This window comes from Chenopodium album, chromosome 18, assembly GCF_948465745.1.
Source record: "Chenopodium album chromosome 18, dcCheAlbu1.1, whole genome shotgun sequence".
Lineage (NCBI taxonomy): Eukaryota > Viridiplantae > Streptophyta > Magnoliopsida > Caryophyllales > Amaranthaceae > Chenopodium > Chenopodium album.
In genome coordinates this window covers 4,662,492-4,731,343 of record NC_137851.1, presented here as the reverse complement: position 1 = coordinate 4,731,343, position 68,852 = coordinate 4,662,492, and the positions used below count along the sequence as shown (strand labels likewise).

The 68,852-nt window shown below is 34.7% G+C and overlaps 12 protein-coding genes and 1 non-coding gene across 14 annotated transcripts in view; 2 read left to right on the top strand and 11 right to left on the bottom strand.

The window, feature by feature from the left end:
- LOC145592785 (cell number regulator 9-like) overlaps positions 1-596 on the bottom strand; it is a 2,163-nt gene extending 1,567 nt beyond the window's left edge. Inside the window, exons 1-2 of the mRNA XM_081649296.1 lie at positions 324-596; positions 150-221 (exon numbers count right to left, since the gene is read on the bottom strand). Of these exons, the coding sequence (XP_081505422.1) occupies positions 150-221; positions 324-447 (196 nt within the window). The 5' untranslated portion in view covers positions 448-596. The remainder of the gene's footprint in view (positions 1-149; positions 222-323) is intronic.
- A 3,418-nt stretch (positions 597-4,014) lies between these two features.
- LOC145593401 (small nucleolar RNA R71) lies at positions 4,015-4,121 on the bottom strand. Its single transcript, XR_014102732.1, has one exon. It is a non-coding gene; the product is annotated as a small nucleolar RNA R71 (small nucleolar RNA).
- Positions 4,122-5,281: 1,160 nt separating this feature from the next.
- Positions 5,282-5,803, top strand: LOC145591627 (uncharacterized). Its single transcript, XM_081648143.1, has one exon. The coding sequence runs from the start codon at positions 5,282-5,284 to the stop codon at positions 5,801-5,803; it is 522 nt and encodes a 173-aa protein (XP_081504269.1).
- Positions 5,804-15,916: 10,113 nt separating this feature from the next.
- Positions 15,917-16,991, bottom strand: LOC145592784 (cell number regulator 9-like). Its single transcript, XM_081649295.1, has 4 exons — positions 16,817-16,991; positions 16,527-16,598; positions 16,187-16,399; positions 15,917-15,999 (listed from the first exon to the last, which is right to left on the bottom strand). Exons 1-4 carry the CDS (start codon positions 16,935-16,937, stop codon positions 15,926-15,928), a joined length of 480 nt encoding a protein of 159 aa, XP_081505421.1. The 5' UTR covers positions 16,938-16,991; the 3' UTR covers positions 15,917-15,925.
- Positions 16,992-19,646: 2,655 nt separating this feature from the next.
- On the bottom strand, positions 19,647-20,488 carry LOC145592783 (cell number regulator 9-like). The gene is made up of 4 exons (XM_081649294.1): positions 20,350-20,488; positions 20,186-20,257; positions 19,824-20,036; positions 19,647-19,723 (listed from the first exon to the last, which is right to left on the bottom strand). Exons 1-4 carry the CDS (start codon positions 20,486-20,488, stop codon positions 19,647-19,649), a joined length of 501 nt encoding a protein of 166 aa, XP_081505420.1.
- Positions 20,489-24,184: 3,696 nt separating this feature from the next.
- On the bottom strand, positions 24,185-26,603 carry LOC145592782 (cell number regulator 9-like). The gene is made up of 4 exons (XM_081649293.1): positions 26,438-26,603; positions 26,114-26,185; positions 25,405-25,617; positions 24,185-25,146 (listed from the first exon to the last, which is right to left on the bottom strand). The coding sequence occupies exons 1-4, from the start codon at positions 26,514-26,516 to the stop codon at positions 25,073-25,075; spliced, it is 438 nt and encodes a 145-aa protein (XP_081505419.1). The 5' UTR covers positions 26,517-26,603; the 3' UTR covers positions 24,185-25,072.
- A 2,590-nt stretch (positions 26,604-29,193) lies between these two features.
- Positions 29,194-30,804, bottom strand: LOC145592781 (protein PLANT CADMIUM RESISTANCE 2-like). Its single transcript, XM_081649291.1, has 4 exons — positions 30,676-30,804; positions 30,364-30,435; positions 30,007-30,219; positions 29,194-29,499 (listed from the first exon to the last, which is right to left on the bottom strand). Exons 1-4 carry the CDS (start codon positions 30,800-30,802, stop codon positions 29,417-29,419), a joined length of 495 nt encoding a protein of 164 aa, XP_081505417.1. The 5' UTR covers positions 30,803-30,804; the 3' UTR covers positions 29,194-29,416.
- A 682-nt stretch (positions 30,805-31,486) lies between these two features.
- On the bottom strand, positions 31,487-33,460 carry LOC145592780 (membrane protein PM19L-like). Its single transcript, XM_081649290.1, has 2 exons — positions 33,265-33,460; positions 31,487-32,266 (listed from the first exon to the last, which is right to left on the bottom strand). Exons 1-2 carry the CDS (start codon positions 33,395-33,397, stop codon positions 31,863-31,865), a joined length of 537 nt encoding a protein of 178 aa, XP_081505416.1. The 5' UTR covers positions 33,398-33,460; the 3' UTR covers positions 31,487-31,862.
- Positions 33,461-34,382: 922 nt separating this feature from the next.
- On the bottom strand, positions 34,383-37,497 carry LOC145591258 (RHOMBOID-like protein 9, chloroplastic). Of its 2 annotated transcripts, XM_081647665.1 has the most exons (7): positions 37,451-37,497; positions 36,400-36,933; positions 36,013-36,202; positions 35,753-35,918; positions 35,088-35,258; positions 34,841-34,995; positions 34,383-34,741 (listed from the first exon to the last, which is right to left on the bottom strand). In XM_081647665.1, the coding sequence occupies exons 2-7, from the start codon at positions 36,887-36,889 to the stop codon at positions 34,471-34,473; spliced, it is 1,443 nt and encodes a 480-aa protein (XP_081503791.1). In that variant the 5' UTR covers positions 36,890-36,933; positions 37,451-37,497; the 3' UTR covers positions 34,383-34,470. The 2 variants fall into 2 exon arrangements, with proteins under 2 accessions (XP_081503791.1, XP_081503792.1); XM_081647666.1 differs by lacking the exon at positions 37,451-37,497 and having other exon boundaries at positions 36,400-37,306.
- Positions 37,498-39,594: 2,097 nt separating this feature from the next.
- On the top strand, positions 39,595-46,721 carry LOC145591626 (uncharacterized). Its single transcript, XM_081648142.1, has 15 exons — positions 39,595-40,018; positions 41,152-41,249; positions 41,364-41,450; positions 41,611-41,776; positions 41,889-42,497; positions 42,976-43,136; positions 43,220-43,417; positions 43,495-43,585; positions 43,659-43,827; positions 44,121-44,139; positions 44,245-44,254; positions 44,608-44,713; positions 44,849-44,945; positions 45,646-45,746; positions 46,210-46,721. Exons 1-15 carry the CDS (start codon positions 39,806-39,808, stop codon positions 46,236-46,238), a joined length of 2,154 nt encoding a protein of 717 aa, XP_081504268.1. The 5' UTR covers positions 39,595-39,805; the 3' UTR covers positions 46,239-46,721.
- A 1,409-nt stretch (positions 46,722-48,130) lies between these two features.
- Positions 48,131-49,029, bottom strand: LOC145592961 (transcription factor SRM1-like). The gene has a single exon (XM_081649480.1). It carries the CDS (start codon positions 49,027-49,029, stop codon positions 48,256-48,258), a length of 774 nt encoding a protein of 257 aa, XP_081505606.1. The 3' UTR covers positions 48,131-48,255.
- A 3,990-nt stretch (positions 49,030-53,019) lies between these two features.
- On the bottom strand, positions 53,020-58,114 carry LOC145591257 (uncharacterized). Its single transcript, XM_081647663.1, has 9 exons — positions 57,760-58,114; positions 57,121-57,167; positions 56,933-57,035; positions 56,584-56,670; positions 56,342-56,425; positions 54,943-54,996; positions 54,577-54,657; positions 54,374-54,419; positions 53,020-53,241 (listed from the first exon to the last, which is right to left on the bottom strand). Exons 1-9 carry the CDS (start codon positions 58,027-58,029, stop codon positions 53,186-53,188), a joined length of 828 nt encoding a protein of 275 aa, XP_081503789.1. The 5' UTR covers positions 58,030-58,114; the 3' UTR covers positions 53,020-53,185.
- A 513-nt stretch (positions 58,115-58,627) lies between these two features.
- On the bottom strand, positions 58,628-60,081 carry LOC145591625 (uncharacterized). The gene is made up of 2 exons (XM_081648141.1): positions 58,931-60,081; positions 58,628-58,646 (listed from the first exon to the last, which is right to left on the bottom strand). The coding sequence occupies exons 1-2, from the start codon at positions 60,079-60,081 to the stop codon at positions 58,628-58,630; spliced, it is 1,170 nt and encodes a 389-aa protein (XP_081504267.1).
- Between the last annotated feature and the right edge of the window lie 8,771 nt (positions 60,082-68,852).

Sequence of the window (68,852 nt, the reverse complement as noted above, 5' to 3'; positions counted from 1 at the left end):
GTGAGAGGGAAATTAAGAGCTGAACTGAACTGAACTGATTGGAATTGAACTGAACTGAACTGAACTGATTGGAGCTGAACTGAACTGAACTGAAATTAAGTAAATGTGAACAGGCCCTAAAGGAGTAAACATTTTGTAGTGCTACTTACATGATGAGCCTTTGTCAACAATCTCTGCTATACGTCCAAAGGTGATGCAGGGGCACCAGCATGTCAAACAGCCTGCATTATTTTGAAATTTACCAATTATTATTATCATGCGAGACAATTAAATTCAATAAGATTTGAAGTTTTTAAATTTTTTTTAAAAAAGATGGGACTTACACAGAGGAATATCAGATAAACAATCACAAAGATGAGTAGAGAACTCTCCAACAGCACCACCATTACTTGGAGGAGCATTCGGCTCGGGCACCGGAACTCCCATTGCAGGCTGTTGTTGCTTCATGATTCAATTCAATACTTAAAATTGTAAATGTGCAAGAAACAAATCCTAAGACTAGAGTGAGAGTATATATAGTAAGTGATGGGTACTTTATATTTATTTCATTATTTATGAGAAATGAAAAGTGAGTGGTGGCTGATTAATTAGGATAGAAAATTCAAGGAAGAAGGTATGGCAAGGTTTTAGTAAGTGTATTAAGAGGGTCCTTGGCCCTTACTATGTGTAGTCATTATTAGCAGCTTGATTAACACGTTAGAATTTGGATAGGAAATTGGTATGATTTTTCTTAGTCATTTTTGGTCGACTAATTAGTACGAACTACGAAGTAATTGATAAACAAACAAGAAAACTTTGTTTTTGTAATAGGAACTTAAGATTAAGGTTAAGGTTTAGCTTTTTAAGGTCAAGAAGTACATAGGATATACATGAAGAGCCCGTTCAGTTCAGCTCACCTCCAATAGCTTTTTAAGGTTAAGGTATTTTTTTCAATTCAGTTTACCTCCAATCAGTTCAGTTCACTTCCTAATTTCCTTCTGTCATAAACAATTCATTTCAGCTCTATTCAGTTCAACTAAGTTTAGTAAATCTGAACAGGCCCGAAGCCTTTTTAATTTTGTTTCGTTTTGTATAGGGTTGTCAAATGTGTCGTGTCATGTTGATGTTAAACGGGTTGAAAAACCCTTGACCCAAACCTAACTCGTTTATTAAACGGGTTGAAAACCCTTGACCCAAACCTAACTCGTTTATTAACGCGGGGTAACCTTTTACCCACATAGTATGTAATAAATTAAATAATATTCAATTCAAAAATAAAAAAGACAAACATCATTAATTAATTAAAGATACTACAAGTCTACATAGTTTAAAGTTAGTAGTTTTAGCAAAAGATACCATAGGGATTTAAAACTAGTAGGTTTAATAATACGGACATATATAAGAATTGTCTCGAATTATACACTAAATTTAATTTTAATTTACAAAAGATGAAAATTATAATTTTGTAGCTAAATTAACCGTCAAAAAATTACCAAAATGTATAAATGGTGCCAAAGTAATTACAAAATTACTAGTTTTGAATAAAAAATTCAGTTTTTTTGCTACTTAATTAATAGATTAAGCGCGTCGAGTTCGGGTTGACGGGTTGTCGTTCAACCCATTTATATAATCGGATTATGCGTGTCGGTTTCAGGTTGAAAATTTCAACCTAAACCTAACCCATTTAATTTCGTGTCGTGTTCATGTCGACCCAATTATGTAAACGGGTTAAGAATTGTTGACTCAAACCCGCTTATTTCGTGTCGGGTGATAACTTGTTGTTCGATATGATTTTAGGGTGATTTTAAACCTTGTTTACTTGATAAATTGGTGTTTTGGTTCACTTTTACTCTATTATCGTGCAATTTTTGCGTATCCTTTGCTTCACGGGTTTATAGTGTTTTTTGAGTTTTTAGGTCCAAAGACGACCATTTGGAGCATACGAATGATAAACCGAGGTTAGAAGCGAAGAAAAATGAGCAAAACCGAAGAAAAGGGTGAAGAAAAGAGCCTAAGAGACCCTGCACGGTTGTGCCATATCCTGCACGTCCATGCAGGATTGTTCTAGAAAGACAGAACCTTCTGTCAGAGCATACGGCCATGCAAGACCCCAAGCACGACTGTGCAGAAGCCTACACGTCCGTGCAAGATTCCCAGGCCAAAACAAAAGCTGTTGTAGTTGTCTGTCTTGCTCTGCACGACCGTGCATAAGGTGGCACGTCCGTGCAGACCTGCAGACGAGTCCGACTCTTGTTTTCTCCGTCCTTTTTACTTGGGGGTCGTATAAACACCCCCCTTAGCTCTTTTGTACGGATCCAAGTTTTTAGAGCTCTCCTCTTAGTTTGTAATCCTAGAAACATCAAAACTCTCAAATCATTAGTTAGATCTTAATTATTAGCTTGGAAATCTCAATTTAATCATTGTAGAAGACAAAGTTCCTCCATTTTTTAAAGTTGAAGCTTCTAGTAACATTTCTTACTATTCTCTTCCATTTTAGTTGCTTTAATTGTTAATTATTTGCTTAATTTTTGTATGCTTAGATTGTTATTTAACTTAATCCTTAGTTAAAAACTTGTTCATCAGTTTCTTGAAATTTTTAATTGCTTTAATTTCCATGGATTGTGAGTAGTCTAATTTTCTAGGGTTTAGGTAAAACCCTCAATGTAGTCACTAATTACTTGTTGCATGTGCTAATTTGTTAATTTTTGGGTGTTAATTAGTTGAGTTTAAGTGATTTAATTTCTTAGTTCTTGTATATGGCCATTACTAGAACTATTACCCAAGCTTTCTCAACGAAGGATCGAGAGATGAACTTGAGTTAGCTCCCTCATGCTTAATTGACTTGAAATGCCATAAGAATAGGAATTTTCAGTCAAGGAAATGTTTTTGTCATCGTAATTATGCTTTAATACTTGTTTTATGCTTTGTGACCACGAGAGTAGGTTTTATTCATGATTCAAGTAATCCCTCTAACTCTAAAGATTAGTTGGGTGCTTTAGATGATTTCCCTATATTATCCCCTTAGTTTACCTTGATTGTTACATGCTAATTGCGATTTTTGATGAACTTGAGTGGTATAACCCAAGCCCTAGAATCCTCTAATTATTGTTAATCTCCTTTTAGTGTTTTTTGATTGAACTAGTAGAAGTTACTTAAACCAACCCAATTTCGACTTCATTTGGCTTATTTAAACGATAGTATCTCGGTGGATGATTCGACGCCTCTCTTGGGTTCGACCCTTTCTTACCCTTGTGCTATTAGCTAGTGAGACCAAGATAGGACTTTATCTTTGGTAGGCTCGACGATGGCCTATCAAATTTTGGCGTCGTTGCAGGGAAGGCAAAGTCACATTGAATGTATTATTGTTGAATGAGACTAAGTGTGTGTATTTGTATTATAGTTTTTCTTATCTATTTTTGCTTAATTGTGTTTTTAACTTGTGATAGTCATTGATAACGTTTTTCTTAGCTTTGTTTGACTTTGCATGACACGGAAGAGTAAGCAATCACCGCTTATTCTCGTTGATTTAGAGTTGAACAAGACCTTGAGGAACGTAAGGAGACTCTTGCAAGGCTCCCGAATTCTCCATTGTCTATTCGGATTCCGACTCGAAAGATGTTCTTGGGATCAACGAAAAGATAACATGGGAGATAACGATCCTCCTCCTCCTCAATTTTTTCTTCGAGACTATGGCCACCCCAACACATTCCATCTACGGAGTGGCATACGTCTCCCCACCACAAATGCAAATAATTTCGAGCTTTCACCTCAACTCATCTGTATGATTCAAAGTGATCAATTCGGAGGTAGTTCTCATGAGTGTCCTTTTGCTCATTGGATAACTTTCTCGAGTTGTGCACAACCATCAAGTAAAACAATATTACGTAAGAGTTCATCCGTATGCACATGTTTCAATTCTCCCTCCGTGACAAAGCAAAACATTGGTTGAGAACGGTTCAAGAGAGATCATTAATCACTTAGGATGAAGTCACTAGAGCTTTCCTTGGAAAGTATTGTCCCCTGGAAAAGACCGCCGAACTAAGAAGAAAGATCACCAATTTCAGTCAAGAGATTGATGAAACGTTGAGTGAAGCTCGGAACCGTTTTAAGAATCACACAAGGAAATGCCCACACCATGGTTTTACATCATGGATCATTATTCAAAGCTTCTATGACGGTCTTATTCCTATTTCAAGGGCCAACCTTGATTTCGGGGCCGGTGGTAGCCTTAAAAAGCTATTGGTAGATGATGCATACAAAATGATTGAATTAGTGGCAAAGCACTACACATATGGAGGTGATCGAAGGCAACCTCAATCAAAGAAGGGCGGAATCCACAATCTTAGTGCAATAGATCTTATTGCATCAAAGTTTGATATGCTAGCTCACAAGCTAGATCAAGCCACCCTTACACCTTCAAGCTCTTTTTCACAAGTCATGTCTTGTGAGACTTGTGGAGGAAATGATCACTTGTCCTCCTATTGCAACTCAACAAACCAAGAACAAGCGACGGTCATTGGGCAAAGAAATGAGTAATACTCCCAACCCTACAATCAAAGTTGGAAACCCTAACAAAACACGGGATGGAAGCAACAAAACCAAGGCCCCCCTCAAAACCAATACAACCAACCCCATCCTCAAAACCAACAAGCTCCATACCGTTACCCTAACCAAAGGGATCAAAACCAACAAAGACAACAATATAACCAACCCACTCCTCCTCCTCCTCCTCCTCCACCTCCTCAAAAGACTAGCCTTGAATCCGTGCTTGACACTTTCATGACACAACAAGTAAGAAACAATGCGTATATGACGACAAACACCCAACAACTTCAAGCGCATAACAAGATAATTGAGAATCAATTGGGCTCAAATTGCGCAACAAGTTGGAAGTTCATCCTCCAATCCTAGTGGTCATTTTTCAAGCTCAACAGTTGTGAACCCAAATGAGCAAGCCAAGGCTATTACTTAGAGATCGGGAAGAGGATATGAGGGGCCGGTTATGAGTGAAGAGGATCCACAAAAGAGAGATGAGGGAGTTGTGGTGAGAAATGAGGATGATATTGAAAATAAATTAGTTGATGTTGAGGGAAAAAGTCAGTAAAAGAGTGATGAGGGAGCCACAAAGAAAAATGAGGGAGATTGGGAAAGAATAGAAAAACCCCCAATGAGAGTATACAAGCCCCCCATTCCTTTTACTCATAGAATTGTAGAGAATAAGTTGAATAAGAAGTTTTTAAAATTTCTTGAAGTCATAAGAGGGCTTCAAATGAATATCCCCTTTCTTCATGCTATGTCACAAATGCCTACCTATGCAAAATTTTTAAAGAATCTTCTATTCAACAAGAGTAGGCTTGAGAAGAGTGCAACCATCTCCCTTCCTAAGGAGGTGAGTGCAATCATTCAAAACAAGCTTTCTCAAAAGCTTGGTAACCCTGGTAGCTATGCAATACCGGTGAAGATTAGAGCTTTGGAATCTATGGATTCTTTGTGTGATCTTGAGGCAAGTGTGAGCTTGATTCCCTATTCTATTGCGAAAAGTTTGAATGTTGTAGACTTGAACCCAATAAGAATGTCCTTACAATTGGCCAACCGCACGGTTAGGATACCTTTGGGAATTCTTGAAGATGTGCCGATTCAAGTTGGAAGAGTATTTGTGCCATGTGATTTTGTGGTAATGGAGATGGATGAAGATACAAGGGTACCCCTCATTTTGGGGAGACCATTTTTGAACACCGCAGGACTGATGATTGATATGAAAGAAGGAAGATTAACCTTAAATGTGGGAGATGAGAAAATTTCATTTCATTCTCACAAACGTTGAAAATGTCATTGATTAATGAGGTTTATAGAATTGACACATTGGAGAGGGACTTATAAGAGTTCTAAGAAAGATTGTTTGAAGAAAATCCTTTACAAGCTATCCTAACGGGAGGCTTAGTTGAGGAAGGTGAAGAAGCAAATGGGTATGATCTCTTGATCAACCAACCTTTTGTGTTTACTAATGATTGTTTGCTAGCATTTGATAGGTTGAAGGAGGCCTTGATTTCAGCTCCTATCATTCAACCCCCTAATTGGGAGCTTCCTTTCGAGCTCATGTGCTATGTTTTGGATTTTTCCGTTGGGTCCGTTCTTGGATAAAGGAAGGAAAAGAAGCTCCATGCTATCTACTACACTAGAAAAACATTGGGTGAGGCACAAAGAAATTACACAACCACGGAAAAGGAGTTTCTAGTCATTGTTCATGCAATTGAGAAGTTTAGGTCCTACTTGTTGGGATCTAAAGTTATAGTTTTCGTCGACCATTCGGCCTTGAAGTACCTCTTGTCCAAGAAGGAACCAAAGCCAAGATTAATACGGTGGGTCTTGCTTCTACAAGACTATGACATTGAGATTAGAGACAAAAAGGGTGCCGAAAATGTTGTGGCCGATCATCTTTCCCGGTTGCCTATATTTGTAGGTGATCTTGATAACTTGCCAATCGATGATTCATTTGCGGATGATCAACTATTAGCTATTATTCAAGCACCGGTACCATGGTTTGCGGACATTGCAAACTATTTGTCTTGCTCTATTCTTCCTCCCGACCTCTCCTATCAACAAAAAAGGAAGTTTCTTCGTGATATTTGCCAATACTTTTGGGACGACCCCTTGCTCTTCAAACAAGGTGTTGATGACCTTTTTAGAAGGTGTGTCCCGGATGATGAAATTGAAGATGTTATCACAATGTGTCACTCCTCACCTTGTGGAGGGCATATGAGTGCTACCAAGACCTTGGCGAAAATCTTATAATGTGGTTTTTTTTGGCCTACAATGTTCAAAGATGTGTGGGGTACGGTGAAAGCTTGTGTTTGGTGTCAAAGAACCGACAATATTTCAAGAAGAAGTGAAATGCCTTTGAACAACATTCTTGAGTTGGAGATTTTCGATGTATTGAGGCATAGATTTTATGGGGCCTTTCCCGACCTCTTTTGGGAATAAATTCATTCTTGTGGTCGTCGATTATGTGTCAAAATGGGTAAAAGCGGTTGCATCTCCTACTAATGATGCTAAGGTGGTGGTCAAGCTTTTTAAAAGAGTAATTTTCCCAAGGTTCGGGCTGCCACATGCCATTATTAGTGATGGAGGTTCGCATTTTGCAAAGCGGTCTTTCCAAGCTCTCCTTGAAAAGTACGGTGTGAGGTACAAGGTGTCATTGGCTTACCACCCACAAACAAGTGATCAAGCCGAGATTTCAAACCAGGAGGTAAAAATGATTTTAGAGAAAACGGTGGATAGGTCTAGAAAAGATTGGTCTACAAAGCTAGATGATTCTCTATGGGCCTACCGCACCGCATTCAAGACCCCCATTGGCACCACACCATACAAGCTCGTTTATGGAAAGTCATGTCATTTTCCGGTAGAATTTGAGCATCGTGCTTATTGGGCTATCAAAACATTGAATTTCGACCTTCAAAGTGCCGGAGAGAACAGGTTGCTTGACCTCCATGCTTTGGAAGAATTAAGATTGGATGCATATGAAAGTGCACGGATCTACAAAGAGAAGACCAAGATTTGGCATGACAAGCATATCAACAAAAGGAATTCAAAAAAGGTGACAAGGTCTTATTATTCAATTCCTAGTTAAAGTTGTTTCTGGGTAAGCTTAAGTCAAGATGGTGTGAATCTTTTACCGTTAAAAAGTTGTTTACATACGGAGCAATTGAAATCTCAAATGACAATGGTGAATCGTTCAAAGTGAATGGCCAAAGGCTTAAGGCATACTTTGACGGTTTTGTTGCATGAAGAAGCCAAGGTTATTCACCTTGATGAGTTTAATGTTCCTTACTCTCATTGATCCCGCAATGTCGTCAAGCTAGTGATGTTAAAAGAGCGCTTCCGGAAGGCAACCCGAGTTTCTCGCCCTCTCTTATAAACTATTATTTTATTTCCATCATTTTTATTATTACTAACTTTTCTCTTAATATCTTTTGTAGGTATTGATGAAAAGAGAAGTAAGAAAAAGATATATTTGTGGAAGTGAAGTAGTGGTCTCAATAATAATCATAATAATAATGGTGATAATAATAATTTTATTATTATTATTATTATTATTATTATTATTATTATTATTATTATTATGCCTTTATTGTTATAATTATTCAAAAAAAAAACAAAGAGAACGTGCAGCATCAGGTCTGCACGGACGTGCAGAACATCGCACATTTAAGGAAGGTTAGAAAGGTTCATTTGCGGGTTTTACACCCACGATACGTTCGGTAAATCGTTCCTTCCTTTCACTACTTTCTTACTTAAGTTCTTGAATATTTTGTATGAAATTGCTTGGGAAAGTTGTATGAATTGGTTATGTGTAAATGATAGGTGATGATTGTTAAGCATTGTTGAAATTTGAAGTGTTTTGTGAATGTTGTGAAAATTGGGTTTTTGTGACTAAGTTTGAATGATTTGGAGTTGATTTGGTGAATGAATAACATGATAAGCATATGCATGTTGTTGTGGTGAATTGTATGAAATTAAAGCATGAATTTTGAATGTCATGATAATCATATGCATGTTGTTGTAACTAAGCTTGTTGTTGAATTGTTGTGAATTGGAGTGGTAAAGTCCATATTGCCTATTTTGAGACTTGCTTGAATATTGATTCTAGGCTATGGACTTAGAGCTCTAACTTATTTTGTGTGATAGTTTGGTGTTGATTGAGACTTCATTTGTCGGCTTAGTGGACCTAATACTCTTTGTGTGGTTGTGTGGTGATTTCCTTAGTTTGGTTTGTTTGATTGCATTGCATAAAGACCGACCATGTCTCGAAGAAACCGACCTATAAACACCGATGCTAGGTACCGCAACCCATCGTCTCCTCCTCCCGTTGCTCCACCACAAGTGGATACAATGGTGTATACACCCAAATGTGTCTCCCCAAAACCAAAGATTATCGAACGAGGTGAACTGTGAAAAGTCTAGTGATGCGGTTGTTTTTTAAAATATCTTTCTTTCTGTTTTTAAAAATATTTCTTTTCTTACTCTATTTATGAAAGTAGCCAGTCCAATTTAGTTTGGTCCATGATAAGGGTCCAATAATAGTGTAGTTGGATGGGGCTCGAAAAGAGCTTTCCAACGATATATTATAAGCCCAATTTCGATGAATAATGAGGAAGTTATGGCCTAAATACTAAATTGAGCTCGAAATGAATTTTATATGCGGTCCAATGATTTAGAGGAGGGCCTATTAATTATTATTCCTAAAGTTGTTAGGATTGATTTTAATCTTCTGTTATATTTAGAAGGTTCTTTTAAATTCTAATGATATTAGGATTGATAATTATATTTTAAAGAGTTTTATTTGGAATAAAAATAAGTGTTTTATGATAAATTCGATTTTAATTTGATAAACACGGAATTTGCTACTTAATCATATTAAGAAAAGGATTCCGTACAAAGCGCGTTTTTATCTTTTAATTAGCGTCAAACGACAGAGTCTGTCGCCAGACGATAGAGTTTGTCGCCTGGCGCTAATGTCTGTTGTCGCCTGGCGACAGATGCCAGTTTTATTTCGTTTAGAACTTGAAGTAGTTTCTATCGTTTTCGGACTATTTTTCTATAAATAGGGGTCGTATCTCTCCGTTTTCAATCATTAACAATTCACAGCCATCTGATTTTCTCTCTCTAAAAGCTAGAAGCTTTCTCTCTCTCTTTTTTTTCCTAAACCTTCCCTTTTACAAAATTCCACATTCACAAGTCTTAGACACACCTAGCCAAGTTCGAAGTTGTCTTCGCCCTAGACGTGAAAGGTTGATAATTTTTGAGGGTTTGGTCCCAAATATCTATCTCAATTATTTAATTTAATTGATTTAATATTTTCCTTGAAGTTACTAACGCGTGTATTTTGTTATCAGAAAGAGATACAAGGCATCCAAGTAAGTAATTTAATTGTTATTATTTTGATATATAAATCATGCTTTAATTGTTTTTATTCCTAGTATCATGTTTAGGGTAATAACTAAGATTTCTAATATCATGTATGTTTCTATGATGCTTCCTATTCTTTCTTATATTATGTTAGTATCATGTTAGGGTTAAAGCTTTGATTTTTAATGTTTAGTGACACGCTAGGGTTTGTTATTAATCTTGTTAGTATCATGCCTAGGATCTTGCTATTATTATTATGCTTTATTGAGAATATTATTATGATGATGATGATTGTTATTATGTTGCTTGATATATATCGTTGATATTGCTTTATCACGCCTTTTATGCATGTTTAAAGGGGATTTGTACTTGTAATCATGTTTAATAAGATAATTAATAATCTTATTTAGGCTAATATGATTATAATTCAAGTGATCGCCAATAATAGATTTGTTTGTGCATTAATATTCAACTAACATAGATTAAACAGCTTTAGGGTTAATATATTGATTGTATGTTGATCGAAAAGCGCACATGAATATGAGAAGAATAAAGTAGAGGCCTATTATTAGGGCAAGTTCAATCTCTTTTAGGTTGGATTTGTACCCTCATCCCCGAATATCCAGTCATGGTTCCAAACCACTATGGAGTTAGCAATCTCATGGATCGTGAAGGGGTGTAACCTTTACCCTGTGAACGGTTTACAACTTCCTAAAACTTATTGGCGACTCTTTTACTCTAGCTTCCTTCCCTTTAGACGCCACCATGCTTAAGTGTATGATCACAGTGGGGCTCAAGTGTGGGATGCTTGAAATATTCCCTACAAATGGGGATTGTGTTTAATGAACTGGCCTTCTTGGCCAACTATGTTAGGAATAGTAGGAGGCGAGTTAGGCCAACCAAGTTTTACAATGATGACGTAGCCGACACCTTATGGGTAGGGGGAGATGTAAGAATGCTTTTTGAGGGTTTAGGCCTAGGACCTTGGCTATATTTGCACGCCCTCACCTACAAGAGATTGACTCTTGAGTTCCTTTCTACCCTCTACGTGCACCGAGACATGACCCGGACCCCCCGATACATAACCTTCCAGCTCATGAATGCCAACCATAAAATGACTATTAGGAGGGTTAACCAAACATTTGGGTGGCCGACGACTGGAACCATATATAGGAGCCAAGGATAGGTACCCCCGTAATTATAATGCGGGGGAGTTTTGGAGAAAGCTCACGGGCCTTTTTGAGTACAACCCTAGGTCCGATAAGGCCACAGCCATTATCTACCCCGGTTTTAGGCTTTCTCAGCAGATTATAACAAACACCACGTTTGCTAGGGGTGATAGCTCGGGGGTGGTGTCTACAAGGGAGCTTTACTTCCTTTAACACTTGAGTGAATGGAGCATCGCCTTAGATGTAGGGTCTTGGCTTGTTGACCATCTTGAGAATGTTGTCACGGGATCCGATAACATCATTAGTGGCATGATCACCATTATTGCTGCTTCTCTTAATCTTGATTTTGCAGATGAGGAGGTTTGTCCAGGGCCGACACAGCTAGACATGCAATCGTTGAGGACGATGAAATGGGTCATGGACGTAGAAGGGGCCCATCCTTACTTGTGGATTGTGAGTGTGTGGCCCTATGCTTACCTCCTCGACCCAGAGAGAACGGTCATTTACGACGAGAGTAGTTGGGTCTTTGAGAGGGATCTTCCTTGGATTCCTGGTCAAGAGAAGATGAGCAAGAGCAACAAGATCAACAATAACAACATCAACAACAAGAGCAACAACAACAATAACAACAACAATTTCAACAACAACAACATCATGAGCGCCAACAAGGGTACCAAGGTCAAGGTGTGGGTGAAGGTAACCCACACCTATCATTCGAGCAACAAATCCAACTCATGAATGCGAGTTTCAACCGCATGACCACCGAGTTTGAGACTACGAGAAAGTCTCACGAAAACATGAGATCCTCCTACGACAATATGAGGACAAGCTTCGAGGATTTAAGATCGGAATTGGGTGAATTCCGAAATGTCTACCGGCATTGGTACCCCGGGAGCTCAAGCTCCCAAGGAGGCCTGAACCAATGAGTTAAACATTGGGGACAATGTTTATGATAGCTTGGGGGGAGTGTTTTCTCATGATTCCTTGATTCATGTTGTGTTCTCATGTTTGCATGTTGAATTTGCGTGTTGTTTGTTCGTTTCCCCTAACATCCAATCCCTTGAATCCAAATTTGCTCCCTTTGAAATCCAATACCCCTAAATCCAAATCTTTTATTTTGTGAATACTTCTCTTCTCTCCTTATTTAGATGTATAGTTATGTTTTATTTCTATACTTAGCTTAGCTTAGCTTAACTTTGTAATTATTCTTGCATTTCTTCAAAAAAAAAAATGAAAAATGAAAAAATAGCCCAAGGATGAGACTCAAATAAAGATGCTTATGTGTTTTGCTTGCTTGACTCTTGAGTGATGAGTAAAAGTTCTTTTAGAAGGGTGTGTGCAAGAGTTGGGGTCATTTAGAGGTCTATTAATCTCGATTGCATTAGAGCATATGAAATGAAAACCGATGAATGCTCAATTGCACGTCTAGCATAGGATATTGTCTAAATTTGCCCAAGTAGGATATGTTTGCATCGAATTGCGGTCCCTTGTGCCCCTGATTTGCCCCCTTTGCTTTCCAAAATGAAACTCTATTAGGGAATTGGTTCTATTTGTATCTTGTGTAATAAGTGTCATAATAAGCCACATGTTTTGAATAAAAGAAAAAGCCACTCACAGTTAAAATAGGCGAGGGCAATGAATGATGAAAAAAAAAACTGAAAAAGAAAGGGAGAACAAAAACTCCCCCAAAATTCTCAAAATTTTCACTTTATCTTATTTAGAGGTCAACTTGTGGATGCCTCCCACACATTGTCTATTTTGATGTTTCTTGTGTAATTTCCGAGTTAAAGTGTAGTTAAAGGGGCTTGGGAGTGCATTTTGGGAGGTGGACTTGCATTTTGAGATTTTATAATCGAAAGAGGGCTTGTTACAACTTTGGAATATCTAGACGTGCTCTAATGAACTAGTAAAAGGTCTAAAGAAGTATCCTATTGCAACCGTGCTTAGTTCTCCTCTTTACCCCCAACTCATGTGCACATTTGTATGATTGTGGTAATTCTTGAAAGTCGCTCACTTGTCTTGCTTGTGATTTATATCCCGATGAGTTGACTTGGGTGATAAAAACATTGGTTTTGGTGTAGTTTGATTGCTTTGATAGTAATGATGTGGTTTGATAGTTTTGGTGTGGTTTGTGTGAGTTGTGGGTTAAGATCAAGGGAAACCCTCACGAGATAAAAACTCGTCCTCTAGGGCGACTTAGGGGTTTAAATTGCTTTTCACTTGTGCTAAAAGTGATTATGGTTGTTACCATGCGGATTTGTGTTTTTGTGCTTCCTCTTTATTACCTCTCCTTGGTTTGATCATTAGCAAGTTATACCCTTCTTGATATGATATGTTTGTTTTGCTTGAGGACTAGCAAAAGCTTAGTTTGGGGGGATTTGATAATTTGTTGTTCGATATGATTTTAGGGTGATTTTGAACCTTGTTTACTTGATAAATTGGTGTTTTGGTTCACTTTTACTCTATTATCGTGCAATTTTTGTGTATCCTTTGCTTCACGGGTTGTTAGTGTTTTTTGTTGAGTTTTTAGGTCCAAAGACGACCATTTGGAGCATATGGATGATAAACCGAGATTAGAAGTCAAGACAAATGAGCAAAACCGAAGAAAAGGGTGAAGAAAATGGCCTAATAGACCCTGCACGGCCGTGCCATATCCTGCACGTCTGTGCAAGAGTGTTCCAGAAAGACAGAACCTTCTGCCAGAGCATGCACGGCCGTGCAGGAGTTCAGCACGTCCGTGCAAGATCGGGTTATCATGTCGTTCAATTTTTGACAGTCCTAGTTTTGTGTGTACATTGTTTTAGCGGAGGTCATGTATTAAAACTAATGATGTAGGTAGAATTCTTTACAAGTTTTAAGCATTAAAAGTATATCTTTAAGATATATAACCATATTCCTAAAACTATTTAATCATCTTAAAATACTCGTAATCTATGTAATTGTGAGTATTATTTTGCGACGAGAAATTGGTCAACAATTAATACTAGTATTTTAAGTCAATCTTACTCATCTTGTAAGAAGTATTAAGATTATTATGGAGGAAAAGGCAGGGTACAGTGATTGTGCCAAATTAATCAAAGTCAACACGAAAGAGCTTTGGTCTTGCTAAAGCCGCCAAGCCCATTTAAAGTGGAGATGGTCCATGTACTCCACATGCACATGGTTCTCTGCTAGTAGATACGTGAATTGAATTATATTTATATAATATGGTTATTATTATTTTTTTTCAATTTCATATAGAAACTTATAATTATGCATAAACGCTGGAATTTTTTTTATTTTTTTTATTTTTTTTTATTTTTTTTATTTTTTTTTTGTGTGTTTAGAGAGCCATAAGGGTGGGGTGAGAATCGATCTCAGAATTTCCTAAAATCAGGAGGAAATCTCTAACCACTTGAGCTATCCCTCTAAGCTATCCCTCACTCTCATAAACAATGGAATTTTGATGTGTAGTAGTAGTAAAAACGAAGAAAGTGGTACGTAGTTTCAAGATCAATGCGATCAAAAATACAAAACTTCTACCTCGAGCACACGCAATAATGGAGCCGCCGTAGACAATCAAGTGAAATCCAATCCTGGGATTTGTTTCCAAATTCATCTCATTCGCTTTTTTCAGTCTTTAAAAACGCATAATGTTAAATTTAAGGTCGATGTCAGCTACACGCTAAAAAAAATTTACGCAGTAAAATTTGAAAGGAACTTAAAACGCAGTTTTTAAAGAAACAAGCTACAAATGATTATTTTTTTAATCCGTTTAACATAATTTTTTTTATTTTTTAATGCAACACTTTGACCTTTTTGCACTATTTATGTAGGGGCTTTGACTTGAATTTCTCACAACTAATTATCATGTAATTAACAAGTTGTTGGATTAGTTACAATGTACCAAGTATACTTTTTCACAATGTATATATAACTATCATATAACAAGTTGTTGGATTGGTTACAATGTACTAATCTATATTAATATTAATAGACAATTAACATGTTAACAGTTAAAGTATACATATTATTTGCTAGTAGCGTTACTTAATTATCATGTTTTCTTTGGTGAATATTTATTTTCTTGCATTGTATTGCATGCAAATTAATATAGAAACTTGGAGTTTTGATATTCCACTCCTCAAAATAGTCTATTTAAATGATAGATGTAATCTAATCTAATCTAATCTAAGAAATAATCTAAGAAAAATTGTAAAATTGATGTGGAAAAGTATAAAAAGGTTTATGCTAGTATTGTAGATTGGTAAGTACGTAGTACTAGTAAACATTTACAAGATTCATATACTACCTCCGTTAATTATTTTGTGCAAAACAATATTTTATATCTTACAAATAATATCCCTTTGTTGCACATAATAATTAACGGAGGTAGTATATAAGTATAACCAATTAGGTTAGCTTATGTTGTAGGACTAAAAATTCTTGCAACCTCAAATTTTTTTTTTTTGAACGAATTTTTGCAACCTCAATTACTTGATCAAGAAAACCAAATGCTAAATAAACGATACAAAACACGTAGTATTTTGTACTTTGATATAATAATAAGGAGCAAATAAGTGTAATAGAACAAAAAAATTAATAATACAAAAGTAAATTTTATTTATTCATCAATCCGGAACAAATATTGTACACATTGTCACACGGTCACACCCTCAAATCTTCTCTATAGAAAACAGGTGAAACCCTCACAAATTAAAAAATTAAATAAATAAACAAATAAAAGAAAGGAATGAAGCTAAAATTAGACTTTTGATACAAACAAACTTAATAATTACTCAAGAATTTATTCATGTCTACGAGTACAATACAAGTATGCAACACAATATTTTATCTTCGATTTTGAATCAATTCAATAGATGCTCATGGGCTTATCGCGTCATGCCACCTGTCATTGATGGAGGTACCATCCCCTGGTTTTTCCTCTCGACATTACCTTGCCAACCTATAAACATAACAATTAAAAATAAACTAATATTAGTTCAATGTTTAATTGTCAATAAATTTCCCCTTTAACCTAGACACGAGTCAATTCTATAAAAATATGAGCAGTTACTATTAGAATTCTTTATCTCGAGGGAGATTCCTAATGCGATAAATATGTAAAGAGAGATTAGATGAATGATTATTACCGAGGGCAAGATCATAGCCACGATGTTGAAGCTCACGGTACTCTTGGCACAAGGCACAAGCTTCACACCAAAAGTGAGTACAACAATCTCCACAACTATTCTCCGGCATTCCGAGTTGAGCCTTCAATTTTGAACGATATGTGCATGAATATATCCATTGACATCCAGTCAAGACCAAAAGTAGTGAATACAATGCTCCACTTACACCACATGCTGCATTAATCAAGTTCCACAAAATCAAAATTAACCCAAATATACTTCTTACTACGTTATAATTGATGGAATTGAGTTGATCAATGGATTACTCGATAATGTATGTACATAGGACTTGTATACTTACATGATGAACCTTTGTCAACAATCTCTGCTATACGTCCAAAAGTGATGCATGGGCACCAACATGTCATACAACCTGCACGTGTGAGTATATATATATATATATATATATATATATATATATATATATATATATATATATATATATATATATATATATATATAGAGTTAAAATTTAAGTAACAAACGTTACAAGGGTGCACGGGCTGTTGTTCATGGTATATATAGTAAATTAATATATGGAGACAATTAAAGATAACTGGCGAATAAATAATAGAGATGAGACGGACTTACAAAGAGAACAATCAGAGAAACAATCACAAAGACCACTAGAGAACTCTCCAGCAATCGCAAGTGATTGATTTGGTGGAGCTGAAATTGGAACACCCATTGCATGTTGATGATCTTGCTTCATGTTTTTAATTATCTAGAAATAATAATGGTACGCGAAAAAATAAATGTAACGTTTAGTAAGGTTCTACTTCGTAAAAATGTATACAAGTATATGATACAGGGATATATCAAACTTAGGGTAAGTCCATATATATTTATAGTAGTCTAGGCAGGATGAAATTAAAGCAAAGCTGGAAATTTCAAGGAAGATACTAATTATACTACGTAGTATTAGTCTAAGTTTTTTGTATTATCATATAATTATATGAAGTAGTTCATTGATACGTAAAATAATTGGTCAATTCAATATTAGCAACTTGAATCGGATAACACGCTGGAAATATGATAATGGTAGATAGTGGTCAGATTATTATTATTAATCGTCATTCATAGTTGGTCAACAAATTATTAAATAATAATCTCCTGTTATCATCTTTATTTATGATTTTTATTGCTTTCCTATCAGAAATACTTTAAAATAATATTATTTTGTTGGCAATTTGTAGGCCGTCTTGACATTTTTGTACAGTACTTTTCTTTTTTTTTTTTTTTTTTTTTTTTTTTTTTTGAAGAATGAAATTTTTGTACATTTTACACAAGTAAAGTAGTTTATATTGTAGAATTGAGTCTATTTTTGACTGAAAAATAAGAAGTCCCTAATTTAATTTTTAGGATTTTTACTATGGAGTACCTATTATTTTCTAAAATTACTAGTATAAAATCATAAAATTGTAGGTTGTATGCAATATGCATGCATCATGGAATTTTTAAATGTTATACGTAGTATATACAAAGATTTTGTAAATTTAAACATTGAGTCATCAAGTAAATTAGCCAGTATTTCATATATTAACAGTGCAATATTTGAAAGTGTTTGTGTCAAAAATTTAGGAATAGTATTATATTAAGATTTAGTATGGAGCAAAATGGTATTGAAATAGATATTATTGTACGTGTTTTCAAATATTCATATTGAAATATATTTACATACTTTAATTTTTGATCAATGAGTTGAATATATATGTTATGTATATCATACATCGCGTACTCTTTTCATCTCATAATATAGTACATAAAAAATTATTAATAATGCGTAATAAAAGATATTAATCGTCAAACATGAGTCTTAAAGATATGATCGGGTATATTGAAATATGCACTACTATGTTATAAAATAGGCAATATGTACTTCGAACAAGTATATGATAGGATTCAATTTTTTAAATAATAATTGACCCAAAAATGATGGGAAGACACCCAAATTTTGATAGACACTGGTATTAAATTAAAGTCAACATAAAAATTCCTAACTAGATGGCTAATTGGCCATAGTTTCCGCCATAAAGAACTTTATTAAAGCTAGTAGTAATAGTATTATTAGGGTTTAAACACATGGCAAATTGGGAAGTGGCTGCTTTAGTATTAGCGTATATCATTGGACTCCATATTAGTCGTTACAAATATAGGCACGTTAGTTCTCTACTATAGTCGCCAAAATCGCCGGACTTTCAATCTCAAATGGTGTTTAGAATATACGAAGTACTTGTATACTATTTTTGCTTCCTTATTTGAAAACTTTGCTTGTCTTTTTCTTGATTAATATTCAACATTAATATACTACGGAGACACAGAGTACTTCGTATATTATAAGGTTATAATGATGTAACTAATTGAATAACTAATGTACGTACATACTCCGTGTGATGGCATGTACTTCATTTTTGTTGACTTATGGATGGGTATATTAGTATTGAGTTTTGTATTATCATGGTTGTGTCATTAATTCTTCTATTGAGCATGGCAACATAGGTTAACGTTTTTTTTATCGTTATTGTGTGTGTGTTTATTGGGTTCACCTTTTGACCTAATCTGAATTCGAAACTTAATTCTAAGTCATTAGATTTCAATCACCTCTTAATTGTTGTAGTCATGGGGCTCAGTTCTGATTGGGTGATTAGGTTTGCCTTGAATTTGATAGACTTTAAATGATTTAAAACCTTGGACATGCATTAAGTGAAGGAACAACCGAACAAAATCATCTTAGGACTTGGGATAATGGGATTTTCATTCCATTTACGTCACTTAATTGACATTTTAATTTGTAAGTTTTAAATATATTTATAGAGTAAAATTTATTGATCATATTATATTTCATATTTTATGAATACTTTTTTTTTTTTTTTTTTTTTTTTGCTGAATAGGGCATAGTCCTTATACCGTCCTCCGTCCTTTCAAAAAAAAGGTGACGCTAGCTAATTTATTCATCAAAATAAAAGAAGATAAAAAATGCAAATATTTATAATTAACAGCTTGGGAGATAGACGATCTATACAAACTCATATATCTCAGAAATAAAAAAGACTATTTCTTACATAAGCAAGTTGAGTAATCAAACTGGCTCAAACTTTACAAAGAAAACTTGAATAAAATCACACAAGATGATACATTTCTCTCCCAAATAAAAAAAAAATCAAAACATAAATTCATTTTTTTGGTGCTAAGAGAGTCACAAGTGCAAGTGATGAGAATCGATCCTGAAATCATTTGAAATCGGGAGGGATTTCAGAAGGGAAACTCTAATCACTTGAGCTATCTCTCACTTTCACAAAACATACCTTTATCATATGGAATAGTATACATTCATTATGTTAATTTACAAATATATACGAATAGAATTTTATTTTCCTTTTCAAGTTATCTCACAAGGTTACTCATAAAATAAACATTCGACTTATCGAGTCATGCCACCTGGCACCGATGGAGGCATCACGGTTCCTTGATTTTGTCTTTGCACATTACCATGCCAACCTTTAATAAACAACATAATTTATAATTTGTTGAAAATCTATTTTAATAAATGTTGAACAATCAAATAAAAGAGAGATTAATAATACTCGTAATATATTACCAAGGGGAAGATCATAGCCTAGGCGTTGAAGCTCACGGTACTCTTGGCATAATGCACAATACTCGCACCAAAAATGGATACAACAATCTCCGAAACAATCCTCTGGCATTCCCATTTGGGCCTTCATTTTTGATCGATATGCGCACGAATATATGGATTGAAATCCCGTCAGGCCCAAAAGTAGTGCATATAATGCCCCACTCACTCCACATGCTACATTTCAGGATAAAATATAAATTGATAGTAACTATTTATTAGAAACGAAGAAAGTAAAAAAATTTTAAGGATAATGTTTATAAAGTAAAAAGGTGAATATCGATATAATACATATGAAGTATTAAATATTACGGTGTTATACTTACATGAGGAGCCTCTATCGACTATTTCAGCTATTCGTCCAAATGTGATACATGGGCACCAACAAGTCATGCAACCTGCTCATGTACACGTACGGAGTAGAATGTAAGATGGTGTAATTTTGCGTATTATATTATACGTACCTAGGCCAGGTCAAAGGGGCACTTACAAAGAGAAGGATCAGAAAAACAATCACAAAGACCGGTAGAGAAGTTTGCAACAGCAGCACCTGGTTGATTCAGGGGTTGAAATGGAGGAGCATTCGGCTCGGCCACCGGAACTCCCATTGCTGGCTGTTGTTGCTTCATGACTTAACGATACAATTAAGCAATAATTAGCCACAAATTATAATTATTGTGGCTTATAAATTAAATTAGGATTAATTGCTTAATGAACAAAGTTGCTTAAGAATAGGAGAGTATATATAGTTAGAGTGTATTGGCTTGAAATCTCAAAGAATATGTCATACTTTTACTGGTCTAAGTGGCCAATTGAATTGGTACTTAGTCAGTGAATTCAATTCTACGGTACTTAATCAATGCTTAATTCATTTAAATTTTAAAATGTATTATTCTTAGTTAATTATAATTAAGCTACAAAATAAAGATGTTTATCCCTACCTTATAAAAAGTTCAAAAGAACTCTTATGAATAATGTGATGACTTTTTTACCCCTAAAAATGTTTATTTACTAATATACCCATTTATGTCATATTAATTTATTAAGTGTGTTTATGGCCTTTATGATTCCCATACTTGTTTCTCCTCTTTAGTCTTCCTTCCCTTCCAACTTCCAACCTTTTCCTCTCTTTAAACCCCCTTATTCTCTCTCCTTCCTCCTTTACCTCCCTACTCTCGTTCTCTCCTCTATTGAAGCGAATGAGTCCTCCATTAAAGCGCATGCTGATGGATAAAATCCACTTTGTTACTATTTTCTAAAATTAAAAAAAAAACCATTCACGCATACGAACCCATCGAAATCACTCCCTTTGTGTTCTACTTACCTCATCACCTAATTAGACATTTTTCTTTTGAAACTTTCTCTGTTAACTTTTAATTGCAACATTTTAACTTTCATGTTTGTCAATGCATAATTTTGATCTTCTGTATCTCTGATTATAGACGTGTAAAAAATTTAAAGATTAAATATTTAAAACATATATATAGAGATGAATCTAATAAGATCCCACATGACTATTTTGCCCAACAAAAAAAAAGTCAATAAATATAAAGATCAATCATAAAAATGTGAATAGTGCATATATATTTTCAAGTGTTACAACTAAAAGTGACGGAGGATATATATTATACCTCGCAATAAAACCCATATTACAACACAAAAAAACTTACAACTAAAATATGAATAGTGTATATATATTTTTAAGTATTACATTTCCGTATCTATGTAAGGCTATGATTGTCAACAATTTATTTCTTAGTATATGCGTTCATAAGGCTAGCCAATCAGTTTTGGGTGTCATGACAAGCTATTACAACTCGATCATTTAAACTAATTATGTCGCGCGCAACGCGAGCATAGGCTCCCCAGTACATAGTAAATAGCTAAATATAGCTTAGTCAAGATGTACATATCAGGAATGGACTGTCAAAATATACTCTATGGCTCTATGCTTTAAATAATGAATGAAACTAACATGGAATAATCATACATTGTCTCCATCCTTTATTATTATTATTTTTTTTAAAAACGGTAAGCTAAGATTTTGGGCTTGACTTTTAAGTTTTTTTTAAAGGGTAAATGATGTAGATAAAATTTGATCTCGACTCTTGAGTATCACCCATTAACCAACTATATTAGTTAATAATCTACCATTAGCCTGATATAATGAGTTTGGTAGAAATTATTTGCTTGATCTATTATAGAGGTGATTTAATATCGTGTTGGGTCAAGCTTAGGTATAAAAAAAACTTATGTTTAGATCCCAAAAATTGTTATGGCCTATTCAAGATCTCAAGCCATGTCAATTTGTTATGGCCATCTACAAATGAAATCTACATTAATAAATACATAAAATTGAATCAAATTAGGGTTTCCTTCATCAAAGCTACGATCATTGAAAAAAGCTTGTACTGTGGTACATCTCTCGCACACATCGCTGGAATATACAACAGCCTTTTTGGAGAGACGGTCTAACGATTTGTTGTAGCCATAAGGATGATTTTCATCTGATTCGATTGAACGCATTTGAAAACTTGACAACCGTTGCAATCCCGAACAAATCTTTACCAAATAACTGACAATAGGGCAAAAGATGATTACCTTTTTGATAAACCCTAACACATAAACAAACCCTAAACATAAACAAACCCTAAACATAAACAAACAACTAAATTAACAAAAACTAACGACTCCGCCATAGGGAGACGGACGTATCTACACTTACTCGTGTAGATTTATTGAAACCTAAATTGCAAAATTAATGAAAATTTAGGGAAAAGGTCGAAAATAGTCTAATTTCTGAAGAAATTAAACTATTTCTGATCTAAATGGCCAAGATTTTGGAGAAACCCTAAAAGAGAGGAGGAGAGAAGAGATAATTTGTTTTAGAAAATAATACATAACAATACTCCATTTAAAACTCCAACGAGGTAGTTATTAGACAAGCAAACAAACAAATAGATGAATTAACAATTATTAAATTAAATTAGATTATGGAAATTTGAAAGATGGATACAACACCAAGTCTAATGCATAAATATTATTATATGATGAGAAGTCTCTTAACAAATTACAGCTTGCAATGCCACATACAATACCAAAATAATTGAATTGGGAAAAACACAAAAGAATCACACAACCAATAATGAACTATTCAACATTCTTAACACAAGAGATGAATAATATACATATCCCATCTAATCACCACCCCCACCACCGCCTCCGCCACACCCTCCTCCTCCTCCTCCTCCTCCATCTCCATCTCCACCTCCACCGCCGAAACCACCACCACGACCCCAACGCCGCCGTCTTCTTGGATGACCAAAGTGATCAGCACAAGCAACTAAAATCATGGACATGATTGAAATGGACAAAACCATCAAACATACCAACACCAAGACACCCTCAACGCTTCCAAGCAACTCAAAATCACCATTCCATACTAAAGCATTCTCACCATGCTTAGAACTTAGAAACCTCACCATTTTATCACACTTAATTAATTAGCTCCTCCATTTCCTTCCTTAGTTATTATATATGGGCTATTATATCATCATATATTTCTTGTTGACTAATTAAAAATATTACATTCTTAATATATTGTGTTACCTTCTCTGAAAGTTCAACAAGTTTATAGACATTGATAAAATCCTAGATCAAATCAATATAATTATTTTGATAAAATAAAGATCCATATATATTTGACAATGAAAATAAATAGATGGATAGATGTACAAAATTATAAAATAACAAGTAGGGTGCAGTGTATGTACGTATTTACATATGATATGATTGATATCTATCACTCACATAGTTACATTATTACAACATATACAACACCAAATAATAATCAAAGAATATGTAGGATAGAAAGAGACTACACAACCAACAGGGTTTGACTTTTTCTAATAACACCCCCTCCAGGCCACCACGGCCACATCCTCGGTCTCCATCGTCGACATCACCACCACCACATCTACAACCGCATGCGTCGTCTTTGAGCTTAATTAGTGATGACTAACACACTCCCAATGCTTCTAAGAAATCCAAAACCAGCAATCCAGTACGGAATAGAGTCACCATGCACATAAGAAACCTCACCATTTTATTTAATCACAAAATTTAAATAATCATAATAATTTCTCTTTATTTCTATTTTTCTCTCCTTAATTTTTATGTGTGTTTGTGTTTTATTTTTAGGTCCGGCCTCTTATATTAATAAGCCATTTTGGCATTATATTACATAGGAGTAAAGATATAGATATACTAGTATATTTAATAAATTATATTTAATCATAATATTTGAAATCCATCAATCATTTTTGATTTTTTTTTTTTTTTTTTTTTTTTTTGTGTATTATATTCCTAAAAGATTAGATAATTAATTATTGTGGGATTTTTTAATCACCATGCTGACTTGTTAAATAATTGTAATTTATAGTTACTGTATAAAACTTGAGTCATACTCCATAGTTCTTTAATTTGATGATATTTTAATTTGTACACCGTATATATGTTTTGAGTACGTCTCACTGTTAATCACATGTGAATTGTTCTTGTTCAATTTCTTATTAGAGAAAGAAGACAAAAGATATCACTTTACACTTTAGAGCAATTACTCTTATTAATTGTTACCATTGATTGGTCCAATTGATTTTATTATAGTACGTATAGAATATCCTTTAGGCTTGTAAGTAAGCCTAAATTTAACAGTACGTATAACGGTGGATACAAATCAAATACGTACAATTGTTGTCAAATGGTAATATATACTCTCTCCGTCCCTTAATTAGATTCCTACTTCTAGCATTTATTCTTCACATGATAGAGAGAAGGAGGAATCTAATTAAGGGACGGAGGGAATAATAATTAGTTACAATATATTTTTTGATGAGCATTTATTATGATTACGTATTAAATATATTCTCATGTTTCAACCATCAGCTAAATCTTTTGGTTTTGATGATTCTTTTGCCACATATGTAGACTATCCATATAAAAGTAGATGATGGACATTCACAACTACACAAGTGATGCATTGATACAGAAATTGATCTGAGATAGGCTAGGGGTATATCAAAGAAAATTAAAACTACATACAACATACTCCACTGAGTATATATTATCATACAATATACTCTGTATATACATACGCGTATACATAGAGTGTAAAGATAATTTCTCATCCTCCATTTTGTTGTACGTGAAATTTATTATCTAATCATGCCCACAGGTATTTGAGGAGGCACAGTGGAAGGCTTTTGTCTCTCCATATTTCCTTCCCATCCTAGACACAATAGAATGACAAACTTTAATTATTATCACATAAATTTCTAATAAAGTCTAAATATTCATTTTTTAAAAAAATATATATTAGGAAAAGTAAATGACTAGTCAATGAACCCATAACATGTTCCCCGGTCCCACCTTAGGAGCTAGGATTGTTGCGACAGAAGGGACAAGGGTAAGGGAATCCCCAAATAACCTCGATGATTTACCAAAACGCAATGTATATAGAGATCAGAGATGGGTTATAAATAGTTACCAAGAGCAGGGTTGTAGCCACGGAGTTTAAGCTCGCGGTACTCTTGAGCCAAGGCACAACATTGACAAAAGAAGTGGATGCAACAATCCTCACAGGTGCTTTCCGGAATCCTGAAATGAGCCTTAAGCTTTGCACGGTATGTGCATGTATAAATCCATTGAAACCCTACAAAGGTTGCAAGTGCCAAGTAGAAGGTTCCAGCAGCACAGCATGCTGCACCACCAAATTCATTTGTAAACATTTGCAATTACTTAATTAATTAATTTGTTACAATTTTGTATATATTAGTATCAGAAAAATAAATTCATATACGGAGTAACATAAAAACAATGGTATTCCGTATGTGTTATGTACGTGATTAATCACATATAGAGTACTTATATACGTAAAATATACTTTCTCTGTTTTTTTTATAGTTGCAATACTTCTCTTTTCACGTATGTCGATGTATGTTTTGAATCGTTAATATCTTTTATTACCAATATGTAAAAATTATAAATTTAAGATATTAAAATTGTACAAATCGAGATGAATCTAACAAGATTTCACATGCCTATATTTTTATTTATGTATAAATCGTCAAAACTAGTCAAGTGAAACACATAAATAATATATAAGTCAAATTATTGCAACTATAAAAAAAACGGAGAAAGTAGTATATCGTAGCATATCGATCGATGTCAACATAAGATTGTCCTAGTGAACTTACATAATGAGCCTTGGTCGACAATCTCTGCAATTCGTCCAAAGGAAATGCAGGGGCAACAAAATGTAAGAAGGCCTGCAAAAAATTTTGAATTTTGAATTAAGGCTGATACTTTAACATTATATGGAGTAGCATAAATAAGATAAATTATTAAATTTAATACTCCGTAGTTTATACTATTATCATGTAAGATTTTGTTCAATTTTTTACATAAATAAAGATAATTATTAGAAATGGTAAAATTAAAATTATTCATATTTTGAAATCGTTTTGTGAGATAAAAATCGAAATGAGTAGTAGAATAATGAGTTGATGAGCAGTGCTTACAGCTTGAACAATCGGAGCAACAATCACAAAGACCGGTAGTAAAGTCACTAGTAGCTGGTTGATGCTCCACCTGCTTCATGGTAATGAATGATAGATAAACCAATCAAACTAAAATTATTAATTGAAGGACTAAAAAAAAAGTGAAAGATTTCTAATGATTTAGTTGGGGAAATTTAGCAACAAATATATAATGCTGGTTAAAATGCATTTGTATGTAGTGGAAGGTAGGGTCTTCTATGTGTCCATCAAATTAAATCACACTATTATAGAAATGTAAGAAATCCAATAAAATATTGTCATGTTAGTATGGGTACAAATTATGTTCAACAAAAAAGAATGAGATAATTACATACAAACAAATCGGAGATGAAAAATTACGGAGTAATTGATAATAAAATGAGTAACTCATTTAACCATAAACACAATAATTCTAACTTTATTTTTAGAATGGGACCAAGTCTCAATCTTTAGCCGAAAAGGGTATAGTAGGTGTGTGGGGTGAATGAACTTGATAAGTAGTATGACTTGGATTACATTTTTTATAATCGTTACAAAATAAGTTTGAGTAAGTTTAGGCATATATATTCACAAGTTTGAGATGAATAAATCATATAGCTATAAATGAGTTTTTTTAAACTAGGATCGAATTTAAGTCAAAGAAAACACAATTTTGATCATTATAGTAATTATTGTAAGGTCATTCTTTTTTTTTTTTTTTTTGGGTGAAGGAGAGGGGCAAAGGCGCAAATTAAAGCCCCAAGCAGAACAAGTTAGATAGACTAAAAAAGAAAAAACAGAAAGAAAGCAACCCAACATCCTAAGCCAAAAACGAGTCATATCACCCTTCCACGGTCCTCCGACACCAATTTAGGCCAAGTCACTCCACTCAAGTCCTCCAATAAAACGACATGAAGATTGAGTATCCTTCCGGACCGTCTCAAAGAGAACTAAAGATTGTTTGTCGTTTGTTAGATGTATGATTGGAACTTTGTTGTGCTACATGCTAATCAGTTTATAGCCAAACAAAAGGGCCAAAGCATATCAACAAGTAGGAAAGCCAAAAAAGAAGTGTTCTACTTGTCTGCCACATGCAAAAAATGTACTAAGTCGTACTAGTCGGACCCCGTTAGTTAGGAAGAGTTTTGGTTTGAAGCGTAGACAACATAGTCATATGAACACACGAAGTTGTAGTCTTTAGCCATATCAATCCATCCTAGGCTGTTAAATTTCGAAATAATATGAAATGGGTCTGGGCAACCCGAACAAGGAGGAGGGGAGTTTGGTTCATAAACAAAGGTTAGGAGATTCCATACTAAAACCAATTGGTAATAGTAGGAGTTACTCCTCTACCTTATAAAGTAGAACCACATTTCCTCTTTCTCCAATATGGAACACTCACAAGTGGGTTACAATGGGTTTCAACATAGGCTCCTGTATAGACATGGATAGACGAGTACATTTGATTGCATTTTGGTAATTTGGTATAGATGGCCACCATACGGGCTTGATCGAGCATCCAACTAGCTAAATTGGGAGAATTTGGACACAACCTAAACACATATATATTCTCTTAACTAACTAGTACTTGGCTTAATGGTAAGGATTGTGTCTTAGAGATAAATTCTTATTAGAGACAACTTAGAAGTGAGGATTCCTTTAATTATTCCTCCTCCCTTGGAGTCTTCCACGCACTAACCTGAGTTGGATTGGCTTATGAGAGATTTGATCAATTCATTAGGGTGTTTAATTGGTTGGTTCTAAAGACGATCCACACTAATGAGAATTTGGGTCATTTTTAGTTGTGATTTCAAATATTCAAAGTGTACCATAAGATTGATAATGGTATTCATAAAGTTTGATATGATTTACCATGTCCATGTCAATAATTGTACTAACCACCAACCATTCCAAGGGAAAAAGGAGGCTAAAGGAATTAGGACTTAGGAGCAACTTTAATTACTTTTTGTGCTATTATTGTCAATCAAATGACTATGTGGATTAAATTTCCACTTTCATTTTTGGTGTCAATCAATTAATACTTACAATTTCTTGATTTCACTAAATTTATTTTATGATAATTTATGTTAGTCCACATTTTCACACCAAATTCCACACTCACCAAGTCACCACCTTGTATGTATTTGTGGTTAGGGGCCCGGATAAGATAGGTCATGACCCGACCAAACCCTTATAATTTTGGTCACGAATAACATATTCTTAAGGATCCACTAAGATATTATGCTTGACATCATGATTAAAGTTGGGGTTTCGGTGCTCAATCATAAAACTGTAGTGCTCCAAGTTATCATTTGCAATATGCAAAGGAATTAACAATTTTTATTTTTATTCTTTAAGATTTTAGCTACGAGATTATTTAGATATATATTTTGTTTTATAGCATATAATAATCCGTAGTTTTTGAATTATTTATAGTAGTTCAAAGAGGAAATATTGAAATGATACCATTGGTTTTTAAAGAGTACAATCCTAAAAAAAATGTATAAATAAAAATGACCATTTTTTTTCCTCTTTGTTATTCAAATATAAGATTCTATAAGTTTTTCAAGAGCCTATCAACCTAACTTGTCTATTTTAATTTGATCGCATTTCCAAAATTTATCTTCTTATAATCATACAATAGAAGCCCTAATCTGGCTCATGATAGTATTACTAATAGTAAGATAGGGTGCAAAAATTAAAACGAAACACAATTGTAAATTCACATACCACAAACACTCCATAACAATATAAATATTTTAAAGTACAATACACATTTTTTTGTATTAATTAGCTAATTAATCCTTTTTTCTTAGTAAGTTGTTAGTAAGGAAACAATCTTAAACTAACAACTTATCTCCTCTAAGCCTCATAAACATTGGACTTATATTTAGTTCATAAATAGAATTACATAAAAACACAACATACAAAATAGCCAATCAAAGCTAGAAAATGAACTATAAAAGCAGGTGCATCTTTGATCTAACGGGTCATACCACCCGGCACCACAGGGGGATTATCCATACCCGTTCCCCCGTTTCGCTTCTCCAAATTACCATACCATCCTGTAAACAAAACCATGGATAATAAATAAATTTATAATATGATGAGTGGTAATAATTTAATATTAAAAATTTTATAAATTAATTCATTATATACAAGTTGACTTACAAATTTGTTAAGATAAGTTTAAAAATATATGATTATTCTTCCTTCATTTATATAATATAAACTCAACCTTATTGACTTTTAACATTATTTTCATTTATTTTTTTAGTACTACGTATATACTTTAGTTAATTTGATTTCCCTACTATATAAGAAAAAGGACAAGAAAAATAAAATCAATTTCTTGTGAGATCATGATTATTAAATTAGTCTCAAGCTATATGTATATGTTCAATACAAAGATGTTAATCAATACTTATTTAAGAGTTAAAGTTGTGTTTTAACCATTTTCATAAGTCGATGTGATAAATTATTAAAAGTACTCACGAAAATTAGTCCTCATACATTGTACATAAAATAAATAAATAAATAAATAAATAAATAAAAGGAAACTGAGTACGTACCGAGAGGAACATCATAACCACGGTGTTGAAGCTCGCGATGCTCTTGACATAAGGCACAAGGGTGGCACCAAATATGGGTGCACAAATCTTGAATAGGACTTGCTGATATTCCATATTGTCGTTTGAGTTTGGTTCTATAGGCGCATGCGTAAACAAAATGTAAACCCGATAGAAATCCAACTATGCCATATAGAGCTCCGCTCACCCCACACGCTGTCATTATTAACAAACTTAGGCCATGTTCGACAATAACTTTTTGAAGTTAGTTTTGATTAAGTTTAAAAATTAATTAAAGTCCATTATTATATTAATGATGTGCAAAAACAATTAATAAGAATTTGAAGGACAATAACATACATGATAATCCTCTATCAATTATCTCTGCATTTTGCCCGAAGGTAATGCATGGAAACCAACTTGTTTGACAACCTGTACAAAAACATACATGTAACAAAGGTTAGTACGTGTAACAAAGGTTAGTACATATATTGGATAAAATCGATTGTAGTAATTTGAAGATAACTTATAATTATAGTATACTTACGTACAAAAATTATTTATGTGACAATCTCATATACAATAGGTTTGTACCACCTTGATTTGATATATGTACGTGTATAACATGTTTAAATATGTATGTATTGTGAACACGAAGAAGCAATTCCTTACACAATTGGATATCTGAGGTGCAGTCAAGAAGACCATTAGACCATTGGCCGTGATCATGAGATGGAGTTCCCATCAACGGAGCATATGCCGGTGAACCTATCGGAATTACGCTTTCCGGCTTCTCCATGTTAATTCTCAGAGAAACTAGAGTTGTGTGGTGATCAAATGAATTAAATGATGACTACTTTATATAATAAAAAGTTTTGCCAAATATCTTACTTAGTAGATAGCCACTAATTATGTGGGATTAAGTCGTTAAAAAATTAATTCAATAATTTATGATTATGCAGCATTATTATTATTTCAACTTGGCAAATTAATAACGTAACAACAGCGTTAAATTTTACAACTTGTTGGTCATAGTCTTGACTTTCAAACTTCCAATTATTTTTGAAAAGTCAACTAACCCTTGAAACATAAATTACTCATCTGATTATGGAGACTTCAATTAGTATATATATATATATATATATATATATATATATATATATATATATATATATATATATACTAATTGAAGTCTCCATAATCTATATATATATAACGGAGTGCCTAATATTTTCACACAATCAATATTGAGAATATTCTCCCTAATGCTAATAGTCAAAAAAACAAAATACGGAATTAATACTCCATATGTAGTACAAGGAAATGATTCCTACGAATCAAAACCATAATTATAATAATCCATAACTTAATACTAAAACATAATAAATCGATCAAAACGATACAAAACTATAAGAAGAAAGTACATAATCTTGAAGAAAAAAAATCTAATTCTAACAAATCAGACATAATTGTAATCTACCCTAACAAAACGACGACTTATGAAATTAAGCACTAGGGCTTTTCACTTGACCTTCTTTAAGCTATGAAAGGAGTATCAAAAACTTTTTTTTTTTAAGGTAAGATGAAAGACTCTACTGAACCAACACCTCTTACAGGTTTAGCCATCCCACCTCTGTAGGTCGACACTTGAGAGTAGAGAGGGAAGGTAAGGAATCCCCTACTATGGAATTATACATAATATCAGTACATTGCAGAAGTACACTAGATTAGAAAAGGCAATTAAACTAGCTTAGTTCGACAAGTATTGGCATTATCAAAGTTTAACAATATACAATTACGGAGTAAATGTCAAAAAAAAAAAAAAAAAAAAAAAAAAAAAAAAAAAAAAAAAAAACCAATCAAGCAGCAGGAGGAGGTTCACTTTCGGTAGTCTTTTGGGCTTCACGAGTTGAGCTTTGTGGGCCAGGCCCACCATGACACAGCCCATATCTCTGGTTAAAATGGCCCGCATAAAGTAGAATTATATACAACAAATGGATCAATGTAGAAGTTATTATGAATACTTCAAGTGTTTGCAAACGTTTCCCTCTATAACCACCTAGCCTCACCTCTTTCCAAGCTAGCCCAAATGCCAGACCCGTTAGAGCCCATGAGATGACCGCGACTGAGGTGGCTGCTGCCATGCTTGACACTGACCATGATCGAAAGTGTGCAAAACCCGCCATGACCGATGCGATCCCAGTGGTTCCGGCTAAGAGTGCAAACATTAGCATGTAGTTTGTAGCCGCATTTCCACCCAACACTGTGATCAAACAACTCTTATAAGTAAGTAAGCCTTTCATTTGTATTTTAGAGCACTTTCTAGCGTGTGTGTACTGTGTTACACTAGGGTATAATGGTATATTGCTTATGAGTTTAATTATTAAGAATAAATCGATTACATCATCAATTAATTAATTATATATGGTATAGAAGCTATAAGAGACCATAATGTCAAGAGATTTGTGTTCAAGTCATGCTACAAGAGACAATAATAATGTTAACGAGATTTGTGTTCAAGTCATAGACTTGTATATATAGCTCTCATAAACTTTATTTACAACTTGGTTGACATCCACATAGATTTAACTTATTACCGATCCTTCAATTCCATTATTGTAAATATATTTTTTTTAAAGGAAATTTCATTGTAAATAATTGTATTGGACAATTCCTTATGTGGCACCGGTAGCTCAAAAACCAACAAATCTTGACTTTTTTTGACAGTAGGATGATAGATTTAAAGACATTTTTGCAACTCGTATTCTTGTACGGATAACTAACAAAGTAATAAGCCTACAAAATTGAAGCAACCATTAATCCAAATTATAATCTAATAGAATTATTGAGAGAAAGATATTAGACATGACATAGTTGATTAATTTGAAGATAGCATAAAACGATGTATAGTAAGTGTTGAGCCCATGAATAATCCACATGTGAGCATTCTCTTGTCCCACACTAAAAGACTAAAGGGGGAGTATGGTGGTAAAAGAATTCTACATTGAAAGAATTCAAGAATTACTACCACTATATAAGGCTAAGGGGCTACTCCCCTCGTTGCCATATGATTTTGAGGTGGAACCTCCTTAGTCTTATAAAGTGGTGGACTTGCACTCTCCGGTGACGGATGCGGCTTAGACCCGTATTTGACAGTAAATATCAAAACTAGTAAATTTACAATTAAATTCGGACTAATATAGCATCTATATTGAATATAGAGCAAGTAAAGAAAACATATAAGAAAAAGGTGAGACTTACAATGGTGATTTGGGTGACCATCGATATATTTGTTAAGAGACCAAGAAGCAAGGCTTAATATTATAAGATAGACTACCAAATCTACTACCAATATTGGCAACATAAACTTCCTTCCTAGCTTTCCATGCTCCATTTCTTATTTTAGCTTCTTCAAAATTATAACTAAATCACAAAAAGAGGAGAGAGAAAGAACTAACGGTGGATTTTGTCCTGATTTATTAGTTGTTATTTATTTATATCAAATTATTAAATAAAATAAAAAGAGGTGGGGGTGTTTTTATACTTTACTTCTTTAATTAATGAGATGGCAACTAAATGTGGAAGGTTCTTGATTTATCTTCCTTTGCTTTACTAAAAGAGTAAAGAGCACTTTGATTTCACTAAAAGAAAAGGAATATAATAAAATTCCTCTTAGCATTAGCATGTCCTAGAAGTGATTAATGCCTTCCTCTATAGTGAAAAAGTGAGATTAGTGCAATTTTGTGAAATATTTAGCAACTCTCAAATATTCCAATCCCGGGTATAAAAATTGTCGTGAATGGTTGTGGTGGTACATGTTTGTGGTGGTACTTAAAATGATTGTACTACGTGTATGGAGCATTACTTAACGGTGGCATCCTAAATTATTGTGGATTCGTGTTGACCTACGTGTTTTGGACTGTGATTGGTTTATGTGGAATCAGGTATCACTTGAATATATGATGGTCTGAAATTAAATTTCTGGACTTAGGTTGGGTCATAGGCCCAAGGTCATAAATTTGTTGGATTTTTTGGGTTTTTGGGCTGGGTTTGGCAAGAGAAAAGCCCAATGAAACAGCTTATTATGGACTGAAGCTTCGAACCTTTTTGTGTAGATTGTCCAGCCCAAATTTGTCTCAACTTAGGCTATATGAAATCCTTTTTTCACTCACCTTGCCTAATAATGAGGAAAAGAACTTGGCATCAAGAATGGTAGTAAGGCAAGCTATGTGCATATGTCAATTGTTTACGGTCAAGTTCATCTGGTAAATCGCCCTCCTAATTCAAGTTTGTTTAGTTTCCTGAAAGTCTAAACATTGTAGAGGCCTATGATAACAATCACTTGCTCACATTATGTACAAAGTATAGTATAATATCTATAAAGTAACACAGTAACATTTTATTTATGTTACAGAAAAGTATAGGTAACATATACATAGGTGCTATCTTACAGAAAAAGGAAGAAATTTACTCGATAATCTGGATAAGCTCTTCAAATTCCAGTTTATCAAGCGAAAGCTCAGCAATTAACAGCAAGGAGCTCAAAGCAGAAACAAAAATTGTGAAAATGAGAAAAGATTTACAGGGTTTAGCTGCTTGTGTGCTATTAAGTGTGATTTCGTCTTGCATCCCACTATTTCTTTCTTGCATGGCAGATGCTGGTGCATCATCTACTTGCACCACAGGACATGTAAAGTACCCGTATATGATTCCTGATACCGCTGCACCAAGACTTGTCCTGCCACAGTTAACAAATTGCGACTTTCAGATAATTGTTTTCTGACAAATTTCAGGCCTGTTGATGTGATCTACAGAGTTGAAGAACCAAGCAACTTACCAGTTGTCCACAGGACCAAAGCTTCCGAGAAAAAAGCTAAAAGCTGTAGCGATGACTGCCTTCTGAAACATACTATCAGACAGTTCCTTTGCAATTACATCTTTGTTTTGCATTTGATAAACGAGCCAAGCTCCAATGACAGCAAAAACTGGTCCCTAGAAATGGCGTACAAGACTTGGTAAGTCAGTTGCAGCAGCTATTGTTGATAGGAGTAAAGAAAGGAAACAAAGAGGATCAAAATTCTTACTGATCCACCAACAGTTGCCTCTGATGTATGAAGGAAGCTTGAGAGGTTTCCTGAAATGCCTCCAAGAATGAATATCAGGAAGAATGTGAACGAGCCATAACCTTTGCAAACTTGAGGTCCGAAAGAAAGAAGCACCCATGAGCCAAGTGCAATGTGCAGAAGTCCTGAATGCTGCATACATCAACTGGTTACATTAGTAGCATACACTGAATTAATCTGATCATTCAAAATCACACAATCTGAATACTCATATTCAAGAATACGACATTATAATAGTTAACTCAGATCTGTCATGCTCCTTTAAGCCTATAAGTATTGGCAGTTTGAGAATTCTAATCCTAAACCATCACTATATTAGGAATTGTGACCAACTTCTTACGAACATTATTAAGAACCATCATGTGTGAATAATAATTTCAGATGGATGGAATTATAGTTATTTAACACTCGGAGTCAGAGAACAACCACTACTTTCTGCATTCTGAGCTCAATCCAGACAGCTTAAAATTTTTTATATTCTCGTGATTATGCTCAGATTTTCATAAATGAGGCCACAGATTAGTCTGAATAGCCTAAAGAACAAATCCTAGAGATTTAATTAAGGACATATCTTCAATCAAACACAAAACAGAAAGGAACTACGAACCAAATCACTAATCGTGTACCAGAAACATTGGTGTGACAAGCCTCCACCATTGGCCAACCATGATCAAATCATTAACCTTGGCACCGTACATCAGGGGCAGCGAATAGAGGTTGTAGTCTGAACCTTTTACTGGACTAGCTATCTCAAACAAAAACACAGCTATATTTATCGACAGCAACGTACTTCTGCATGCAAGAAAGTACAGAGAAATTGTTAAATCAACAAAAAGCAGACATTAAACTAACAGAAAGTTACAGCAGAATCTTAGCAGATAATTACATTAGGTATAGATTGCCACTCTCTTTCTCGTCGTACATAGGAAATGATGCAGCCTTCCTAGCAATATTACTGCTTTTCTCAAATTCTTGTATTGCCATGCCTTTTATTTGATTCATGCTCATAGAGTCATCAGACTTGCCTGATGCATTTCTGTCAGGAAAAGATGACAAGCAGTCTTCAGACTTTCCATCTGCAAGGAGGAGATGACAGTAAGATTTCACATTTTTTCTGAAGATTCATAACTTTATGCCAGATACAGATATAATGAAAACTCGCAACTACAACAATCAAGCCCTTTACTAAAGTCATGTATAGAACTAACACTTTCCAAAATCTTATAAATTAGCAAGTCACAAATATAATGAACAAACCTTAACATCTAGTTACCTTCTTTAACTGATTCAAAATACTTCTCGAGTAGTCCAAGTTCCTTCCTTGCTGACAGTTGACTGATTTGATCATCCACATCAGAAACATCACTGTCATAATCCTGTGAAACCTGTTTAGCTTGGCTCTGAAGTTTCTCCAAGTATAACTCTAATGAACTCTTATGCTTATCCGTAAAATCGGACTCTGAGGCATAAAAAACAGGACTTAAAACATCCTTGCAGGGTGATCCTTGAGCACTACTAGCTTGGAAACACCTCTTTCCAAGATCATCTTCTGTTGAAAAACTAAACCTTCTACTCATCTTTGTCCTCGATTTACTCAAGATATTATCTTTAGATGGTAAAAGACTATTGTTTTTCATACTAATGTTGATAGATGAAGTTGAAGACGAACACTTGAAACCGTCTTGAACAACATGGAACTCTGAACTAAACCTCCTGGACATAGGTAGTGGTGCAGCCATCCTCTTCGTTGACAAAGCATGCATATATTATTCGAAGCTCGAACACACTACCAAGTATCAATGGTTACCTAAACATTCATCAAAAGACATAGGATAACTTTGCAAGGTTATTAGTTTATAGTATAACTTCATAAATATGTTTCACCAAAATAAAAAATAACTTCATAAATATGTTCTATTCATATAACTATATAAGGTATTTGAAATTTGACTGGTTAACATGGGAATTTAAACTCAAAAGATCGAGTTTTTAAAAAATAAGGTGATCTGATATGAATTTATTAACGCGTAAATCTAGTCAGATTTATCAAGTCTATTGTTTATGGCATATCTTGATATCCACCATGATTAACAATCAAATACCTTAAAACATGGTTGTATTTAAATTAAACCATGGATAATTTAATTTCATGTAGATTATTATAATAATAATTATTTGTCATAGATGATAATATGCTATGCAACATTAAACATTTGATTTTATCAAAAAAAAAAAAAAAAAGGGACAGTCTAAGAATAGAAACTTAGAATATTCCTAAAAAAGATGTAATTATCATAGAAAACAGAAGAAATGATGTAGCATACCTTGTAAAATCATAGTACATGTGAGAGGGGGGGGGGGGGGGGGGGGGACAGTGGGGGTGAAGCTCAGAAGTACTATAAAGGTTGTATTAATGGATTGTCAAAATCAAACTAAAATGACTAAAATGAAACAGCTAAGGGATACATCCAATAAACTAAATCTTCTCTTATCCATGATGCCCTGTCGACTACCGCCACGTGTAATGGAATCAAATAAATTTCGAGTCTTAATGGCCAGACATTTCAGTAGGAGAGATATAATGATATTTCATATTCATTTATCAAACCTTTTTAGGCAATATTGATGACTTTAAGAGAGTTCAAGGTCTCTATTTCATTTTATAATGGAGTATTTTATTTGTGTCATCGCGGATAATCTAATTTTGCTAATTACTTGTTAATTAGTCATTTTCTAAAACATTATAATTAAAATAAAAAAAAAAAAATCAATCAATCCTATATACTTAATAAAATTGAAACTAACCAATTGGTTATTGGTGTAGTGGTGATTGAGATTACACTTGGTAGAAAGGACCCGTGTTCAATCCTCCGCAACAACAATTGGGAGGGGATTGGAATCAAACCATCCAGAACTCATCCCCGGATCCGGATTAGCCCAAAGGATGAACCTGGTGAAACACAAAAAAAAAAAAAAAAAAAAAAAATTGAAACTACTTTTATTTTCAATATTGATAATTATAATAATAAAACTAACCCTAGTTAAAGATTTTAATCAAAATTTATCAAGAGAAAAATAAAAAAACACAAGGGTACCAAAGAAATTTCCCCCCAAAAAAATATCATTTATTTTCTTATCTATAAGAAAGCTCCCTTTTTTTAATATATTATTAGGAAACTATGATAAAAACCCTATAGAAAATTAAGTAAATACTAATAACCATCATGTGGAGAAAACTGGAAAAATTAAAAAATAAAAGTTCAACCTTGACCGAAATGCCGACTTAGCTCAACTTTAGCTTGTTGCAAGACTCCATAGCTAGTTATAGCTCGCCTCCTTGTCGCAACTCCGAGCTAAAACATTGATTCAAGGCATATTTCAAAGTCCTCCAAATCTAGAGACCAGCAAGTATTACATTATAGTAGTTAAGTATAATAAGATGAGTGCTTAAATATACTTATTTTCCACTGTGGAATAATCATAAGGCAATTTATGAATTTAAGTATTGAGATTATGCTTAAAAAATATAACCTTGTTGGAGAAACAATCTAACGATCCTTTGTAGCTGTGAGGATGGTTGGTTTCCTTTTGATTCAACTGTTTGTATTCGAAAACTTGATAATTTTTTCACCAACGAAATAATATCACGACAATCCATTAGATCTATTATTATGGATTCAAAACCAAGATATTTCTCCCTCGAAAAGAGGAGATAAAAAAAGAAGAAAATCGGAAACCCTTTATTTCACAGGAGAAAAATTCCTCCCAAAAGAAGAAAGCATTATTATAAAATCTTTAAAAACTTTAAAGAAATAAGGATTGGGGCTTTCCACCGGTTAAAACTTATAAAAGTCCCTTCAATCAATGGAGGGTAGGGTTTTGAAGAGAGGAAGGAGGAGAGAGTTTTTGCTTTTAATAAAATTTATAAATAGTTTGTTAAACATACTTTGATGAATAGTTAGGAATTAGATATTAATAGGAATAATAAGTTGGTGTCGATCACAAAAAAATCCAAGCACTAACGAAAAAAAGTTACTCCTAAAAAACATGAGAGATTATGCGTAGTTACTTAGTTGTGCAATCTATTTTGTATTTTACTCTCATTGAAAAGTAACAAAAGTGTTCTTGTATTTACCCTCGTTATTGCTTTTGTTGCTTAGTGGGTGTTTCACTGTTTTGTTAGGCTGGTCTAAATTTGATTTAGACGTCATTATGAAAACCTATAAGGTTTTGATCGAACAAAAAAAGCTAGTTCTCAAATTTTACTAGTGATAATTGAATATGTTTATTAACACTTATAATTTAGTGTCGCTTTTCTAATACGATACAAAATAATCTGCAACATTACATGAGAGTATGAGATGGGATAAAAGAGATGGAAATATGGAATAGTTTAAAAGTACTAGAAATTGAACATTTGAACCCATATGTAACATGGCACCCTAGCCCAAAATTTTTGCCTCAAAAAAGTTGGAATGAAATAAATCAAATTGGCGCCCAATTCCTTTCTCCAAAAATTTTTCCCAAAAACTTCGAAAAATGTCCCGCCTTTAAATCCAATTTCTCTGCAATTAATACAACAACACATTTCTCCAAAATCCCATTTCATCTTTCTGAATAATTCCTCTCCTCAATTTTCTCTCATACAACCCCATTTAGCTTTTTGCAGAGGGATTTTAATGGCAGTACCTTCTAGTCCTGTAGCTGCTGCTGCTTCTGGGAAGAAGAAGAAAGAGGAGAAGACTAAGGTCGTCAACAATGAAGAAGTGGAGACGAAAATGGAGACCCAGAAAGATGAAGATCTGAAGCAACCTAAGCGTAGTAAAGATCCTGGTGTTCGAGTTGTTGGTGGTAGAATTTATGATTCTCAAAATGGCAAGACCTGTCATCAGGTATATATGTATATAATTCCCCTCTTTTTTAATTTTAATGGGTTTTTATCATTTCTTAGGTTTGAAATTTTTCTGGGCAAATCTTGTTTTTGTGGGTTTTTGAATTGATTGCGGATAAACCCTTGATTTGATTTTGTATCATGTTAATGCTGTTGATTTTTGCGATGATAAATACTTGTGAGAGATAATTGTTGTTAGGGTTTAAGGGGGGAAATGGGTTGAATATTTTGGGGTTGCACTTGTTTATTTTGTATAAATTGGTGATAATTAGATAGAATACACCCTAAATTTATAGTAGAGTATAGTTTTGTGGGGTATTCAGGTGTATTTGTGATGTGTTTGTTGGGTCTTAATGGTCGAAGTTACAATGTACATTTCATGAATTGGTGATCTTAGAACTATAATTTTGGATTAGGTGTTAGCCCTAGTACTTTGAAAGGCCTGCTCTAGTTCTCTACACTTTGTATAGAATGGTATAATTTATATTCATATGGTTTAAGATTAATAGTTAGTATGAGGTATATTACGGAGTACTTTGTATAGAATGGTATAATTTATGTTCATATGGTTTAGGCTTAATAGTTAGTATGAGGTATATCGGAGGTATATTACGGAGTACTTTGTATAGAATGGTATAATTTATGTTCATATGGTTTAAGCTTAATAGTTAGTATGAGGTATATCGGAGTACTTTGTATAATTTAGGTTTTCAAGGCTTTCATGCTGCTGGAATGTGTAGATTTTAACTTGATTGAATAGTTGATGTTAATTAATAATGCATCGGTATATTATTAACTTTTGTCGCCGAGGATAATAACATACACGTTTATGAGAGAATTAGATGGAAAGTTGGCAACTATGGTGCCATGTTACAAGAATGGTATAATTTCTGTAAAGTTTAGTGTAAGAGAGGATCATGTTTGTTGCATTTTTTGAAGTGTTATTTTGTTCTCAGATGGCATGCCTGAATTTTCATTGTTGCCATATAAGTAACGTGTAGGACTTATCAGAGAGGTCATATGTGTTTATCAAATTTTAACTGATAATCTGAATCATCAGAATTGAAGTAGTTTACACAATTGACTTTCTTTTTGCTGTATTTGTTCTAATGAATTGACAAAATGTTTCTATAGTGCCGTCAAAAAACAATGGACTTCACTGCAGGATGCAAGAACATGAAGGGAGATAAGCAATGTCCAGTCAAGTTTTGCCACAAGTGCCTCCTAAATAGGTATGCTATAAAGATGAAATGAATTTTAAGTTTAATATGAGAGGATCTAATGTAACCATAAATGTTATTTTGTGTTGGATTCAATATTGTTTTTATTTTTTATTGTCATCTTAGGTATGGAGAGAATGCAGAAGAGATGACAACTCTTGATAACTGGAATTGTCCTAAGTGCAGAGACATATGTAACTGCAGTTTTTGCAGGTAATTTTCTCACCAACTTTGATCCCCGGGGTATATTTTGCTTATATATATTTATTTGTGTCAACAGTGTTTTAAGCTTCTAGGAAAATTCTTGCCCAAGGTGGTGTTAGACATTTTCAGATCTGAATGTGAAATTTTAATGTCGCAATTTTTATGACAGGAAGAAAAAGGGCCACAAGCCCACTGGCATTCTTGCCCATACAGCAAAAGCAACTGGGTTTTCCTCAGTTTCAGAGTTATTGATTGTCAAGGGTCATGATGCGTGTCAGGAGCGGATTGTCAAATGCAAGGCAACTTCCTCCAAGAAATCAGCAGCTTCGACTGAGGTGGATGTGATGTATCTTATGGCATTCTATAGTTTTTATTGAAATTGGACTAGTGTTGTGGTCACTAACTTTAGGATTGTTGGATTGTTGTAAATATAATATTTGTTGGCAGGGGGCTGTGGTGATTTCTCTGACGAAACGAGGGAAGGAAAATTCTTTTGATGGATCGTGTACTACAACCTTAAATTCTCAATCTCCACCCTCAAGTCCTAATGATAAGAAGGCAAAAAAAGCCAAGCAGGAGGGAGTGGTGGAAGGGCTCAAGGAGAGGGTTGAAGTTGCTGAAGATAATGGTGCTGTGAGTAGCCCCAGAAAAACTACTGAGAAGATTGCCCTAAGAAGAAGTCCGAGAAAATTCAACATCCCCCAAGAAGTCATCAAAAAGGAAGAGGTGGATGGTAATGACGACAAGCATAATGTGAGAAGAAGTCCTAGGAAATCCAATGCCCCTCAGGAAGTTACTAAAACAAATGAGAAGATGAGTGATAACACTTGTGAGAAAGAAACTCTGAAAGTTAAAAAGGCCAAAGATCCAGCAGAGCCAAAGGTGAAGTCTCGCAAACGCCAGAAAGAAACAGATACTGATCATATTGTTGTGGAAGTTATCTTGCCCCCACTTCCCTCAGGCAGCTTGTTGACCAATGTGGCTGGGATTGACTTGCTTCCTGATGATGCTGGACATGCTTTGCAATTTTTGGAATTCTGCTCTTCTTTTGGTGAGGTAATATATTGAAATATCTTTCTTACTGATTTATTATTAGAAAAACTATTTTTCTTGGTAAAGGGTGTACTTTTCAACTTTATTGCTGAACTTTGTTGACACATGGATGTGGATTTATGTCCTTAGATCAGAGCTACTAAGGTATTGATCTTAGAGTATGAGGTGTTACGCAGTATAGCTGCATTTGTGATCTGGGTCACTGGCAAGCTGTTATTTACTGTACAGTGTACATAAGCCAACATTGCTTTTGGTTGTAATTGTGCTTCTTTTTGGTTATTCATCTTTGTTTCTCCTCAGCGTGTACATTTATTTCATAGCTGTTTTATTTGGGTGATGTCTGTGTTTGATTACTTGGATATAATGATATATATGGTGGTTTTCCGCTTCACGATTACAGTGGCAACTGACTAGTACTGGTGGACAAGGTTTAGTGCTATTTTTTTTTTCCCTTTTATACTTAACTTATCTTATTGCCTAGGTTCTGAACGTTAGGAAAGGACAGCCTGAATCTGTACTGAGAGATATAGTGTGCGGACGGAGTAGGCGCAAGGGAAAATGCTCTTCTGCTGTCCAGTTTCTTATCCAGTTATCATCTTTTATTCTGGAGGAAATGGATGAAGAGGAAGAGGAAGATGAAGAGTAAGAACTTCTCTTCCCAGTATTGGTGCTTGCTAAATTAATTCTATCATCATGGTAATGTATTGTCCTTGTAACCTTTTCAGATCCCTTTCCTTAAGCCCAGCTAATGACAAAGATTCTTGGATACATTCCCTAAAAAGATGCCTCTCTGAATCTGAGCTTGAATTGGAGGACTTCCCTGAGGATTGCTTGGACAAAGGATGTGATGGGTATGAGATGTTGGAATCCTCGCAAAAACTCAGGCTTCTAACTTTTCTTTGTGATGAGTCACTTTCTACCAAGTAAGTGGAGCGTATGATTTATCATTTCATACTTCCAGAAGAGAAGAGTGATAGCTAATATGTCTTCACCTTTCTAGAAAAATGAGGACTTGGATAGATGAACAAAAGATGAAGTTTGTTGAAAGAGAGAAGGAAGCAAAAGAAAGTATAAATGCAGCTAGGGAAAAGGTATTGTATTCAGCAACTTTATGATAATAGGTGCTGAGCTAGGTGTTGTATCTAAGCTCTGTAACTTATGCAGGAAAGGGAGGCAAAGCGCAAGCTGCAGGAGAAAATTGCTACAGCAGTGCTTGCAAAAAATGGTGTACCTCTTACTATCTCTGAACATGATTCTATCATTTCAAAGATAAAAGAAGAAACTGAGCTTGCACGTGCAGAGTTGCTGGAAGCCATGGACTCAATGCCTAAAAGTATGACTTTGCTTGGCTTCAATTAGTCTAGCTTTTTCTTGAATTAATCTGCCATGGATTTTATGGTTGGACATAAGTTCAGGGAACGTCACATGTCTTTCCAATGGTTTTGCACACTAGTAAATCATACTGTGATGGAGATACAATCCACATTAATGCATTGATCTCTAATTATGTCATGCTTATTAAAGTTTCCTATAAAGTTTCAGCACGTTTTTTTTATCCTTTATCTTGTTCATAATACTTCATTTCGAAGCTATTTGTGTTTAAATGACTTGTTGAGTAATACATAGATAAGGCTTCAAACAGATGGTATGTATATCAGCTGTTGTAGCCGACTTCAGCTTAGCTATTGCGTTGGATGGATGATGTCTTCATGTGGAATCTATGTTTTTTTTAAATAATTACACTTAACAGTCGTGGGAGTGTAATTTTAAATAACGATCAATATTTATTTAGTTTTATTTATTTATTTAATTTTTTTTTTTTTTTAATATCTACTCCATTAATACACTTGGCTAAAAAAGCTAGTTGCCTTGTTTGCTTAATTCTTTTGTCTGATAAATAGTTCCTATTATATAGCTTGATAAGTCCCCATCACCTCACCTCTGCATTGAAAATTAGATAATCTGACGCCAAATCTAGTTGCACGGTAAGTATAATTGTATAAATGTATATACAAAGTACTTGATAGCCTTTGTCTTCTGAATTGCCAAATTATGCGATATGTGTGTGAACTGTTTGATATCTGATATCTCATCTGTTGACAATATTTTACAGAGACGAAGATCAGATGCTGTAAGGACAGATTCAGTCTTTTTAGATGACAGTAGCCATGCTTTTTGGAGGCTTACATGTTACGGTGATTCAAACTTACTTCTTCAAGGTCAGCTGTAAAACTGTAAACTTTATTTCCACTGTAAATTTCTGCTGTCGTTTGAATTATTGCATATGATTCTTTTAAATCTTGATCTGAGTGGTTTGTTCAGAAGACTGACTGCTTTGCTCTTCAAATTTACAGAAGTGGGAAGTCCAGAACAAATCGACTTCAAGGACAAGTGGTTTAGTTATAATGCTGAAGAGATAGAGCTGGTTGAAAAATATATTTCTTCTATAAGGTAAATCATAGTTTATTGCTTAATATGTCAAATGAATTTCAACATATTTACAATTAAATTAAATTAATGCTTGACCCTAGGTTTTCTTTTATCTTACCTTCCAATAAGCATTTGAGGTGAATGAAGTTTATTTTGATAAATAATGGTTGTTAATATGTTTTACCTCCTTGGAGGTTCCAGTGTAAGTGTTGCAATTAGAGCATTTATTGTCTGAAATAAATATTCCCTCTACATCTAAGCATTTCTATTGTATGTTAAGCAGCTTCTGTGTGAAAATCTGGTAGCCTATATGTAAATGGTAAGAAAAGATAAACAAATTGCTGCTCCATTCATAAAAGTAAGTTAGATGTGAATTTTACAATCTGCTTCCTTTTTATGATATAAATGCTTGTTTCATGTTTGTACTATTAGAATGATAGACAGTTGTCTACAAATGATATTTTTGTAAAATAATCGTTGTATGTGCTCAAAACTTCAAACCAATTGGCTGTCAGCCAGTCGAATAATTGAGTATTCCATAGTTCATGATCACTAAAGGTATGTACATTTGTTCTTCAAACTTGTATATTCTGATTGTCGAGGCTTAATTTTTCATCATTCATCAAGAATTTATTTACCTTAATTTTGTGCGGATAGTTTTGGATGATGCTCATTTACAAACTGCAGATTAATTTCATGATCTTATGTAATGTGATTGCAGACTTAATAGATACAAGCGCGTTAAGCTTGCTGATCAAACAAGGGTGAAGAGCGATTCTGAAATTGAAGTAGAATCAAGTTCCAATGATGATACCCCACCTGGTATGAATTCTTATTTGATGCATTCTTTTGTGCATTGTTAATTGTATTATTGAATCTTACAATAATGGTCTTCTGTATGCTCCTTCATGGTCTCTGCCTTGAAAACTATTTCTTAACCCTACCTACAGAAAAAAAACAAAGGCTTAATTTTGATCATGTTTGCAACCGCATTGAACAACTTTAGCTAAACTGTATATCATACAAGATGCATGAAAATCTTCAGTTGCTGGATTATCCTCTTATTACTATAAGTTAGGAGTTATGAAAAATAATAATATATACACTCATTTTTCCCAGTAACCGGAGTACAGGACCTTCTATTAAATGAAAAGGATCCCACTTTCTTACAAGTTTCTACATTCATTTTCTTAAATGCTGCGCTTTAGTGATGAAAAGATTGAGCTAGACTTGGTCTCTTGGATATGGAAAGTTGATGAACTATTTTGGTATGTTTGCTTGTCAGTGACTCAGCAGGTAGCTGATCAAAGATGATCCTGGGATGATTCTGGAAGACCTGTTATTTGCTTCTTAGTCTCGATAGCTTATCAAAGATGATACTGGGATGATTCTAGAAGAGTTATTATTTTGCTTCTTAGTCTCGATAGCTTATCAAAGATGATCCTGGGATGATTCTGGAAGACTTATTATATTGCTTCTTAATCTCGATAGCTTATCAAAGATGATTCTGGAAGACATTATTTTGCTTCTTAGTCTTGATAGCTGATCAAATGATCCTGAGATGATTCTTGAAGATTTATTATTTTGCTTCTTACTTTCTTAGTCTCGATGCTAGAGTAGTACAGTTTTAGGACTTTGTTAGTCTTCATATATGCTTGTAGCAAAATAGCACAGCCATTTTTAGTGTAGGCTTTTGCGAGGCTAAGGACCCTAGTTGGGCAGGAAGATTTCCCAACTATTTGTATGTAATTGCTTCCAAAACTCATAACATGAATCAACTTTCAGATGTTTCAATATATCCCCTTTGTTATCATGTCTTGCTACCAAATATTACATACGAGTATATAGTTTGTATGTTGGTACTCCATTATGAAGTACATGATTCATCATACTTTATAGTTCATACTGCTTGATTTCTCTGTTTTCAGCTGTCAGCTGTCAGCGTGCTAATCACACTGAGTGGCTAGTAAGCCACTTCTCATAATCACCAACTCAGATGTCTGAAAGCAAACATGATACCAAGTAAAGTTTCTGATTACCAACAAGTTCTAAAAGTCTGATCTTGAGAATAGACCATTGCTTTATTTTTCAGTCTTCAAAGATCCAGCAAAGATATTACGGTTTTCAGTTGAGGCAGGATATTTTACAGTATTATGTGCTTAAGTTTCTAGTCTTTTTCCTGTGAATAAACTTTTTAAGTTGCTAGATAAACTTTCAAGTTGGGGTCAATTGGACATGTCTTACTAATTTCGCACCTACAATTTTTCCTTCCGTCTGTAACTCCCTTCACCCTTTCGTGGGCTGCATCGAACAAGCTACAACTTATCCTGTAACCATTCTATTGATTAAATGAATGTTTTAAGTACCTAGGGTCGATCATCCAGAAGAATGGTGACATTGATCAAGACGTGACCCACAGGATTAAGTCAGGGTGGCTTAAATGGAGAGCGGCCACGGGAGTGTTATGCGACCGCAGCATTCCCTTAAAGTTGAAGGGAAAATTCTACAGGACTGCCATACGACCAGTGTTGCTCTATGGTACAGAATGTTGGGCTTCTAAGAAAGAGCATATTAAAAAGATGGAGGTTACGGAAATGCGCATGTTAAGGTGGATGTGTGGAAACACTTTAAGAGATAGAATCAGAAATGAGGTTATTCGCAAGAAAGTAGGTGTGGCGGGCATTGTAGATAAACTAAGGGAAAATCGTCTGCGTTGGTTTGGACATGTAAGACGGAGACCCGAGGGTGCACCGGTGCGAAGAGTGGAAGAGTGGGACCATGGAGGGATTAAACGAGGAAGAGGGAGACCAAAGATGACTTGGTTGGAAGGAGTGAGGAAGGATATGAAGTGCATGGATTTACGTGAGGATGAAGTTTTGGATCGTAAGGGATGGAGGAGAAAGATTTATGTTGATGACTACACGGAATAATCAAACTTGGTTCATGTTAGCCGACCCCACTTTTGGGATTAAGGCTTTGATTGATTGATTGATTGATTGATTCTATTGATTAAATATGCCCAATTAAACATATAATTAATCCCAATCCAATTTAACCAATCATGCACTAACTGAATTCTAGCAACATAAAACCAATAGCTTCCTTTGATATTTCTTCTAATTACATTTACATTTTTACTAAAAGAAAATGTGCTTAATAAACTAGACACATAAACTCAAAGAAGCTACATATTCTGTTCATACCCACATACTTAATACTTTGAACTACCAATTTCCCCTGTTTAACACTTTAAACTACCAATTTCCCCTGCTTAATACTTTGAACTGCCAATTTCCCCTGCTTAATACTTTGAACTAAGGTACTAACAAATTCACAGGGGTGGAAGTTGCGACAAACACTCATTAACATTAAAATCTGCAGCCAGTTCATCCTCAAGACACCAGCTTTCGGGGGGTGACATATATTCCTGTGGTACAACCACCGGAACTTGTTGCTGCATGGGCTGCACCTCGACGAAACCCTCCTGAAACATTGTCTGGTTGATGGCAGAGTTCATTTCATTTCCCTTAGGAGCATATTCATAATTGCTACTGCCACTGCCACTGCTACTGCTATCGTAATTATGTATGCCTGGTTGAGCCTTATTAGGAGCAGTAATGTCGAAAATACTCCATCTTTTGGTGTCTTTCTTCAGTTTATTAGCCTGCCTCTTAAAGTACTTTTGTGCATGACTTGCAACTTGAGTAGCAGACCTTGTCTTAACAAACTCCTTAGATATGCTTTTCCAATCTCCCTTGCCATACCTGTCCAATCCTAACAGAAATTGCCGGTGCTCAGCCTCTGACCACGGCTGCCCTTTACGCGACTCCCACGTGTATTCCTCTTCAGTCACAGGGACCTCGAAATTTTTAGCTCTGCCACTAGGGGTGTATGATGGTATAGGGACCATGCCTGATTCGATTGCCATGATATCTTCAAATAACACATGATAGTGTTGCTTGACATCTTCAATGGTTTTGTTTCCTGGGATTTGTGATGCAATTTTCGCCCACTTAGCTTCAGAATAGTCCTCAAAATGCATTGCTAAAGCTGTCTCAAATGCCTTGTCTTGTTCCCATGTCCATAAAGAGCTCGAATTTGCCATCTGATAATAATTTTTGTAAACAATAATTTTAAGGTTATGATAAATTATTAACAAATTAAGATATATACTTTTCGATATTTGCCTTATATATTCAATATTCAATCATTAGAAGGTGTACTCGGGTGTACAATACCATCTAATCCATCTCCATGCAAACATTTAATTTCGATACATTAGAAACTACTATAATTTTTGCCATGATTAATTATTAGGCTCTAATCAATTGAAGTTATTGTGTCATGCACATTCTTTGAATACTAGCCTAATATTTAATTGATTACCTCATTCATAAGAATCATAACAATGTTTTCTATATAATTAACTAACAGATTTTGCTGACTTTTCGAAGGAAAAATAAAATCTTGATGACTATCATTACATATACCAGAAAAGAACATAAGAGTCTAAGAGGGTACCCTTTATTTTGATTGATTAAAATAAAATCAAAACATGTTTTTTGTTTTATTAAGTTATTATCAAAGTTATTATCAGACAAAGATCCTAAGAGTTTCACAAATTTTTTAACATATATCAACTATCAATAAAATAAATTGACTAATAAACTATAAACAATAACCAATGAGTAATCAGACTTATCACCTGATTAAAAGAGATACTCTAATGATAATTTCAAAATTAATTCCCATATTTTTTTTTTTTTAATTCACTTATCCATAATGTCAAGAGTACTTTTCCTAAAAAAGAGTAATAATATAGTAATACTAACACTGCTTCAAACTACTTAACATTAGTACTGATTTTAACATTCATTAAAATTTAATCAACCAAACTTTTTACTCTGCTTATCTAAGACAGTAAAAATTAATTAACAGCGCTATTACTCTGTATAAATTAATAAGTTACTAGCAAAAAAAAAAAAAAATTTACTCCATGACAATTATTTGTACTATGTTTTTTTTACTCGTCGTAAATTGTAATCTGAGAGAGAAAATTCTTATGCTTTAAAACAATGTGCAAAAAGGATTGTTGGAGTGATTTCATAAAAGAATTTAGTAAAAAATTCCCAAATTGTTTTAGGATTAAACAACATAGTAACATACAAGCAAATTATAATTAAACAACCACTAACCTCTCCTTAAACAAATGGATGGATTCCTTCCCAGTGAACAACTTGAAAAAATAAAATGTGTTTATGATAATGTTTTGGATGATAATTATTTTTTTGGTGAAAATGAAACTAAGAATCAGTGATAATTAGTGCTGTCAAATTTCAAACCGAAACCGTTTAACTGTCCAAAACCGACCGACCCAAATGAGAACCGAACCGATTAAAAACTGATTTTTTTAAACCGAAAACCGCCCCGGACCGTATTTTAGTAAACCCAAAACCGAATTGACCCGAATAATGTTAAACCGTATAAGAACCGAACCCGTTAACAAACCGAACCAAATATAAACCGAACTGAAAGAAAACCGAACCGAAAAAGAACCGAACCGTTAGCAAACTGCTACCCGTTTGCACCGAACCATTTAAAAACCGAACTGTTTGTAAACCGAACTAGTTATAAACTTAACCGTTTATGAACCAAACCGCTTCTAAATCGAACCGTTTACAAACTTTTTTATATAATTAAATGGATTTTTTTTTTTTTGACGGGAATATAATTAAATGGATTAAATATTAGAAATCTTAGAATATCTATATCTATATCTATATCTATACTTTAGTATTTAAAAACACAAACCACAATTTTCTCATATGACACATGGCATCACAATTCACAAGTCACTCATCAATCATCACTCCATATGCCACATGTTACCTCCCTTAATATTTTTGTCTAAATCTTGATGCATTCCACAACTTGCAAATTCAAGTTATAAAATGAAGTGTTTCAATTCCACCATAATAAAATAATGTTCAATTAATTAGCACACAATACAAAAACATATAAATTATAATAAAAATTGTCATTTCATCTCCTAGACTTTAAATATAATTTAAATTAATATGTCAATTCATATCCCATAATCTTCATGTGTATATAGCTAACTAAATTCCTTCATCTTCTTTCACAATTCAGACTTTTTTTTCTTGTAAGTTTTAGAAATGAAACAATTAATTCGTATAAAGCATACCTACATATGAAAATAATTAACCCAAGTAACAATCCGTGCATTGAACGGGCCAAAAAGCTAGTTTTTTTTTTGAAAATAGCAAGGCAAATCATTCATTAAGGATAATCAGTGTTCACAAACAAGAGCAAAACAAGCAGGCTCAGGCCCTGCCTCAAACTATTAGCAACACTACTGCCTCTAGTCATGTATATAAATGATTAAATAAGAAGCATATAATAACCTAATTGTAAACACAGTAATACATGAATACACTAACTCTTATAATCTATTTCGTAATAAACTAGTAAGATCAGTATGACTAAACTTGAAACAGAACATAATATGTATTTATAAAATCAATGAGAATTTGTTTATAATATGATGCCTAAATAGTAAATATGAAATGATTCGCGACTTTATATAAAACTTGTGAACGCAAAAGGTTAGCAAGTACTATCAAATTTCAAACCAAAACCATTTAACTGCCCGAATTCAAACAACTCGATAAACAATTTATTTTTTGAAACCGAAAACCGACCCGAACCGTAATTTAGTAAACTTGAAATGGAACCGATATGAGTAACGTTAAAGTGGTTAAACCATCGAAGAACCAAACCAGTTATAAATTGAACCGAAAAAGAACCGAACCAGTTATAAGCTGAACCAAAAAAGAACCGAACTATTTCTAACCCGAAACCGTTTTCAACCGAAACTGTTTGAATCGGGATAAAAACCGTTTACACCGCACCGTTAACAAACCGCAACCCGTCTGCACCGAACCATTTACTACCCGGACTATTTACAACCCGAACCGAATTAAAACCGCTTAAGAATAAACCGAAACCGAATTGAACCGATAACTATTTAAACCAAACCAAAACCGACCTGTGAGACAATTAAACCGATTCCAAACTGACCCGATTGAATACCGAACCGATTTCAAACCGAACCGAAACCGAACTGTCAAACCGTTTTGACAGTGCTAGTGATAATTTATAGTCCAAAGTGGGTATACTTAAGATTATTAATTAAGGTAAGAAATCATAATACCAAGTGAATATAGAAGAATATTGCAATCCTTAGAATTGTGATCCTTACAAAAAAAAATTCTGAGATTTGTCTGAGTCAGACAAAAAATGTTATTACTAACAATTTGGAAGGTGGACTTGGGATTAGAAAAAACATCCATTAAGATTTATAATACTATTACACATACTAATTTTTTTTTATAAACAAAAATAAAAATAAATTAAAATTACACCTCATGTTTAATTTTACAAAATCTTATTTGATATTCTTTCATCTAAATGCTGAATCATAGTAGTCCCTCCGTCCCCTTAATTATATGCCTATTTCTCTTTATTATATGAGTAATAAACGAAAGAAATAGACATTTATAATTAAGGGACGGAAGGAGTAGGGAATAGGGTTTGATACATATATTTTCTTTTTAAGGAAGATAATAATGCATTTTGGAGACATAATTAAGGGAAAATATAGTTGCATTATTATAATTTAAAAAAAAAAAAAAAAAAAAAAAAAAACTCGCAACCCATTCTTTTTGATACGTATAAAATCTCTCCGATTATGTAACTAGATCATTATCAAACATGATAACAATCTGTTCAGATAATAACACCATGGATAGTGTTCAATATTAGTTTGCTAAGAGAAAATGACATAATTAAGTTGTGCTAATGAAATTCATAGCATAATTAATCAGACTCATTAGTGGTACCTAGGCACAGCGATACATGACACTTAAATACTTAATTGCTACATTAGTGATAACTGATAAAAAGCGATACATGTCATTTACTATAGAACTTTTGCTGCTGTACGCGTATTTATATTTAACAAATCATACTAATTGCAGAGTAGCTTTAATTGAAAACTCGTAATACACATAAGGGCGAACTCAACGACCATATCATAGATAAATGAAACGCTAATTATATAATCTGCAGGTTTATTAACATGCTAGTATATCTGGTATGTATACAAACTATACAAAATTCTTACAAGGCTCATAATCAGGCTGCTAGAAGAACTAGTTCCTTAACTGTTGGTTACTCCTTTATGCTTGTGTATTAGATATGAGACGAACTTCGTAGAGATCATCCGCTCCTTTACCTGAAAGTGAAAAAAAACAGCATATCATTATACAGGGTTTCTATAGAACCAACGCAAGCAACTTGTTTTTGACAGAAGCATTGTACATGTAACATCTCAAAATTTTGGGCACAATCTGAAGTATTTTAGAGGAAGCCAGATGTTACTAATACAGGATTGCAGGGGCACAAGATTCTTCATTAGGACTTATACATATAGTCCCGACAACGATAATAATACATGGTTGGCTCTGGTTCTAGTATGCCTTAGTTGACATATGGTCAGACACAGGGGCTTGGATCCGATATGGTTAAACCTGGTTACTTTAGTTACTACCATTGTTAGCACTTAGCATTTAATGGAGATGATTACACCTTACAAATTTGTAATCAGATTTACTTTAGTTGGTTAATTCTGTTAGGGTGTGTATGAGACAGAAATCACAGAATACTTAACTGTTTTCAGATTATTTTAGAGGAAATTCAATCTTATTGATACGGGGCACAAGTTCTTCATTAGGGTTTGTTCCTTAGAACTGTAATAAAACAGTAAAGACATATGGTCAGACCCAGGGACTTGGTTCTGATATGATTGAACCTGATTCTAACACACTTTAGTTTAGTTACTACTGATATTATTTAGCATTAAAGACATATTATTTCAAGTTTTACAAATTTGTATTAGGATTTACTTTAGTTTGTTATTTTTGTTTTAAGTGAGTGCGGGACAATATACTTCAGTGTATTCCAGCTTTTGTTCAAGTATTTACTTGGATTAAGATACTGGTACTATTGAAGTTTAATCCTAATTTAGTTAGGTCTTTCGGTGTTTTATTAGGCTTAATTCAGATCAAGTAAACATACATCAGATTTTGGGAACAAGATTTTAGACCTCTGTGACAATCAGTTTTCTTAACAAGGCCAAAACCAAAATCTTGCACAATCTTTGTGAGTCCAGAGACTTCATTTTTGAATTTTAATGAGCATTAGCCTCTGTGACAATCAGTTTTCTTTACGAGGCCAAAACCAAAATCTTGCACAATCTTTGTGAGTTCAGAGACTTCATTTTTGAATTCTAATGAGTGAAAGATCAAGAACAATTCAATTTGATTTCCAAATTGGATTAGAAAGGGTGGAAGATTCAAATCACTTACCAACTTCAGCAGTGATCCCTGGTCCAAAGAATGAAGCAAATTTTGCCTAAGAAATAAAAGCAAGAATTAGTCCATAATATATCCATGAGGTTTGCAGTATAATGGGTTTGGAGTGTGATGCAAGAAGATAGAAACTCATAGTCACATGATTGCCAGTTTCAAGCAGAAACTTCATGTGCTGAAAGAGTTGAAAGGTTTGTTACCTGTCTTCGTTCAAAATCTGAAAGTTGCAGATCTTTTGCCTTAAACGCCAAAACTAAGCAGTACTTGCCATCTTCAGTCACCTAGAATAATTAGAATAAGTAGCCAAAATTAGTAAAATGACTACAACAAGAATCCACGCAGGATCCACTAATAGGTGAATACAACCTTAAAGTATGACAAACTGCCCCAAAAAGCCAATGTGTAACTTTATTATTATATAAGGAACATAGCAGTGAAGATGAATTCATTCAACGAAGGAAATTACACACACAGCTAAATTACAGTAAGAAAATTCAAAATAAACACTAGAAGACATCCAATCATTAGAAATTCCTCATGATAAGGGCTATGGGAAGCAAGCATACCTCTTCACGTATCATTTGGAGGACAGGGGCACTTCTTCTTGCTATACCTCCACCCTAAATGGAAAAAAACAAAAAACAAAGTCACAGATCATATGGTGACGTGAAGGTCCAATTTGTAAGCTCTCCACTGAATTGGAATGCTAAATCAATAGTTATATTACATAATCAGGTTGACACAGTTTGAGGTCAATAAAGCAGATGTTTGTAAATTAACATGTTAGCCTACTCATCCAAAACATCAAATATGGAGGTGATGGTCTATGGTCTATATAATTAGGGCTTCAGTTTCAACGAAAAATTGATGGTGCTAATTTTTTTTTATTTGTTGTGTGGGTGGGAGAGAGGTGTGGGGTATGTGTGAGGAGGAGAGACCACCGCTTATTGTGCAGGAAATGAACTACGGGCCGAAGAAACAAGAAGGAAAAAAAAAAAAGTGTATTGGTTTTCAGAATGAATTTCAGTGCTAAATTTTTTCATCTTTTCTAGCATCTCATATTAAATTGACTGCAATAAAATAAAAGATTAAAGTCCTAGAAAACTGAAAGATACTATTGCACTTGGGCAGAATGGAGAGTGAAGCAAGTTTTGGCAGATAGATGGTATCTTGTGAAGAGTTCCCTCTGTTCAAAACTCCAAATGCAACCCAACAGAATTCCCCCAAAAAGTAAAAGAGGACAACTTTTTCAGGGTCATGTTTATAACCATTGACCGATATGATAGAAGTTGGATGCAGGCATGCAGCAGGAAAGTCGGAGACAGAGCTACATAAGTAATACTTTAATATGTGGTAACTGGTACGAAATTGACATGTCTTGACACTATTTTTTTAGTGATTGAATAAGGTATCAAATGGCACAAGTGGATTTGTAGCCAAACCCTCTATAAGGTTGTAAATGGATGAAGAGGATAGAAAAAAATTCTGAAGATCAGTTTATCCAGATAAGGATAAGCTGATGATTGCACCTTAAATGTCCTTACAGGTTACAATTGGAGTTTTCTGATCATATCCGCTTAAATCACAACTCAGCAGTCTCTAAATCAATGTTCTTACTTGGAGACTCTGATAGCATCCCTTCAACCATATTCATGGGTCTGGAAAGCTTTATTAGTAATGTCAATTTTCGTGTTTACGAAAGCTGTCATTTTGGCTTTAACTGCTTTTCGTTCGAAACTTGCTAATATGGAAATCATCAGATTGAAGATCCCTAAATTTTATGGACAATGCAGACCAGTCTTTGGTTGCACAAATCAACTGAGCGTAGGACTGCTTGAGACAGTCTTGGTGTTTTTATTTCCCCCCTCATATTCACAAGGTCAAATATAGTATTTTGTCAAAATGTCACGGACAGGAATGAAGGGAAAAGAAAGTTAGGTCAAGGGATAAAGTCAGAAAGCACACCTGGCCATATTGGAAAATCCGTTTCAACGCTTCATCAAGGTGTTGTTCATCCCCATACCGAAATCTGGTAACATCTGTCTTTACCTATAATGTTTTGGTAGGGTCAGTTCATCTAATATCACTCAGAGAAGAGCAGATAAATTGGTTATCACATCACATGGTGGATAAAAGTTGCATAGTGGATAAAAGTTGCATAGGAAAACTGCAGCTATGGTTTAAGTTTCCACTCAGCTGAACCTAACCTGCTTAAGAACTGGAGTGGCACACTTTTCACGCACCATTTCAGCATCAGAATAAGTCACACAAGGCACAGGTTTAAGTTCTGCATACTGCAAGAAGTGAATATCACGATTAAAAAATAGAGCATACACATGATTTTCCAAGCTAGTTAGGGGCCGAGTAAAGATAATTATGTCAAATGGTCCACTGAAACATTCAGAATTTGCAACTCTACTGATGAAACTACAGCGCAATGCTAGATATCAATCACATTATCTACTCCCTTGGCAACTTATCAATATGTTTTGGTATGGAAGTCCATAATATAGCAGTTATCCAATAAGAGTAGCTGAGTTAAGCAGTATATTTCACCTTGAGAGCCATGCCAATAACTGCAACAGGGAAACCATAAGTCAACATTAATGCCGACCATTCTGATCCCGGAAGGATATTAAAGTAGGCACCAAAACCATACCTGCACAAAGAAAACATGCTAAGAAACTATAAATCATTATGATTGGACAGAAATTAAATATATATTCGGCCTCCAAAGTGCTCACGCTAGTAATGTGACTCCACTTCCAAGTCCCACGACACCAAAGGAAATCTGAAAAGTAAAAGGAAATGCCATTTAGATTATGTAGAGAACATCCTCTAAAAGGGTACATCGTAGAACTCAAACAATCCATTAATGTAGTAGTCATCATTACGCTTTCCCTCTCTCGTTTGATTCCATTTCATTCGTTCCTACATCATAGGATCAACCTAACACTCCAATAAGATCAACAATGAATTCGATTACTCGAGTAATTTCAAGTATACACACGCAGCACTAGAATATTACAGTGATTCACAATTCAATTTTCCTATTAATAGAAACATCTCCAATTATCCACAATTTAACTCTTAATATCACAATTCCTTTTTAACACTCTCAAGTATCAAATTAACCGAGCTGTAAGTAATTCAACTAGCATAAATTAGCATTACAGTACAAAATTAGAAAGATGATCATTTATAATGGGAATAATCAAACAATTTATACAATTAATTAAAAACCAACCCTAATTCATTTGTTATTTTTTAAATATAACAAGAAGTATTCAGATTCTCACTAATACATCAAAATTTCAAATACAACAACAATTTAGGTTAAATAAATTAGAAATAAACAAACAATGAAAATACGAAAATAAAACCTTGGAGAGAGATAATTGATCATCGGGAACGATTGATTTGTCGGTGGAGGCGGCGGATGCGGAGGGTGGAGAAGAAGAAGTAGAAGAAGAATCAACGGCTTGAGCAACGAGGACAAAACGGCGTCGTTTAGCGTCGGAATTGAGTCTACCTTTGAGTAAGAGAGTAGATGAAGAAAGAGGCGGAAGCTGATGATGCTGACTAGGAGAGAGAAAATTACTCCGGTGAGCGTAGAGCGGAGTAACCGCCATTGATGCTGCTCTTAAAGGCATTTTGAGAGTAACAGAGTTTCTGTTGAAGTTGGGTTGTAAGATGAGGAGAGAGAAAATAAATAACTAACGCCTCTCAACCGCCAATATGTGATTACTTGTCACTTGGAATTCTACTCATTTTTTATTTTTGTTTTTTAGGGTTTTTTATTTAAAAAACTGAAAACAAAAAAAAAATAAAAAAAAAATAAAAAAAAATAAAAAATAAAAAATGGGGCTTTTAAGAGCATTCTCACTGGTGAGCAAAAAAAATTCTCCTCATTCTCTCTCTACCCACTTTCTCTCTCTTCCCAACTAAATTTGCTCATGAGCATTTTTAGTGAGCAAAATCTATCCCACTAGTGAGCAAAAAAAAAATGCTCATCAATCTCTCTCCTACTTTTTCACATACCCCACCAATATCTCTCTCTCTTACACATCACCCTATTAATATTTAATATGTTTTGGTTAAATTAATATTTATGGGTACTAATTACAATTATACTTTTATTTAATTTAATACAATTATTAAATTTTCATTCAAAATATTGAAATTTAATCGCTAATTAATTATAAATGTAATACAACATAAAATTTAATTAGCGTACGAATACATTTAATACTACAAACCAATAACGAACCTAGATTTTAAACGTACGATTAATACTCTATTAAATTGTAATCTTACGACAAATTTATTTTTTTTTACTCATTAATAGAGCCATATTTTTGCCAAATGTGTTCCACTAAATCCGCTTTTAATTGAACATGAGTGTCTCTGTCACGTAGTGACATTCTTCTGTGGACGTACGTGTCGAAATCAACGTTTGGCGGTCGGCCAACATTGAATTCAAAAGGCTCGTTATTGTTAATTGTAGCACTTGTAGTGGGTCTTGTAATTTGCGGGCGATCTTGTTCATAGTACCTTCTTAAAACTTCGGCCCGAGCATAGTTGTGTCGTTCATCTTCGACAATCATGTTGTGCATAATGATACAAGCTTTCATTATGTCACACAATATGTCTTCGTTAAACGCAAGGGAGGGTTGTCTTAGAACGGCAAACCGAGCCTGTAAAACCCCAAAAGCCCGTTCAACGTCCTTACGAGCTGCAGCTTGTTTATCAGCAAATAATTTTTCCTTTTGAAGTTGTGGAAGTGTTATACCTTGAATAAAAGTAGCCCATTTTGGGTAAATGCCATCTGCTAAGTAATAGCCCAAGTTGTACTCATGGTCGTTCACGGTGAAATGAATTGGAGGTGCCCGACCATGAAGAACATCATCAAAGACCGGAGATCGGTAAAGGACATTAAGATCATTACAAGATCCCGGGATCCCAAAGAATGCATGCCAAATCCATAAATCTTGATCTGCAACGGCCTCTAGAATGAGGGTTGCATTTTTATTACGGCCTGCGTATTGCGCTTTCCAAGCCATAGGACAATTCTTCCACTCCCAATGCATGCAGTCAATGCTACCTATCATACCGGGAAAACCTCGCATTTCATTTTGATGCAAGATTCTCCTTAAATCTTCGTCGGTGGGACTTCTGAGATATTCAGCTTCAAAATGTGTAATAACCCCTTGACAAAAATGTTGCAAAGCCAATCTGGAGGTAGTTTCGCCAATGCGCAGATACTCATCCACCGCATCTGGACAGGTACTGTACGCCAACATTCTAATCACAGCGGTGCATTTCTGCAACGGTGATAAACCAAGCCTTCCAGCTGCATTCCTACGCTGCTGGAAGAATTGATCCCCCTCGACCACCTTGTTCATAATCCTACAAAACAAAGGTCGTTGCATTCGAAATCTACGCCGGAATTGTTTGTCGCTATAAACTGGATTACTTGCAAAGTAATCATTAAATAATTGAACATGCCCCTTTTCCCTATCTCTTCTATCCGTATCCCCTCTACGCTCTGGAACACATTCAACATCGGATACGGGTTGGTGTTGTGTTTGGTTGTTATATAACAAAGTTGGTAGATGGGTTGTGACAAATTCGTCAACTAAATGATCAAATTCAACGTAGGGATCAGAATCAGACGAGCTGGAGGTTGAGCTAATGGAAAACATTGTGTTTGCTGGTTACTTGGGTGTTAGCAATATTTTTTGAGGAGTTGGATTATATTTGCTTAAGATGGTATCACTATCATTTATAAGCATGAAAACTCAGTGACAAGTCCAAAATATGAATGACAATTCCATGACTGATGAAACATGATTGACAACTCAATGAGTGATGAAACATGATTGACAATTCAATGACACTTAAGATAGTAAGACAGAAAAGAATCTTGACTATTCAAAATACATTTATACAACTGACATGAAATACATATGACTACTCAATGTCTAATAAGACAAGGGACATGAATACAACTCATAAAAATTGAACAAAATAAAGATATACTAATTAAAGATAAAATAATTAAACAAATCTAAATTCGGAATACAACTACTTAAAAATAAACTAATTGAAATTGAACAACATAAAGATAAGCTAATAAAAGATAAACTAATTAAACAAATCTAACCAAATAATACACTAATTAAAAATAAACTACTTAAGGAAATACAGTCAATTTCTACCGTAGACTAGTTGAAGTAACTCGTCCTTGTGGGCCTCTTCAGCTGGAGTGAGCGGTGTTGTCCTTGCTAAAAGTGATTGAAGCATATCAAAATTCATCTTCTTCTCTGCTAACTCAACTTGTTTTTGCTTCCTCTTTTCCTTTTCTCTATCAAGTTCCAACCGTTGTTGTCGTAAATTCGTCTCCCTTTCTCTAACCTCAGTACACGCTTTTATCTGCTCACTAATGCTCAATATTGCACTTTCGGAAGCAACTGCTTTGCCCTTACGCTTAGCCTTCGTTTTTTTGACACCGTCTGGTCGTGGTAATCCTCCGGACATAAATCCATCAGTACGGATTTCATTCTCACTCTCCGCCCTAGACCTTTTCCCATTTCCACTGCTATCTTCCTCATCATCGGCACCGCAACCCTTTCTTTCCTCCTTTGACAGACCCCATCTTAGTTTAGTCCTCCACTTCGGATCTTTATTAACCATTTCCACTCCATGTGAAAATGCAAAATTATGTTGTGGATTAGAGGAGATATAAAACAACTTGGAAGCGTGTTTAATTCGATCGGCTTCGTTGTAACCACTTCCGCTTTCAGGGAGTTTGCCCGCCTCCTCATAGCAATTAGTCCACTGTAGCAAATCAGCTGCCATTCTTCTCCAATGTGTCTCCAAACTCTTCAAAGGTCTTAGCGGGAGAATATGCGGTTTCTCAGCTTGTAGTTTACAGTAAGCTGCATGAACTTTTCGCCATAGTTCGGATGCCTTTTGGCTCGTACCACGAAGCGCATCATCACTTAGTTCTAGATAGAACCCAATTAGAGCTTCATCCTCAGCAACCGACCAAATGCGACTCGCTTTGGCAAGTGGTTGATTGGTCGGAATCCTTGGAGGTGGTGGAGGGTACTGTGGTGTCTCCGGAACAGCTTCTTCTTGGCTGAGATCGTACTCAGAGTTGCTCCCTTCGGTAACGGGAGGAGTTTGTTGCTCAAAAAAAGTGTTTTCATTGTTGGGAATCTGAGGAGGTGTTGGTTGATGAACGGAATTTTGAGAAGAAGGGTTGCCTAATCTTCCTAGGAATAATTGAAAATTTGGACTACTAATGAAATCATCACCTAAATTAGAAAAATGTTGAGCAAGTTGATTGTAATTAGGGTTGTTTGGATCCATTATATTGTATAATAAACAACAATAATTACTTAAGAGGCACACCTAAATTAAAATGGAATAACGTTAATAACGTTTTAAATAATTTCTAGTGCTACAAAAAGTAATTAAATAATTTTATTTTATTTTTTTTGTTGAGAAAAAAAGTAGTTATACTAAAAAATAAACAGTAATATTAGAAAATGAAAATTGAATCAAACTAAACTTGGGAGTGAAAATAATAAAGAGTTTTTTGGATTTTTTAAACAAAAAAAAATATTGCTACTTAAAATATCATTAATAACGTTTTGAAAAAAATTAAAGTACTAAAAACTGTAATTAAAAATAATAAACCAAAAAAAAAAAATAACCTTTCTCAACTTTATATTAGAAATTATAATATAAATATCACTAGAAATGTGATTAAGTGTAATATTGGGTGTTTTTGTGATTTTTGAAATTATACCAAAATATGTCAAAATGGATCTCTATTTGTAGAGAAAAAAAAAATATAACCGTTGGTGAATTTTTTTTTTTTTTTTAATAATTATAAAACGGCCAAATTACCGTTTTGATTTAATTACCGTTGCTAAACGGTTGAATTTTTTGATTGGAGGAACAGGCTGACAGGGACGCGTGTCAGCTTCCTATTGGCCGGACTGACGCGCCCTGTCAGCCGATAAATGTAATTTTTTTTTTTGCTTTGCTGCCTTCAAAACGACGCGTTTTGGAGGATGGTTGTTCAGACCAAACCCCAAAACTTGTCGTTTTGAGGGTGCGAAAAGTAAAAAAAAATGATGTTTAGTGCTTGCTGTGGGCCCCACGCTATCACTGTTCACTATCAGTTTTGCTCATAGGATGAGCAAATTTCAATATGCTCATGAGCATATTTTGTAATGCTCATTGGTGGGAAAGCAAATAATGCAATTTTGCTCATGAATTTTGCTCATGAGCAAAATTCTCCTCACTAATGGGAATGCTCTAAAGTCCATTTTGTTATGCTAAGGTTTTTGGGTTATGGTTGTATAAGTTTGGAAGTTGGGGGAGTCCAGTGAGCTATCCATGTTTCAAAAAAGTTGTTTACAAAGGTATGAGGTCCAACCATAGTAGTAGATGGTGTTACTCCCTCCTATGAATGCATGATGTATTGACCTGTGGATCGTGCCTACTACATAAGTGTCTGGATTATTGGAGAAGTACAATAAGGCATGACTGTATTATTATTGAAGAAATACAATAAGGCATGACCATGATATAAATGGAAGTTGACCAAGGCACATAAGCTTGACGTGAACTAATACGATGGTTATGTGAGCTTGAGTTGTGTTTGGGTTGTCATTTTTGAAAGATAATACATCGTGTAGGCTAGTGATCATCTAGCCAACTCTAACGCATGATATAACCTAGAGCCATCTTTAGCTGATTGAAATGGAGAGTCTCTTCATATTTAAACCAAATCATGAATATGGGTTTGTTTATGCAAGTCTTAAAGGCAATCAATATTCTGTCTTAAGTTGGGTTACTTGTGTAGTGAAAGGAATGATGTCCTTCGAACAAGTGTATTATTCTGATAGCGGGTTCAGAATTATTAGAAAGCTAATATATTCAGTAAGGTCAAGTGATCGGAATGCCTGGGTGGAGGCCGCTTCCGATCAGTAATATTAATATAATTAATATTACAGCTTAATCTTGACTGAACCCTTCGGGTCACACCCAAGCAAATATATGCGAACCAACTCGACGAATTAATTCGGAAGAAATTAATTCGTCGCCTGAGTGTTAAATATTTAGACGTCGGTAATTCGAGCTTAGAGCGTCGAAACCGATCGTCGGAAGTCGAGTCTAAAATGATAAAAGACGAGACGCGCAAAATAATAATAAATCGACCATATTCCCGAAAATACCCCTAGCATCGGTGTGCCCCGAGCATCCGAATGCTAGGGGCAAGACGAGCTAGCACACCGTGCTAGCAGCCCCGGCCAGCCGCGCTGTGCCACGGCAGCAGCCGCAGCCGCAGCCGCACCAAACCGCAGCAGCTGGTGCGGGCTGGGCTCGGGTCAGGTGCGGGCTGGTGCGGGCCGGGCTCGGTCCGGGCTCGGGCTTGGCTCGTGGCTTGGCTCGGGCCATAGGGCCATGAATAAAGGGGAAGCTTGGAATATGGGAGTAAGTGGGAGAGGACATGTGGCACAAGGAGAGTATTGAGTGGGGAGCAAGTATGGTCCCCTACTCTCCATGTGGTCCTCACCGACCCATCTCACATGGTAATGCCACTTGTAGATTTATTATTAGTTTGCAATTTTAATTTAATTTAGCTTTAAATTAATTTGTGGAATTTCATGATCCCACATTGATGGGATAAAAATTCCCACTCATACTTTCCTCTATAAATACCAACTTTGGGTTTTGGAGTAAAGTGCTTGAGTGGGAGTTAAAAAGAGCATTCCATAATTTTTGGGAAAACTCTTAAACTCACATAACACTCGGGTTTAGGTCGGACCTTGCTAACCCCAAGGTAGTAGACCTTAAAGTTGTGTTCGCCCATTTGTGGGTGGATACCGTCGGAGGCGCGGCGCTTGACGTGCTAGTAGCTTTCAAGTAAGAGCCCCGGGTTTTGGGCGAAGCTCGCTTCGAGGGTAAGATTCGTTATCTTTTCTTTGTGAATATTTATTTATGCTTTGTGATTTTAATTATTGCGAGTGGTTCCTCGGGAAGGGGTTGTTTTCGCGGTGAGTCAGACTCACCAAACCCCAACAGTGGTATCAGAGCCAGTAGCTCGGTTTTATTTATTTAATCCCGTTTTTAACGTCGAATTTGGCCCAGAACCCAAATTTTCGCCGAAGACTAGTGAAGTTTGGGTGGAAAATGTGTTCTGGAAAGGGTTTTACCCCGTTGGGACTGTGATTTTAGCCAAATTCTTACCAGAAATGCCTTTTTCGAGGGGTTTTTCGTTTTTGACGAAAATTTTTAAGTCTTTTCTAACCTTGAAATAAATGGCATAAATTGTTGATTATATGGTTGATTATTTGCATAATTTTCTGCACTTTTATGTCCCCTTAAAGCACACTTACTTGGTAGTATTTGATGCTTAAAGGGTGATTTATTTTCACATAATTGCAAACTAATTGCTTTTTAGTGTGAAAATTTTATTTTTTGAAGCTTCCTAAGTGTTAAAGATTCAATCTTTATTTATGATAAGTGATTGAAACTTTGAAAACCACTAAATTCCATGTTATTTTGAATTGAACCTTGTTGTTTTAATCATTTTGAGTTGATTAGAAACATAAAGTTTCGATTTTTGTGATAGAAATTTGGTTTTCTTCATGTTGGAAGATATAATTTTCAAGGATTCACAAATTTTAGATGTTGGAATTTTCATTTGAACATTAAAGTTCATATTTTTCCAACTTCCCTTTACTTTGTCAAATTCTCAAGTTTAATTTAAATTGATTAAATTGAAAGTGAGAAATTGCCTCAATTTTATTTTGCACCAAGCTAAACCAATTTAATTAAAGATGGTTCTTGGAATTATTTTGGTTATTGCACTTTGAAAATTTTATTAAGTTAGACTTGTTTAAAATTTTATTTTGCTCACCAAATTAGTTCTAAAATTAATTTAGAATTAATTATTTTTGTCTCGCGGAAAAAGGGATCAAATCCCAAGGTAGTGGCATGCAAAACGAGGCAACGCACCACCATGGCGAGCCGGGCTGCACAGCAGCCCACATGTGGCTGCCACGGTGGTTGCGCCGCCTTGATGGTGGGCCACACACACGGCAGCAGCCACGCACAGCAGCAGCCACGCGCGGCTGTGCTGTGGCAGCGGCTTGCGGTCGTGTGCCGTGGGCCGTATGTTCGTGGTCTTGGCGTGTGCGTATGCTTGGTGCGGTGAGGTGATTAGCCGTAGTAGGCTTGATGTTAGTTATTTTGCCGTTTATTTATTTTAATTAATTTTGTTAATTTTAATTAAAATTTTGGGAGGCTAGGCCTCGGGGTTTTTGAGCGGCATTGGCAAAATTTCATTTTGACAAGTTTGGGTGCTACCGACTTAATTAATTGGATTAATTAAGGAAATGCGGAATTTTAGTGGGAGCTTCAATAGTTAATGACGTAATTTATATAATCGGTTAAACAACTTTGACTAGTTTTAATTAGGCGTGTTAATCGGATTAACCACCTAGATTAGTTACTAGTGCGCGCGTTGTTTGAATGCATTTTACTTGTTGTTAATTTTGTAAATTGCATGGGCCATTCACAAATAGTGAATGGATGAATGGAATATATATATATTCTCTCTCTCACACAGGTTTTATGAAATGGCAACTAGTGGGACCCGACTAGGATAGAAAATACGGATTACGTGCCGTTATGTATTTTTGTAAATCTAAATACGGTCTACGCACCGTTAAGTATTTTTGTACTTTAATATTTAGATTATTCCTAGTTATAGACACTAGTTTTTGCATAGTTTGGTTAAGTCTTGAAGACGGCGTATCTTGGAAGACAAAGCTTTGAAATGCAAATGAAGACCTTTTGAAGATATGAAGATTTCAAGGGGTCATGCTAGTTGCCAATATGCATCTATTATTTCGCTTTATATTTTATGGTTATATATATGTGTGTGAAATATTCGTTAGATGCATGTTTAGGTTTTCTTGATGTTGCGATGATTAGTTAAGTTCACTTAAATCAACCAACATAGAAATCCTAGGTCCCTAATAATATTGAGTAAAACTTGCCTTTCCAAAACAACACTTACTAACCGGACGATGGTGATGGTAGGCTACGCCAAAGCGAGGTGCCATCACTCCTCTAAGGGGCATAAGGCACACCGGGTGTGCACGTTGGTTTTGGTTTAACTCATCGGTATGAGTGAGGAGTCCTCACATACCGTGGCAAAAGAGACACATCGTCAAAAGATGCATTAGATGCGACGATTGTCTAACCAAGAGTGGCTTAGAGCCATTAGCAAGGCAATGCTTACCTAGAAGATTGAGTGTTTAAGACAAGCCAAAGCATGCTTAACCACTCTTTGTTTCTTCGGATCTTGGAATCGCCTTATTTTCGCCAAATAGGGACAATTTTTATGCGTAAATAAGACGTTTAATAAGATTGAAGTTTGCATGAATGCTATTAAATTTCAAACTTATTATGTTCTTGATAAATAGTTATACTTTGCACTTATATTTATAGTACTCTAAATCAAATAATATTGTTTCCATGATTGGTAAAGGAAATCCTTGAGAATAGTTCTCAAAGACAGGAAAAGCATTTCTAAAATACAATTCTCATAAATGACTTTTATAAGTAAGTCCGAAAGGACGGTTGGACATCATGTATTCAAAATACTAGGTAGTTTTGATAGAACATGAGATATTGAGTTGAAAACTCAAGATTGTCAATGTTTGACAACCAACGTATCTTTTCGCATCACAATTGAGTAGGACTCATTGATGTAGTAATTCGAGTAAGAATTAATGGAAAAGATGGAACTTTGTTTTACGGCGCACTAGGTGCTTGATTATGCCTAACAAAGTATAAGAAGTCAAAGAAATGATTCTTAAAGTAAGATTATGAGATATTGTATGATAAGAAATATAGGAAAGAAGGAACGAAGAAAAGGAATTAGGTTTCATTTCAACTCATGAGTTCATGTTATTGTAGTTTACTTAGCAATTCGTTATCTTTACAAGTATCGGATACTGCTTGAGTGTTCCACTATGATAGTGACCTCAAACTATTGAAGTTAAGCTAAGTTATCGACTTACAAGCTTAGAATGAAGCAAGAAGAGCTACATCAGTTGTAAGGTCGTATGTTTTGTTTAAAGACCTTTTAAGCCAAAGGCTGGAACAAGTAATGGTTATTATGTTCCACAATCAGCAATTGATCCGTTTACACACGGAAAGACTCACATTCACAATAATGAGCAATAGTTGCGAGATTTATTTGAATGGCATGGCTATCCAAGCGTTGAGTCAAGAATGCTTGATTATAAACAAACATTTCCGTAACATGATAAACTCACTAAGCTCAAGTTATGGGCTTGATTTGCGTTCCAAACATCTTTAGAAATGTCACATCGACAAGAACGTACTCAAGGCTCTATTAGATAGGCTCTTGATAGTTGCTCGAATTGGAATCGTTCTAAGACAAGAAAGTCTTACTTGTTGAAACCGACAAAGCAGAGAGCTATTGTTCTCGGTATAGACAATTGACTCCGAAGGCTAAAGAGGATTCAATTACTTCAACGTTTCACAAAGAATTTGAAAGGATATGGCTATATTCATCAAATGTGAACAAACTTGACTTGAGTAGCTCAAGAGTTCAGTGAAGTATAGAATCGACTTGGCAAGATATCAAAACGTCTAGATTAGATCGAGCGATGTTTGCTTGAGCCAAGCGTGACTATCTCAAAGTTATGAATGGAAAATTTCATAAATAACTCCACAAAGAACATGGTGTGTCTTCACGGAGACCTCGGTGTCATTTGAAAATGACTCGAACGATGATGGTTCACAACCCTTCCTATAAAGTTCTTAAAGATTTGCACAAATGACTAATGTTACACTAAACAAAATGTCGAAGCTAAGAAAGGACGCCATATTTAGTTATGGATAGAAATAACTTCTAAAAGTCTTTTCAAGTATATGTCTAAGGCTCTTAGTCTCAGTGGAAGTTCACTAGCTCAGTGGGAGCAAAGTGGCTCAGTGGGAGCTAGGTGACTCAGTGGGAGCTGAATGGCTCAATAAAGACTAAGATAGCTCAAGTGGGAGCTAACTGTTTGTTTCACAACGAACTTTTACCCAAAGACAATATACATGTCTCTTTGTAAACATTCAAGTGAGACTACGGGCATTACCTCCACATCCTAATTGAGAACAAAAATTGTTTGTTGCTCTAAGTAGTGTCTTTCTGAAAAGTAACACGTTTCCAAAACGACAAGTGGGAGGAAAATGAACTCGATGACCATCGAGCTTAGCAACAAACTAGAACTGAGAAACTCGGAAGACCTTAAAGAACTTCGTGATAATGCTTGATCAAGAATACTCAAAAGGACTTTACAAGTGCCTTAAAAGAGAATTCATTACTCACAAAACATTAAAGATGTTGGAGTAAGATCAACAT

Excerpts from the sequence above, each read along its gene's own strand:
- LOC145591627 (XM_081648143.1), top strand. The coding sequence starts at position 5,282 with ATGCCTACCTATGCAAAATTTTTAAAGAATCTTCTATTCAACAAGAGT.
- LOC145592784 (XM_081649295.1), bottom strand. The coding sequence starts at position 16,937 with ATGAAGCAAGATCATCAACATGCAATGGGTGTTCCAATTTCAGCTCCA. Across the intron at positions 16,400-16,526 it reads TGTTGACAAAGGTTCATCAT|CATGTGGTGTAAGTGGAGCA; the intron begins GTAAGTATACAA and ends TGATTAATGCAG. Across the intron at positions 16,000-16,186 it reads TGGCTATGATCTTGCCCTCG|GTTGGCAAGGTAATGTCGAG; the intron begins GTAATAATCATT and ends TTATGTTTATAG.
- LOC145592783 (XM_081649294.1), bottom strand. The coding sequence starts at position 20,488 with ATGAAGCAACAACAGCCAGCAATGGGAGTTCCGGTGGCCGAGCCGAAT. Across the intron at positions 20,037-20,185 it reads AGTCGATAGAGGCTCCTCAT|CATGTGGAGTGAGTGGGGCA; the intron begins GTAAGTATAACA and ends CCTGAAATGTAG. Across the intron at positions 19,724-19,823 it reads AGGCTATGATCTTCCCCTTG|GTTGGCATGGTAATGTGCAA; the intron begins GTAATATATTAC and ends TGTTTATTAAAG.
- LOC145592782 (XM_081649293.1), bottom strand. The coding sequence starts at position 26,516 with ATGAAGCAGGTGGAGCATCAACCAGCTACTAGTGACTTTACTACCGGT. Across the intron at positions 26,186-26,437 it reads TTGCTCCGATTGTTCAAGCT|GCCTTCTTACATTTTGTTGC; the intron begins GTAAGCACTGCT and ends AATTTTTTGCAG. Across the intron at positions 25,147-25,404 it reads TGGCTACAACCCTGCTCTTG|GATGGGAAGGAAATATGGAG; the intron begins GTAACTATTTAT and ends TATTGTGTCTAG.
- LOC145592781 (XM_081649291.1), bottom strand. The coding sequence starts at position 30,802 with ATGGAGAAGCCGGAAAGCGTAATTCCGATAGGTTCACCGGCATATGCT. Across the intron at positions 30,436-30,675 it reads CACCTCAGATATCCAATTGT|GTTGTCAAACAAGTTGGTTT; the intron begins GTAAGGAATTGC and ends GTTTTTGTACAG. Across the intron at positions 30,220-30,363 it reads AATTGATAGAGGATTATCAT|CGTGTGGGGTGAGCGGAGCT; the intron begins GTATGTTATTGT and ends TAATAATGACAG.
- LOC145592780 (XM_081649290.1), bottom strand. The coding sequence starts at position 33,397 with ATGGAGCATGGAAAGCTAGGAAGGAAGTTTATGTTGCCAATATTGGTA. Across the intron at positions 32,267-33,264 it reads TGGTCACCCAAATCACCATT|TGTTGGGTGGAAATGCGGCT; the intron begins GTAAGTCTCACC and ends GTTTGATCACAG.
- LOC145591258 (XM_081647665.1), bottom strand. The coding sequence starts at position 36,889 with ATGCATGCTTTGTCAACGAAGAGGATGGCTGCACCACTACCTATGTCC. Across the intron at positions 36,203-36,399 it reads TTTTGAATCAGTTAAAGAAG|ATGGAAAGTCTGAAGACTGC; the intron begins GTAACTAGATGT and ends TCCTCCTTGCAG. Across the intron at positions 35,259-35,752 it reads TTGTCACACCAATGTTTCTG|CATTCAGGACTTCTGCACAT; the intron begins GTACACGATTAG and ends TGATGTATGCAG.
- LOC145591626 (XM_081648142.1), top strand. The coding sequence starts at position 39,806 with ATGGCAGTACCTTCTAGTCCTGTAGCTGCTGCTGCTTCTGGGAAGAAG. Across the intron at positions 43,418-43,494 it reads GATGAGTCACTTTCTACCAA|AAAAATGAGGACTTGGATAG; the intron begins GTAAGTGGAGCG and ends TCACCTTTCTAG. Across the intron at positions 44,714-44,848 it reads TTCAAACTTACTTCTTCAAG|AAGTGGGAAGTCCAGAACAA; the intron begins GTCAGCTGTAAA and ends TCAAATTTACAG.
- LOC145592961 (XM_081649480.1), bottom strand. The coding sequence starts at position 49,029 with ATGGCAAATTCGAGCTCTTTATGGACATGGGAACAAGACAAGGCATTT.
- LOC145591257 (XM_081647663.1), bottom strand. The coding sequence starts at position 58,029 with ATGCCTTTAAGAGCAGCATCAATGGCGGTTACTCCGCTCTACGCTCAC. Across the intron at positions 56,671-56,932 it reads TTATTGGCATGGCTCTCAAG|TATGCAGAACTTAAACCTGT; the intron begins GTGAAATATACT and ends CACTTCTTGCAG. Across the intron at positions 54,997-56,341 it reads GGATTTTCCAATATGGCCAG|GGTGGAGGTATAGCAAGAAG; the intron begins GTGTGCTTTCTG and ends TTTTCCATTTAG.
- LOC145591625 (XM_081648141.1), bottom strand. The coding sequence starts at position 60,081 with ATGTTTTCCATTAGCTCAACCTCCAGCTCGTCTGATTCTGATCCCTAC.